The sequence below is a fragment of the Mirounga leonina genome, unplaced genomic scaffold (genome assembly GCF_011800145.1).
Source record: "Mirounga leonina isolate KUSES-001 unplaced genomic scaffold, KU_Mleo_1.0 Mir_364, whole genome shotgun sequence".
Taxonomy (NCBI): Eukaryota; Metazoa; Chordata; class Mammalia; order Carnivora; family Phocidae; genus Mirounga; species Mirounga leonina.
The window spans coordinates 322,151-393,875 of NW_023270708.1; positions in this window are offsets into that span (position 1 = coordinate 322,151).

Genomic DNA, 71,725 nt, shown 5'->3' on the forward strand with positions numbered 1-71,725 from the left:
GTCCGCCCCACCCTCGATCTCCCTCGGGGTAGAGAGGCTGCAGAATCCATCTGGATAGAGAGCGTGGGACTGATGTGCTGTTTTTAGTTCTGTGGGAGAAGTCACAACAAGGGGTTGTAATTTCTCTGCAATTTCTCTCTTCGATGAGGCATCCGTTGGCATGCTGTGAGGAGATTCTCATCTGAGCACAGGGCCTGGATCTGGATCCAGCCTCATGGGTGTGCCCAGGCCTCCTTGTGGCCCCTTCTGCCTGCCAGAGGCACTTGACTTTGCTCTGAAGGAGGGGAGCAGTTTTAGGGGCCTGTCATCCTTTTCTCCCCTCGCTCCGGCTGACTCACACACATAGCCTAGCTCTCTTTGCATGGAATGGCACCTGCCCACGCCTTGATTACCTCTTATTTCGTGCTCTGTCTGAGCCAATGCTCCCCTCGATGCCACCCCTGGCCCCCAGCACATCCAGTCAGCTCAGTCACCACTCTGATTGTGTGCCAGGCCCCGTGCTATGTGCCAGAGATCTAGAGATGAACAGGGACAGCCCCTGCCCTTGGGAAGCTGGCTGTGCAGGTCGGAGGGGATGCTTGTGCTAAGGCAGAATGTGCAGGGGGGCCTTGGAGCTCACAGAGGGAAACTCTCATCTTCTGGAGGGAAGTGATGGGCAGAGTGGGACCTCGGACCACCAGGGTTTTGTTCCAGACCAGCCAAATACAGAGGGTATGACATTTGGGGGAAAATGATTTTAGATTTTGTAACAAAACATGTTGCTACATTTACCTGATGATAGGACATTCCTCCTACGCAACAAGACACCTGTAGGAAGAACGATTATTTAAAATAGGAAGCTTCCAAGTACCTATTTAACAATAGCCTAGCCATATCGGGCACAACCCCGTCAATCTTTGTCCTTGCCCGGGGCATTAGGGTTGCCAGTGATGGTCCTGGTGACTAAGAGTGAACCCGGGAGCAGGTGCTGCTTGAGCTGTCTTGATGGGTGGGCAGGACCTTGCCAGGCAGAGGGCCCGGGGAGGGGGAGGAGTTCCAGGTGAGGGATGGAGCTGTGAAAGTGCACACTATCCCCAGAAGAATGAACATGGTTTGGTTGGGCAAGGGCTTAAGGGAGAAAGAGCAAGAGGTGATCCTCAAATGGTAGGTGGGGCCAAATCCTGAGGGCTTTGATGCTACACCAAGGAGGTCATGGCTTTTCACCTTCAGGCCTTTGCTCATCATAGACTACGAGCCCCTCAGAAGCAAGGACTGGGGTGAGGTGCCAAAGGGGCAACATGTAAGGAGGCACTTACTCTCAGAATCGTGCCAATGCAGGGCTGGCCCCCCGAGAGTGAGCGAGTCGGGTCCTTTGTGACCTCTAGGTGCCTTCCTTGCCTCACCCTAGACCCAGCCCTGCTCAGGAGAGAGGTCACGTTTTGTAAGTTTTTGTATTCTGAGGGCCTAAAACAATGCTTGACCATAGTAGCAGACCAATAATTTCTTGTGGGATGAATGAATGAATGAATGAGTGGGTTTTTTTTTTTTTTTCTGTCTGGAATGTGTTTGCCATCCTCATGGCCAGTCAAGATGTGTCATTTCCTTTTTTTTTTTTTTAAGATTTTATTTATTTATTTGAGAGAGAGTGAGAGAGTGAGAACACATGAGTGGAGGAGGGGCAGAGGCAGAGGGAGAAGCAGACTCCCCAATGAGCTAGGAGCCCGATGCCGGACTTGATCCCAGGAGCTTGGGATTATGACCTGAGCTGAAGGCAGACGATTAACCGACTGAGCCACCCAGGCGCCCCAAGGTATGTTATTTCTTTTCAGGCTTACTTCTTCCCTGCAGCCCCTCCAGATAACCCTCCCCTGAGTCCTCAGCTCTTATGTTGTATGCACATCCCATCTCCCAACCAGACTGTGTTGTTCTGTTTTGGAGAGAGATGTAGACAGTAGGTGCTTACACTGGAGGCATAATCAAATCTCAGAACCCTCCCTGGGTAGGCTCAGTAGTTCTAGAATATCCTGGCCCCTTGGATGGGAAGGACCAGCCAGGACCACTGCTGCTGCATAGCTCTTTGGGGTTTCCCTCCTTCCCCTCTTCTTCCCTATTCTTTATGGGGCCAAGGCTCAGAAAAGTTTCTGGAGGGGGTGTCTGCAAACTTCTCCTTCACAGGACTACCCACTTACCCAGCCTGCTTCCTTTCCTTAGCCCCTTTGGACCACAACCACCTGGCCGCTGCTATGTAGTTATGAAGGCTCCAGAGGTCTTCTGAGACCCCCCACCTCCCTGCTCTTCTGACTGATGGCACTCCTCACCAGGTGTGGAAACCATTGGCTCTTGGCTAAGAAATGAGGTTAAACATGAACACTGCTGGGATGTGGAAGCTGGGGGTGATTAAGGATGCTACTCAGGAAAGGTCAAGACATTCACATTTCTGTCCAGTGGAGGATCTGTTTCAATCAGGAAGTTGCTCTTGCTGCCCAAAGAACCAGAATCGTCCCCTCCCACACTCACTTACTGCTGAAGGGAGGATGGTCACGCAGCATCGTGTGGGCCGTGCAATCACAGAGCTCCCAGGTGGGAGAGCTGCACCAGCGTACCCAGAAGGGGGCCACTGCCCCTCATCCATCAGAGCTGGCGTTCTGCAGACTATAACCCAGAGCGCACCAACCTCTCAGGAACACTCTTGAGAAAGAATCGGTGCTCAGGTGAACTTTGAGCAGCTATAGGGGATGGGACAATATGCAAATAACAACAAAGAACTGGAGACAATGCCAAATCTCTTATACAGTGGCAGCAGCATGGGACCCCCAGAGAAGGTCCAAAGTCTGCAAAATACAGAACAGATTGTATGTCAACCAGAGTACTGGTTGCTCAAGATCCAAAGTCTGCAAAATACAGAACAGATTCTACATCAACCAGAGTATCTTCTCAGCCAATCCTGACCGTATGTTTCTTACCAGCTGCTATGGTTGTTAATTACACTTGAGAGGCAGTGTAGGGTACTGTCAATGAGCTCTGCCACATTCTAGCTGTGCACCCTCAGGCAAGTTTCTTAACCTTGCTGGAACTTAGTTTCCTCATTTATAAAATGGAGATAATAATCGTTTCTACCTCATAAAATTGTAATGATTAAATAAGCCCTTAGAAGAGGGCCTGGCACAGAGTTGACGCTCTATAAGTATTGGCCAATAATGAAAATCAAAATATTTTCTGCAAAGTTAATTGTATTGACCTCTTTTTCTGAGCCTGGAAGAGTTCCATCATTTAAAACATCAATTCTTGGGGTTCCTGGGTGGCTCAGTCGTTAAGCGTCTGCCTTCGGCTCAGGTCATGATCCCAGGGTCCTGGGATTGAGCCCCGCATTGGGCTCCCCGCTCAGTGGGAAGCCTGCTTCTCCCTCTCTCCCTCTCTCTGCATGTGTTCCCTCTCTTGCTGTATCTCTCTCTGTCAAATAAATAAATAAAATCTTAAAAAAAAAGTGAAAAACAAAAAAATATCAATTCTTTGTCCTTTTCATGAAGTCCAATTCAAGAACATTTCTAGATATTATGGGTACCTGGGCCAGATGGGCCTTACCTGACTTAGAAAGCCAAGAGTCTGGAGCCCAGTAAGGTGGGCCAGGTAAACAGCACCCCCTCCTCCTAGATCCCATCCTTTTAAGGTCCATCCCTGTGTCCATGGATTCAAGTCACCCAGAAATAGCTCACCCTGGCCTTTTGGACCAGGCTGAAGGCAGCTCTGGATTCCTTTTTTTAAATTTTTTTAAAGATTTTATTTATTTATTTGACAGAGAGAGAGAGAGAACAAGTAGGCAGAGAGGCAGGCAGAGGCAGAGGGAGAAGCAGGGTCCCCCCTGAGCAGGGAGCCCTATGTGGGGCTCGATCCCAGGACCCTGGGATCATGACCTGAGCCGAAGGCAGCGGCTTAACCGACTGAGCCATCCAGGTGCCCCGCAGCTCTGGATTCTTGCTTCATGTTCTGAGTGTCTGCTTCTCTAAGCAATAGTGGAGAACTTTATCTCCCCTCCTGGGAGGCACTGGTAAAGTAGAAAGAAGAAAGTTTCAATATTTGGCTGGGATATGTTTTTTCCCCCCATTCCCTTGTGCAGGAATGGGAAGAGCAGGTCCAGAATGGATTTTCTGTCATCACTGCTCAGGGTCCAGGAGCTGGAGCAGTGGGACATCCCTGCCCAGCCTGGCCGCTGAAGGTGAGAATATAATAAACAGGGAGGTGAGAGAAGAGGCACGTGGGGATGGGGTGCTTTGAGCCTGTTCTGGGCCCTACTGACCCTGGCTTGGGCAGCAGCTCTGGGGGAGCAATCTGTGAGTCCTCGTGCACCCCCGTAGAGTTCCCCTCCTGGGTACCTTGCATTACCATCCTATTTGCTGTATTATAACTATTGGTGGAGAGGTACGCCAGATTGTGGGGGCTGCTGATTGGGTTTAGCCCCCAAACCTTCTCACACCCTTCTTTATTGATCAGACTTTGCTCTCCTCGCGCAGTAGCAGATGCCCTTGTGTCTCCCATCTCATCCCCACTGCCAATTCACACACGGTGGTGTTGGACAGCTCCATCCGCTGCAAGCAGCACCTGGCCTTGAAGTCCTGGAAGCTGCCTCAGCCCTTGCACTGGGACAGCCTGGAAGGGGAGGGGAGGGGCAATCCTTAACCACTGGGGGACAAGGGGTAGGGTGAGAAGTGCTTCAGCCTCCAGTCCTTCAGGGGTCAATCCTGCGGTGTACTCCACACGGCCTCTGGCGCTCGCCGGCTCAATAACTCACCCTTCACTGGCTTTCTCAGCACCCCATTTTACTCTCCTCATGCCTGCTTCCTGCAATCATCTTCTGAATGAGAATTACCTGCATCGACGTTGTCGCTGACTCTGCTTTCTGTGGAAGGCAAGCGCAAGATAGCACGTGACTACCTAACTTGGCAAAGGTGATTGGTCCAAAAGATAGGCGTGTCACCCAAGCAGGCCAATCAAAATCCTTCCGTGGGAGAAAGGGACGCTCTTTTGCGGGAGCTGCTAAGGTTGCCAGGTTCAAGCGCTTGGGCCGTGGAGAAGGCTATGGCTGTGGGGAGAGCGAGGCCGCCATGAAAGGAAGAGAGACAAGCAGGGACAAGAAAGGTCTGGGGAGAGTCTTGGCGTTTTGAGTCCCTAGTGTGAGCTCCAGAAGCTCCGGTTTCTGTTTTTCCCCAGCGCTGGGAACCTGGAGCTTTCCCATCAAAAGAGGTAGTCAATGTCCCAAAGCTGGTGTGAACTGGGGTTCTATTATTTGCAACTGGGAGAGACTTGGTTAGTAGAATCCTTCTTTGTCCCCCATGGGAACCAGAGCTCCTTGAGCTCCTGGAGTCTCCACTTTCCCTTAGATTCTAGGGCAGTGCCTGAAGGCATCAGGTGCTCAGGAAATGGGGCTGAACAGGTGAATGAATGGATGTGAGTACCCCATCACGTGCGCCTTTGCGGTTCTTTCCCCCTGCTGTCAGTGGGCCTATCAGCCTGTTTTCCTATAAACTGGAACACGATAATTAGGCTTTACATTGTGTAGAGATTAAGAGTAAAAAATTGAATAGAGGGCGCCTGGGTGGCTCAGTTGGTTAAGCGACTGCCTTCGGCTCAGGTCATGATCCTGGAGTCCCGGGATCGAGTCCCGCATCGGGCTCCCTGCTCGGCAGGGAGTCTGCTTCTCCCTCTGACCTTCCTCCCTCTCATGCTCTCTGTCTCTCATTCTCTCTCTCTCAAATAAATAAATAAAATCTTAAAAAAATTGAATAGATGATTCAGATCCCTGGTATAAGGAAAAAAGGGGTAATGGAAGGGAACTAAAGGTACTTAGTATTTACTACAAGCCCTACTAGATACATTATTTCATAAAATTTTGACAATAACCCTACAGGGTGGGTATTATGCCCATCTTAAAGCTGTGTAAACTAAGGCATGGGGTGGTCAAGCGCTTTGCCAGAGCTTTTAGAAACAGTAATCATTACACCTAGGGTTTGACTGAAGCCATCCTAATCGACAGCTGTGGTATCTTGTTGTGGTTTTAATTTGCTTTTCCTAATGTTGAGTAACTTCTCATGTGTTGATCTGCCATTTGTATTTCTTCTTTGGTGAATGTTCAATTTTTTTAATCCAGTTTAAAAAATGGGTTGTTTATTGGGTTTGTTTTTTATTGGCTTGTTATTGAGTTTTGAGAGTTCTTTTTATATTCTGGATATCAGTCCTTTATTAGATACAGTGTATGCTTTGCTGATATTTTCTCTGTCAGTTGCTTGTCTCTTCATTTTCACAGTAGTATCTCTCTCTTTCTCTCTCTCTTTTTAAAGATTTATTTATTTATTTGAGAGAGAGAGACCTCGAGTGGAGGGAGGGGCAGAGGGAGAGGAAGAGGGAGAATCCCAAGGAGGCTCCACGCCCAGTGCAGAGCCAATGCGAGGCTCGATCTCACCACACTGAGATCATGACCTGAGCCAAAATCAAGAGTCGGATGCTTAACTGACTGATCCACCCAGGCACTCCACACAGTAGTATCTCTTGAATAGCAGAAGATTTTTATTTTGACAGGGTTTGACTTAATCAATTTTTTCTTTTATGTTTGGTCTTTTTTGTGCCTTGGACCCAGAATTTGAACTGAGATCTGTGGGCCTCAAAGTCCTTCCTCATATTCCACTTAGTGTAGTGTTTTCTCAACATCTATCCTCAGACCAGTGTCAGGTGGGCACCACCAGAATCACCCAAGGAGCTTGCTAAAGATCAGTATCCTGGGTCCTCACCCTGGGGAATCTGCTTCTGTGGTCCCAGGTTGACCTGGAAATCTGTATATTTAACAATTTCCTGTGTGGGTGATCAGCTAGGTGTCAAAAGGGTTTGATACAGGGCCCTTGGCATCCCTGAGCCTTTAAACATGGTTATTTCTTGGCTTCTAGCTGGGTCCTACAAAGTGCTGCTGATGGTGGCATTTCTTGGTCTGTTTCTTATTGTGCTTCCTCCTCTTCTTTCCTCCTCAGCTCCCTGACACAGTAGTCGACATTCAGCAGATGATCAAGACATGCTTTTGAACTAACCAACCTACCCTCCACCAGCAGTGGGGAGAGGCAGCTCGACTCCACAGCTGGCACTAAGTGGAACCAAGTAGAAACTATAATTACTGACCTTGGTATGAAGTGTTTGTGTGCAACCCCTTGAGCTGTGGGTGGCCACTTAAGCCGGTTTCCTCAAACTCCAGCCCAGCCAGAGGGTTCCCCACCTGGAGTGACTGTTATTTTAAAGTACCTCCAAGATTGGCTCATTGGAGTTGAGAAGGACACTAACAGCTGTGCCAGTCTCCAAATAAAAGAAAACTGTATTCATTTGCAGTAGGAGGTGGGGATGGGGAAATGGAATGTGCTTTGGTTTAAGAGCAAAACAAGTATCTAGAGCTTTTGGCAACTTTCACTGGCATGTCAGATTGTGACCTGCTTTCCCCAAACAGATGGAATTCTTAGGGGGCAGAAATGAAGTTCACCTTCAAACCATGGGCACCAAAGAGGGTAGCAGGTCAAGGAACTAAGATCTGTTGAACCCCTACTCTGAGCCAGGTCTTTATATTTTATTTAATCCTTTCAATAACTCATAAGGTTGATATTATTATTCATATTTTGCAGACGGGGGAAACTGAGGCTCAGAGAGGTTCTAGAACAGCCAGGAAGTGCTAGAGCCAGGATACAGAATGTAAGTGAAGCTGAGCTACTGTAATAAAGAGGCTTCAACATACAGTAGGTTAAAGAATGTTGATTATTTCTTTCTCATCTAACAGTCCCAAGTCAGTAGGAAAGCTCTGCTCCAGGCAGTCACTCAGGGACCCAGGATCCCACCATCTGTCACTTCACAAGTTCCTATAACTGGGGTTGGCAATTTTTTCTGTAAAGAACCAGATAGCGAACATTTCAGGCTATGCCAGACATATGGTCTCTGTCCTTGCTATGTAACCCTGTTGTATCATGAAAGCTGCCAAAGACAATATGTAAACGAATGGGTGTGGCTGCATTTCAATAAAACTTTATTTACAAAAACACTCCATAGACTGGTTTTGGCCCAAAGGTCCTAGTTTGCTGATGATTATGCTAGAACAGAGGTTCTCAAAGTGTAGTCCTAGGGAACCAGCAGCAACAGCAGCATCTGGAAACTTGTTAAAAATGCAACTTCTTAAGCCAGTCCCCAGACCTATTGAATTAGAAACTTTGGGGGTGGAGCCGAGAAATCGGTCTTTTAACAAGCCCTCCAGGTGATTCTTATTTATGCCTGTTGAAGTTTAAGAACCCCTGTTCTAGAGCCCTGCCTCTCAGCCCTGGCTTCACACGAACACCAACACTGAGAGCTTCAAGCTCTCAGTGCCCAGACAATTACATTAGAGCCTCTGGGATGGGATACAGGCATCAGCACCTTTAAAGCTCCCCAGCTGATTCTCAGGTACAGCCAGTATCGAGAAGCACTGCCCTAGAGCACCCTTACCATCTGCATGGTCAGAGTTAGTTTGCAACCTGACCTACCACACTGCTGCCTCTCCAAGGGGAATACCCTGCACTCCCCAAGGTCTAGGGTTTGGTTTCTCCCTTTGTCTTACCTTGCAAGCCCTCAACATTCTGGCCCCTTCTTGGGAACCCCGTATGGGGCTTCATAATAGGGAGGATCTTGGGTCAGGCTAACCCATCTCTGGCAGGAGGAGAGGATGACTTTGTGGTGGGTTAGAGGGTGTGGAATGGAAAGAAATCAGGAGGAAGAGAAACAGGAGAGGGAGGGGGAGGTGACCTCTCTGCTCTGGTCCAGAGGGAGGAGAACTTGGATATGGAGGCCACTAGCACAGTGGCCTGTCACTGGGGCTCAGTGAGGCCAGTTCCCTTCCCTGCCCATGCTATAGGGTGACAAAGAGCAGTCTTCAGGTATCCCCAAGTCTTCCTTTATAAGGCAAACATTTATATGGCACTTACTGTTTGCCTGGAAGTACTCTAAGTGCTTTCCATCAATTAACTCATTGTATCCTCACTACAACCCTCTGGGGTACGGATTCTCATTACTCCCATTTTCTAGATGGAGAGACAGAGGCTTTAAGACTGAGGCTTTAATTTACACAGGCTTACATAGGTAGTAAGTAGTAGAGGTAGGATTCAGCTCAGGAACTCTGGTCGCTATGCTCTGCTACCTCTCTTCAGAACAGCCACGATTATTATTATTCCCATTTCACAGATGAAAACACCCCCATGTAACTTGCTCAAGATCACAGAGCCAGGAGGTAGTGGAGGCAGGAGTTGAATCCAGGTCTCTCCACCACCAGAGCTCTTGGATTTACCAGTTTGCCCCACAGCCTGGTTTCGGTCCCCCCTCCCAACTCCCCTCCATCTGTCCGTTGGGCATATTCTGGGTTTGCACGTGTGTGGCTGACTCACACGGGAGCAGGAGAGCCCATCCTCTGGAGTGGGAAGGCAGACTTTATTTCGGTTTTGAGCCATCTTGGGTTGATTCTGGGAGAGCTGCCAAACCCAGCTAACACCTTTTCCGCTGCCAAAGATGCTGAGTGGGAGGGCCCCTGGGGGGGCCCCCGTGACACCAACTCCTCAGATGAGTCTCAGCACCCAAGGGAAAGACGGGCATGCCTGCTTCATCTGCCTTAACTACAATCTCTTCCCTGAGGGTATTTACTGGTTCCAGTTGCTAAAATCTCTTTCTCACTTCCTCTCTGCTCTGGTCCAGAGCCAGAAGAAACCCCAAGAAGCCATTTGTTCTAGGCTTGCCTTTGGGCAACTGAGGTAATCCTAGTTATTCCCATTTTACAGATTTAGTAACTGAAGCTTGCTACAGCTCCTGATTGGGTTGTCCTCTTTCCATCAGCCCTATAATTTCCCAAATGTCCCTGATGATGAGTCACCTGGGGCACATGTCAACTATCTAGATCACTAGGCCTCTGCTCTGAAAATTCCCATACAGTAGGTTAGAGTTGGGGCCCAGGAATCTGCCCATTACCAGGGTGCTTCTCGTCATCAGGGACCCCTGTCAGGTGTGGGGATTCTCCCCCATTTCAGGTGAAAGACCTTGGCTGGCCCTGTCCCAGCTATCCCCCAAATTGTAATAATTGCCGCTGAAACTTGGGTGAGTCTTGTGGGTTTACCTGCTCACTTAGCAACATTTCCCTTCTAGCCCAACTTCAGGAAATCAGAAAGGGGCCGGTAGGATGGTGTGGGTGGTTCCTCCGTCCTCTCTGGCCAGTTCTGCTGTGTCCTCCAGAGGATGCTGGCTCTGGACCAGAGCAGAGAGGAAGTGAGAAAGAGATTTTAGCAACTGGAACCAGTAAATACCCTCAGGGAAAAAGATTGCCAAGGGTCATCAGAGACCTCCCAAGTGTACTCAGATATATGGATGTCTTATCCCCACTTAAACCAAATCTTCTAGATGCTGAGGGGCTCTCTACTTGCTAGAGGTCTCTAGCCCATTTGTTTTTGGTCTGTGCAGAAAAAAAACAAAAGGCATTGGAGGGGGAAGTTTGTTTCAAAGTGTGTTGGCTTTAAACTATGTGTGGAAATTCTTCAATACTCCATCCTAGAGAGGTGGAGGCTCATTCCCCTCTCCTTAAGTGTGAATGGACTTAGTGACTTCTTTCTAATGCACAGAATAAAGTGGACAAGGCACTCTTCGACTTCTCAGACTAGGTCACAAAGGGCACTGTGGCTGCCTTCTCTTTCTTGGATTACTGATGCTGAGGAAAGCCAGCTGCCAGGTTGTGAGGACACTCAGGCGGCCCAATGGAAAGATGCTCAGAAACTCTCACACAGTGAGAGACTGAGGCCTCCTGCCAATAGCTAGTAAAAAAGACTTTGGTCAATAGCCATGTGGATAAGCCATCTTGGAAACAGGTCTACCAGCCCCAGTCAAGCCTTCAGGTGACTGCAGCCCAGGCCAACGTTTTGTCAGCAACCTCATTAGAGACCCTGTACCAGAACCTGCAGCCAAGCTGCCTCTGAATTTCTGGTTCACAGAAGCTGTGAGATAACAAGTGTTTGTTGTTGTAGAATAATAGAATACACACACACACACATACACACGTAGAATATGCCTATGTGCCTCCATTTCCTGGCACAGAGTTCCTAAAACCCTTGCAATTATTTAAATGATAAGAACACTAAGAATATCTTTTGATCTTAATATTTGGTCTTTGTCCCTGGTTCCTGACACAGAGCTCCTAAATCTCTCGGAATTTCCTGGGTGACAGGAGTGTCTTTTGTTTTAATGAGGTGACTCTTGGTAGGGCTCCTGGATGGTTTTAGGATGGGAGCTGGTCACCAGAAAGACCAAGCCATGATTAGAAAGAAGCTTGAACTTTTAGCTCTGCCTCCATCCTTCGGGAAGGGGAGACGAGCACAGTGACTTAATGATAGGCCATGCCCATGTGATGAAGACTCCAGAGCATGGGGTTCAGAGAGCTTCCAGGTTGGTGCATACATCCATGTGCCAGGAGGGTGGTGCACCCCACCTCCATGGAGACAGAAACTTCTGTGCTCCAGATCCTTCTTGAATTTGTCCTCTATATCTCTGCCTCTACTCGTCCATCTGTATCCTTTATCTTATCCTATATTATACAATAAATGGGTAAACCTAAGTGTTTCCCTGAGTTCTGTGAGCCATTCTAGCAAATCATTGAACACAAGAAGGTGATCATGGGAACCCCAATTTATGGCCAGTTGGTCAGAAGTATAGGTGGCAATTGGTATCTGGAGTGGTGGGGGGACAGTCCTGTGGGCCTGTGCCCTGAACCTGGGGGATCTGAGGCTACCTCCAGGTGGATAGCGTCAGAACGGAGTTAAATTGTAGGACACCCGCTTCCACCCATTTAGTGACCAGACCCTGGGGCTCCCTGGCACTGGCTGCTGTGATATAAGGCATGAGAGCACCCCAATAGCCCTTGCTCTGTGTGGGGCCTGCAGTAGGGTGGCCCTGCACACTAAAGACCTAGTGAGCAAGGACGAGGATGTGGCAGCCCCACCTTTGGCCCCTGTGTGAACTTGCCACAGTCCTTGGCAACACCCCCCCACCCGACCCTGCTTCCCCATCTAGACACACAGAAGCCTGTTTGCAGTCAGGCCGTCCTCATCCCCTGCCCTTGGCCTAGCTCCTCTCACCTCCACCCACACAGATGCCAACAGCGGGAACTTGGTCAGGAAACGTGTGCTCAGAGGGACGAACCTTGACACCATCCTGCCGCCTGGAGTCTCAGGTGTGAGGCTCTCAGCACCTACAGGGACATGATGGGGGATGCATTGGTCGAGGGGCAAACCCAGCCCTCGGGGGGCAGGGGTGCTTTCCTGGACGGTCAGGTCAGGGGTACAGGGCTGGAAAAAGGGTCTGGGGGCAGTCTTGGGAGGTTGGCTTAGCAGTTGCCACAAGTTCCTTCCATCTCCCGGGGCCTTGGGCATTACTCTTGGCACCTGAACTCTTTCTTCTATATCTCCTTCTGCAGGCTCACAGCTTCCATCCTGCCATGACCCCAACACCCATCTTGGTGCCCTCCCTGCAGCCCACATGCTCACTGCCTTGGGGTCAGCCAGGCTCGCTCTGTCCCTGGAGCTTCCTGCAGCCCTACCCTCTTCCTGAAGAATCCCGGGGGCTCCTTGGTGCTTGTGAGGAGCCTGGCCTCCTCCTGCCATTCAAGGTCCTCCAAACTCTACCAGCCTCTGTCCAAGTGATTTGAATCAGAGCTCCCCAGGGCTCGTTGGGATGAAACACCCTCTGTAGACACCCTGACTCCCCTGCACCCATCTCCTATAGGAGAGGGAGTGGGAGGACAGAAGAGGCAGATGGATGGGGTGTCTGCACAGCTTGAGGGGCAAGGTGTGGGGGCAGGCAGAGAGGGCAGACCCCAGGATGGACAGATGGACAAGGTATCCAGCTCTCCCCTTTCCTGAACGGCCACAGGAGGAATGAGGTCGCTGCACCATGCCTCTCGGAGAGATGCTGAGAGTGTGAATGAGAACAGCTTGTGAGGGGCTCTGACGAAGCGGCCTGGGGAGGAGAACTTTCGTAACCTTCCGGACCTGGCATTGAACCAGAGGACAAATCACATGACCCAAGTTACTCTGCCCTTTTAGCTTTCCTGGATCACAACCCAAATGTTCTTACACTCTGCAGGGGCTCTCTAATCTGGTGAGGGGACATGGATGTGTCAGGGGAGGGCATGAGGGTTCTGAGCTGCATAGTGTATATGACATCTTATGGGTATGCGCACACGTACATTTTGTCCTAGAATGTCTACAGCTTCTTGAAGGGGTCTGTGACCCATAAAAGGGTCTAACTTGGTACGAGGCTATCCAGACTGGACCCACATTTGCTGTTTACTCCCAGCAAATCTGGTTCTAAGTTTAAGGACTGTCAACATTCACCCTGAAGAATCCCCACCTCTTCACTTTGAAACCTTAATACTGAACCTGCTTTGGGAGGCTTGAGATCAAACCTGCCAGGCAGGTGCATGCTCTATCCTTCTCTTCTTCCCAGGCCAGCCTCGGTTTCCCTGGACCTGCCTTATGTTACAGCCACACCCCACACTTCAGGGAATGTTCCCAGCAACAGGGAAATCATCTGCCCCATGCACATATCCTGCATCTCAGGAGCCCCTTCTCCAAGATTTTCTTTACATTTTAATTTAGCTGCATGGACATCTGCTCGTATAGGAGTTTTCATGTGTTTCCTGGACCCACATACAGTTTCCTAACGTGACGTACAAACAGGGTCGTTCCTGCGATAACGTCAGTGATTACGGCCAAATGGCTTCTTTCTTGGTCTTGTCTACCTTCCTCCTCAATCCTCCTAACCCTGAAAGCTGACCTCAGGATGCTCATGAAGACCGAGTACAGCAAAAAAAGGAGGTTTCCTCAAGGGTTGCCTTGTCCCACAAGAACTTTACCTTATTTTTTCACATGTAATATGTTCCTGAAAGTGTCCATGAATACCAAATGTTCCAAAGTTGGGTTCCTTGTGCTACAGGAGAGGTACTGGTTAAGAGCATGGTTCTTACTTGGTGGCATGGGCATAGATCTGCCACTTGCCTGGTATGTGGTTGAGAGAACGCTCTGCACCTCAGTTTTCTGAAAACGGGAATGTTTATAGTAACTATCTTGCAGGGTTCTTGTGCAAATTAAGTGATTTAATGTATTGAAAGCACAGAAACAGTGCTTTCTGAAGCAGGGTCTTACCCATTGTATGTGTTAGCAATTATTGTATGTTTTAAGGTGGGTTCTATACTCAGCTGAAAAAAAGATTGACTCCCTAATTATATTTTGCCTCTAAGACACAATCACTCACGATCTATTCTAAGGCTTTGTTTTCTATCCCTCACGAGTGAATCCAGTCAACCATCTCAAGACCAATGAGCACTCAGCTGAAGCCAAAGGTTTGCTGCTTTCAGCCAGCTGATGACTTTTATCTTAGTTCCAATTGTGTTAAGTTTGTGAAACTTCTGTTTCTTATTACTGTGCCTGCACTTTTATTCTCCTGTTTTTGCTCATTTTTTGCATGCACAACCACAACAATGTATTCAAACAATTACATCAACATGGTGTAGAGCACAGGCCAAGTGGAATGGTAGTACTTCAAAAATGGGACTGTTGGCCAAAGGTTTGTGTCACCTCATGACATCTCAGCATGTTTGCTGGTGGATGTGCAAAAGTTGGAATTTGGTGAAGGAAAACCAATTTAGGAATGTCGAAGTCCAAACTATGATGGTGGTGATAGTTCAGAAGCCAAAGACCATTGAGGCTGGGACATATGCTTGGGTTCAGGTCGTGATCTGCTTGTCGAAAGGACAATTTGTGACCAGGAAGTTGGAGACAGTCATCCTTCACCTTAATAGTAGACCCATTCCAAGAGAGCTGGCTATAAAGCAACCATTCATAATGTGAATCATGTAGTGTTTTTTTTTTTTTTTAATTCCATTATAAAGGTAAGCTGGTCTTCTAAAGAAAATGGATGGCTTTGACAAGTTTGGTGACAGGTATGTCTATGTCATGCTGGGATTGTGGTGAGAGAGATTTGAGAACACTTTTAATAATTATCTGTTCCTTCCTGTAGCAGAAACGTAATAGGGGGAGATTCTTAAATGGAATTGTGAGTTCTGCTGTGTACTCTGCTTAAGAAGTTCTGGGGAGCAGTGGACACTCAAGGCTGCCTCCTCAGTGTGGCCTGGGTCCCTCTTCCCTTTTGTTCTCCGGGAGAACATCTTACATTATAGCTGATAACTCACTACCATCCATTCTTTATTCCACATTCCTTTGTTTAGTTTTGTGATTGGGGTGAGTGAGACAGCGTTGGAGTTCTTCACTCTCCTTACAGTTAGGGTTTATATAATCTTGGTATTCTCCAAGACTACCAAGCCCAACGCGGGGCCTGAACTCATGACCCTGAGATTAAGACCTGAACTGAGATCAAGAGTCAGACACTTAGGGGAGCCTGGGTGGCTCAGTCAGTTGGGCGTCCGACTCTTGGTTTCGGGTCAGGTCATGATCTCGGGGTCATGGGATTAAGCTCCACATCGGGCTCCACGCTCAGTGGGGAATCTGCTGGAGATTCTCTCCCTCTCCCTCTCTTTCTGCCCCTCCCCCCACTCACATGCTCTCTCTCTCAAAATAAATAAATAAATCTTAAGAAAAAAAGAGTTGGATGCTTAACCAGTGAGCCACCCAGGCAACTCGATATTCTCCTTACTTTGATGGCTGGATCCTAGATGTTGGAGAGGACACATGTGACTCTGAACAAGTGTGTCTGGTGATGGACATCAAGGGAAGCCTGATGCCCATGGAGGATTTCACCTGTCGACAGGATGGCCCTGTATACAGAAGCAACCAAGAGCCCCAGTCAGGGGATACCATCACCAGATAGCACTTCATAGGGACAAAACATTGAATTCCTTCTTTGCCCTCTCGTGGTAAGGCCCTGGGCTTTTTAATTCTGGGATGAAATTGTTGTAGTGATGTGGACCTGCTAAATGGACAAGGGAAGGTGGCTATTATAATGTCAAGTGGAGTTTGGATCATATAAACATTTGTGAATGTTTTTTCTATTTCCATCCCCTCACACCAGTTGGCATACGAGTGCAACAATGCCTTCCAAGCTTCTACAGGCCAGCCTGGCTGCCACTGTCCCTAGATGTTTCTGGGGACTCTAAGAGGTTTCAGACTGAGGAGAGCCCAGTCTTGTGGTCCTGGCCAGGTCAGGTTAGGTGGTTCGAGGAGCTCACACCTACCTCCTCTGTCCCGGATGCCTGTACATTGGTCAGAGTTCATGGAGTGGGATGCCATGTCACATTCTACTGGTGACGAGGGGCAGGTAAGATGTGCAGTGCTTCCCTTTGAAAGCACCTTAATTCAAGAGTTCTAGAAAATAAACTATTCCCTACTGTTATCCATCCTAGAAGCTCATATTTTCGTCAAGTTAATTTACTTCAAAGAAGGTGTGATAAAATTGTTCAGACCCACTCAGAAATCCATTATAAGGGGCTCTGGCACCTAAAAAATTTTTATTATTTTCCTGATCATAAGAGTCATGCATGCTCATTACAAAAAATTAAGAACATACAGAAAGATACGTAGAAAAAAAAAATCTCCCAGAATCTTCTCTCTCAGAAATAACTACTATTATCATTTAATGGGCCACCTTTTTTTTTTTCTGTGCACAACTATTTACAAAATCCCATGGTACTTCATATACGGTTTTGCATTTTGCTTTTTTTTCACTTTGTATAACCAGAGCACGTCCCCACGTCATGATCTATTCTTCAAAAACACCATTTTAATGAGTACATAGTATTTCATTGTCTGGTCATAGCGGGATTTAGTTAACCAGTTCTCTACTTGTAGGCACCTAGACTGTTTCCTATTTTTTATGATTATAAATGATGCTGTGGTGAACATTCTTGTCCAGGAAATCTTTATCTGGGTTTCTGTTAATTTCCTTGGAAGAAATTCCCAGAAGGGAAAGTACAGAGTCTCACCTCTGCTGTGTGGTACCTCTCTCCTCACTTGAAGATGCCTGGGGAGGTGAGTGGCTCCTGTCACCCCCAGTGGGCAGACTTCGCTGCCTTGGAGGCCCGGACTGGAGGATCTTTATGCACGTCTGGGGGAAGATGCAAAAGGGGCCCCACAGCCTCCCCAGACTGTTTACCTGAACCCACTCCATGCAAAGCAGAACGTCCCCCTGCAGGAACCACTTCATAATTAACTTAGAGACTAAAGCATATTTAATTAACCATGGAAACCCTCCCAGCCATCTGCCTCTGTTTTTATTTTGAGGAAGAAGGCAGATCTTTTTTCCTTTAGTTCCCTCGTTTTGGGGATGGAGCTCACTTCCAGTATCTCAGTTCTTGTATGGAGCAGGGTCCTGCTCTGCTGGTGGTGCCCCCAAAGGGGCAGGGCCCGAGGTATAGTTTGAGGTGGCCGGCTGGGTCAGAGGTCATGCAGGCCCCTGCTGGGGGCAAGGCCAAGGCAGCACCTCCTCTGGCAGGGAACTAACTGGCCATCTGAGGGTCCCGGCCCCTGCCTCTTGGCTCTTGTCCTAAAATCTCAGGCATTCCGACAGGAAGGTGCCTTAGAAGAAAAGGCCAAAGCTCTTGTCTCTCAGGTGAGGAAATGAGGTGTGGGGTAGCTCAGGGAGTGCTTGAGGGCACAGAGTCTCAGGCCCTACTTCTTTGCTCCTTGGCTGCACCCTCAAGGGAAGGGGTAGGGCTTTGATTTCAGTTGTACTCTGTGGTCAGAGGATTCAAAGGGGGGGTCCTAAGGGTTATAATGGCCCACAATGTCCAAGTGGTTTAAAATGTGCAAAATGCATCCCCACAACACATCTTGCTGGACACTCACCAGCCCCTGGGGGGCACTCACCCAGCACTGGGGGCAAGGGAGACTGGGGAAGTCATGTGACTTGCCTGCAGTCCTACAGCTGGCGAGCCAGTGTTGAGGCTGAAATGAGAACACTAAGTGCTTTGATCTGAATTGCTAATATGTCCAAAGGCCTTTTATTTCCACGGTATTCCTCAGAGGGCCCTGACTGGTTGCTTGCTGAGGAAGGGTCTGATGGAACATGAGTCCACATGTTTCTCATGACATCACCTCCTCCGGGAGGCCTTCCTGGGCCCTTCCCCCCAACCCAGGGTGAGTTGGGAGGGAGGACCTGTTCTCTGCCCCTTTGTCACCCCACGCATACCTCCATAATATACCCTAAGTCTCTAAACTTCCTGCTGTACCCCCAATTCTAGCAAAGGGCCTGGCTGACACTCGTTGGTCAATAAATGATATTGAATTTAATGAGACTGAATGTAGACACAGGCGTGAGCACTTTAATAGCTTCCCTTTCTCCTTCCTTTTCACTTTGGCAGGGGTCATCTGTGATCCCTCCAGGGGTGAGTGTTATGCGTGCCTTGGGATAGTCCCCAAGAGCCGCCATATGGACCCACTTGTGCTGCCAAGACGGCTGTGTGCCCCAGATCCTGAGCTGTCAGTGGAGACAGGGATCTAGCCCCCAGCCCCCAGCCAGGTAAAATCACCTCTAATAGATGCATAGACAGGCCTGGAGGGGACTCGGGAACATAGACCACTAGGTGGCCTTGTGCTTTTTGGGCAAATCCTTTCCTCCCTCTGATACTCACCTTCTCCTCTAGCAATAAGGCCATTTGACTGGCCCCTTCCATCCCTGATGTTGCACAACCCGTGACTCTATAATGACCCCTGTCAGAAGCCAGGAGAGGCAAGATGAGGACCAGGGCAAAAAGATAGTCAACTCCAGCAAGAGGTCAGGACACTGGACCTGCTAACCAAGCTGAAATGCTTCCTGCATACCAAAGGCTCAAGGAGAATAGAAAAGAGCAAATCTCCCGGACCTCCTGGAAAGTCCCTGCCAGGCTGACAATCTCTCTACTTTCAAGATGTAAAAGGTGTATTCCCCGAGATAGACTCACTCATCTTCAATCATTTTCCACCATCTCCAGTCATAAGCAGCATCGAAGGTGATGAATTAGGACTCGATGGACATGTTTTCCTCCAGAGCAGCGTGTTAAACCCAAAGCAGCTCCCGGCTCCGTCAAAATCAGAGTAACCGAGAAAAGCCCTCCGTGGCAGAGCCCTGGGGTCTCCCCCAGTGCCACGTGGGCCGCTCTTCTCTGAAACACAGTCAAATGAGGGTGGAGAACTCATTGTTTTTTATCAAGGACATGACCCACAGGATGGAAAAATGAATCAATGGGGAAAGATGAAAGTAAAATGCAGCTTCATTCAGGGAGCCTTAGGGAGAGAGAAAGAGAAAAGGGTACAAGCGTTTGCTTTTACAAATCAAGAATGGGGAGCATGTAACTCTCTCTGGCAAACACAACCTATAATAAAAACACACCTCAGTTATATACTGTGGCCAGTTACTGAGAGAGGCCGAAGAGGAGGGGGATAGAGGGGTTCAAGGAATAGGGGAGGGGGAGAGAATCAGAGTCAGAAACAGGTGACTCGAAATAAAGAAAAAAAAATCAAAATCAGGGAGGGAGAAAAAAATATCAGGGAGAGAGAGAGAGAATGTGAGCAACAGAGAGAGAATGTGAGCAACAAAGAAACAAAAATGCAGACAAAAAAGGTAAAGCATGCACACATAACACAGATACAGATACTTGATGTGATGAGAGACAGAGATGGAGAAGCCCAAGCCAGAGCAAGGGACACATGGAGGGTGTGAGAGGGAGGCCAAGATTGAGCTCATCCAGGAAGAGCTATTTAAAATAAACAAGGCCATCAAGGGTCGTTTTTTTATTCCCTAAAGAGACAAATTTTACCAGAATTCCTTTTTTTTCAGAATTACTTTGGAATGTGTTTTCATTCCTATCTAAACTTCGAGAGGCACAGACATTCCTCAAAATCCATTTTCTTCATTTGCCAGGGCAGACACCCCTCGTTTATGGCTCTGGGAAGGAAGATATTACGCCTGAAGTGATAGCCTCTTAGGAGGGTGCCACTGAAAACTTGGAAGTACCTTGTATTTCCACAGATGAAGGCCTCAGGGGTCTCAGCTCTTGGGTGCAGCCCAATGGCCACACTCAGCTCCACCCCGTCCCATCCTTGAAGTAAAACCTCATTTGTTCAGAGACTGCCGATTTGGAATCAGGTCAGGGGGGTGGTTCAACCAGGGCCAGATCGGACCACTGCACTCTGCTTGGTGACAGAGTATGTAAATGAGTAATGAAAGTAAGATAGCAGCCAACGTGTTGAATGAATGAGAGGACCAAGCGCCAGGCGCTCCAGCCACATCAGACCCAGCAGTTGCTTCCCAAACCTGCCAAATACTCTCACTTTTCGCTGCCAAGAACACCACTTCTTTCCTCCTCCACTTCTGTCTGATAAAACCCTTCCCGTCCATTGTCCATCGATCGATTCATCTGGATTTTAAGCAAGCACCCCTCTGCGAATCCTTTTCCAACAACTTCTTACTCCCTCGTGGGTTAATCGTTCCTTCCTTTGGGTTCCCGAGCCGGGTTGTTGCTCCGCTGTAGGTCTTAGCAGTTTTCCATTAGAGCAGGTTTTCTCAACCTCAACGCTCTCCTTTGGGGGCTGGGTACCGCTTTGTTGTGGGGCACTGTCCTGGGTGCTGTTGTGAATAGTTGGTGGCATCCCTTGCCTCCACCTTCTAGAATACAGTAGCCGCATCACCCCTGTTATAACAAATGAAAACATCTCCAGTTACTGCCGAATGTTGCCTGGGGGGTGAAAATGGAACCCAGGGACACTGCATTAGAACGAGCTGTGTCTGGGTGTGTCAGCCCCCAGAGAGGGTGCCTCCTCTGGACCCTAAGTAGTAGAATGGTGTCTGGCATAGAGAAGGCCCCTGGATTCCATAGAGGAAGAATCCAGACAGTCGGATTGTGCCCACTGAATTTAAAATAACAGCTTTCTTGAGCCAGGAGAGGATCTGTCATGTTGATCACTGAAATAGGAGTGCACTGGCTTGTGAGGTCTATAACCAGATCCCTAGGTCTCTACTGAATGCAGACCTACTGTGAGCTGTGGGCCACATGCATTAGGAATATTAAAAGAAAGCGTCTACATTTAAGGCACTTGTGATGATCTAGTTCACCGAAAAGGTGTGTAGCCCGGGGGACACTGAGGTAGGAACATCAAACAGTTTGCAATGACAGTCTGAAGTAGATCCCTCCATAAGGTGTTAGGGGGTTTTTAGAGAAGGGAAAACCAGAGTGGGCTCCTATTCCTGTGGAGGGCTTAGGAGATGACATGGAACCTGACCTGGGCCTTTAAAGTGTGGTGTGACCTGAGAGCCAGTTGACCAGGCCCAGAAGTTGGGTCTGGATTTGGGGAGGCCAAGTGTCTCCAAGTATGTCCTGAACAGCCTTCGTCAGGCTCACCTGGGATACTGGTCACAAATGCAGATTCCCGGGCCACCTAGGCTTGGTGAATCAGTTTTGCTGGGGGTGGGCCCGGGACTCTGTATTGATGATTCTGATGCTTGATGAAGTTTGAGAGCTACTTCTGGCAGGGGGGCCAGAGGCCTGCAACAGACAGGAGTAACCGTGGTCTTCCATTGCATGCAGCCCGTAGGGTTTATACAATCTAACAGAGTGGTTAAGCACACAGGCGGTGGAGCCAGAGGGCTAGGGTTCAAATCGTGGTTCTGTCATTTCTAGCTGGACCACCTCGGGCAGTTTACTTGAAACGTCTGTGCTTCAGTCTTGTCATCTATACAACGGGTTTCGCCACGTCCCTGACTCATAGGGTCTTTGTGAAGATTAAATATGTCAATACATATAAATGCATAGCATGGTGCTGGCAGAGAGTCAATGTTCATTCAACAAATAGGAGTCGTCATCATCATCATCATTATTTTAGCATTTGATGTTTTCAGAAGGTTTGACATTGGTCTTTAAAATATGGTCTGTCACCCATACACCTGCCCTGCTCCCCTCACCTTGCTTTCAGTTACTCCCAAACCTGAGGTTTAACTGGCCCCTTGCTCCTCCAGTAGGAAGCTGGGCCCTGACGCTCTCTGGGTGAGGCGAGAGGCAGAAGTGGGATGCAAAGGAGCATCCTGGCAGGGTCAGGTCCCTCCTGGTCTGCGGCTCTGACAGGATATATTTCTTGCCTCCCCAGCTCTGGGGCAGACATACTGGAGGCCCAGACTTCTTCCTGTCCTTGCCAGATGTCAGTGTCACTCCTCAGCAACTCTTTCCCTGAGGGGTCCCGAGCCAGAGCAGAAAAGAAGGGAGGGCAGCAAACGTCTCCATCTGTATGAAAGGCTATGGCCCCGGCCCTCTTCTTTGTAATAACATGACACTGTTTCCCAAGGCCTGGCACACATGTCTTCCTCTGAGCCTCATGATGACCCTGGAAAGTGGGGAGGCCCACCTTACCCATCCTATTTTTAAAATAACAGCTTTCTTGAGCTAAAATTCGCATACTTTACAATCCACCCTGTTGAAGCGTGCAATTCAATGGTTTGTAGTGTATTCACAGAGTTGGGCATCCATCCCCTAATTTTAGAACATCTCATCACCCCCCCAAAAGAACATTTTCATCACTCCCATTCCCCTCCACCCAGCCCCTGGCAACCACTAGTCTACTCTGTCTCTATGGATTTGTCTATTTTGGACATTGCATATAAATAGATTCATACAAAATGTGATCTTTTGTGTCTGGCTTCTCTCACTTTGCATAATGTTTTCAAGGCCCACCAATGCTGTAGCTGGTGTCTGGGCTTCCTTCCTTTTAATGGCCAAATAATATTCCACTGCCTGGGTATGTTACAATTTGTTTATCCATTCATCAGGTGATGGACACTTGGGTTGTTTCTACTTTTTGGCCACTGTGAATAATGCTGCTATGAACATTTGTGTCCACGTTTTTGTATGGATATACTCTTTCTTTTTTTCTTTCTTTTTTTCTTTCTGACATACATTTTCATTTCTTTGAAGCTACACCTGGGAATACAATTGCTGGGTCATATGGTAGCTCTATGTTTCAACCTTTGAGCAACTGCTAGATTGTTTTCCAAAGTGACTGCACCATTTTACGTTCTCACTGAAGTCTATAAGGGCTGCAATTTCTCCACGTCCTCACCAACACTTGTTATTATCTGTCTTTTTGACTGTAGCCATCCTAGTGAGTGTGAATTGGTATCTCATTATAGGCCCATCTCACTTTATAGATAAGGAAATTAAGCCTCAAAGAGGTGAAGCAGCTTGTCCAAGTACACTCAGATAGCCAGAGAGGAAGCCAAAATTCAAATCAGGCATGTCTCACTTCCAAATCCACATTTTTTTTCCCTCTTGCATCAGGCAACTCTCCAAATGGAAGACTTTGGGCCTGGCCCTGTCCCCAAGTCCAAGCCGTTCTTGGGATTCACATCGGTCATGGGACAGGGACACTTTGGCTGTGAGCTGCTCATTGTTCATGCTCCTGGCCAGGCTACCAGCTGATGCTCATAGAACATCTACCATGGGCCCAGCTCAGGAGATATAATCGGTTAAAGAAGAACTGATTTCTTGAGATGCTTCATCAAATGAAAGATGATTTTTTTTTTAGCCTCTAGATTTATTATTTGCCAGTGAAAGCAAAAAGCTGGCTCGAGGGAGAGGCAGGAAAAGAAGAATGGAGAGGGACCCCTGGCAGGAGGCTTAGAGGATGATGGTTTGAGCCAGTTCAAGGAATATTTGGTGCCAATGGTGAAGATCATAGCCAGAAAGGAGAAGGCCAAGTTAAGGTAGGTTGGACTGTCTTCTAGGATGGGGTTTAGCAAGTGACTGAGAAGAGATTAAGAGGGAGAGAAAGTGGGGCGCCTGGGTGGCTCAGTTGGTTAAGCGTCTGACTCTTGATTTCGGCTCAGGTCATGATCTCAGGGTCGTGAGATCAAGCCCCTGTGTCAAGCTTCCCCCTCAACGGGGAGCCTGCTTTTCTCCTTCTCCCTCTGCCCTTCCCCTGCTCACACTCTCTCTCTCAAATAAATAAATAAATCTTTAAAAAAAAAAGAGGGAGAAAAAGCGAGGCTCGTCAGGATAATAATACCAAATGTATGCCTTCTGCTTAGTGAGTACTTCAGGGCTAGGCACTGGACTGGGTATGTTGCATATCCTACAAGATAAATGTTAAAGTCTTATTCTATGGATGAGGAAACCAAGGCTCAGAGAAGTTAAGTGCTTCAGCTAAAGACACATAGCTGGGAAAACTCAGTCTGACTTCAAACCCCATTCTCACAACCACTGAGATATCTACTGAGTGGATAACAGGAATCTTATGGGGAACACACTGTCAGAGATACTGGAAATGGGAACCAGTTCAGCCTCCCCTCTGGAAGGCTGGTCTTTTTGGAAATAGAAATACTCTGGAGCTGACGGTTTTCCCTGTCATGGCTTCAGCCTGTTTGGGCTTTCACACTTCAGTTTACAGCCTCAGCCCCTGATGTTTGCTCACTTGTTTATTCTTTTTTTACAGGAAATAAAGTCAATGAATTTTTAACGAAACTGAGCTTGAGTAGGTGACCAGTGAATCAGAAAGCCTTCCAAGTCTTAGGGTGTTGGTGGCTGAGGGGAGAGAAATTCATTCTCATCTGCCCAAAGGAGGTAGGGCTGCAGGGAGCGAGGCCCTGGGGCTTCCATAGAGTCTGGTACAGGATCACAGAAGATTAATCCTGCATCCTTCCATGGCAGGATCTCCAAGCTCTCTGGGAAATCGTGTCTCTCAGGGACAGCAGCTGGTGAAGGTGCTGCTGGGGGATAAAACATCCAGCTGCATGAAGATGGTCTAGCCCAGGGAGTGGCAAGCTTTCTTATAAAGGCCCGGATCATTTTAGGCTTTGCAGAACTCCTATGATCTCTGTCACCCGTTCCTGTCTTCCTCCTCCCCTTCATCTTCTCCTCTGTCCTCTTGTTCTTCTCCTTTTCCTCTTGTTCTTCTCCTTAAGATGTATTTATTTACTGAGAGAGAGACAGAATATACACAGGGAGAGGAGCAGAGGGAGAGAGAATCTCAAGCAGACTCTGTGCTGTGTGAGGAGCCCACCACAGGGCTCGACCTCATGACCCTGAGATCACAACCTGAGTGGAAACCAAGAGTCGGACGCTTAACTGACTGTGCCACCCAGGTGCCCCTCCTTCTCCTTTTTCCATAACCATTTAAAAATATAAAAGCTGTTATTATTAGCTCATGGACTATACAAGAACCGAATGTGGGCCAGATTTGCCTCTGAGCCATAGTTTGCAACCCCTACTCTAGAAGTATCTTGAAAACTAGCTTGGATAAATTGCTTCAATTCTTGGGGCTTCATATAATATATTTATTGAACACCTACTGTGTGCATGCCTTCGTTTCAGAAAATGTTCATGCTCTTTGCAATGGAAAAAACATGAAGATAAACCAAGAAGCTCAGTTCCAGCTGCTGTGGGTGTGAGGTGAGAGAAACAGCATTGGGCCTGGAAAAAGAGGGCCTGGGTGTCTCTCCTACCTTGGTCTCCAAGGAACCTGCAGAACCACATCTGTAAAAAGGAGACAATAATGTATTCTTTGCTGGATTAAATAAGCTCACGAATAAAAATTTTGAAAAGCACTATACAATAGAAGCTATATTTAGAGAGTTGGAGTTATGCATACCTATTAATAATTGATTGACAGTATAAAACTACAATACTAGAGATGTCCCAGGTTAGGAGAGAAAAGAGGCTGACTGAGATGCTATGATTTGGGACCTACAATTTAGACATGTATCAGTTAGGATTGGTTTGGCTTCTTCCTACAGCCAAAGTAATAGTGGCCTAAATAAGAAGTTGTCTTGCTCTCATTTAAGGTGCAAAAGTAGGCAGTCCAGAACTTGTGAGGCAGTCTTATGGTGTCAGGAACCCAGGATAGTTATTTTGTTCCATTATCTTTGCAAGAAGCCTCTATTCCACAAAGTTACCTTATGGTCCAAAATGGCTGCTAAGCCTCCAGCCATTATATCTGCGTTCCAGGCACGTGAAAGGGAAAAGGAGCAAAGAAGAAGACACACACCAGCAGCCTCTTAAGAAAATTTCTTAGGAGCTGGCTCCAAATACTGTTATTTAGTTAACTAAGTAAAATTTAAATTAAAACAATAAGTAATAAAAAATGTTTTAAAAACCCACAAATAATTGGCTATACATAGCAGCAGAGGAGGCTGAGAAAGTCAATCTTTATCCCGAATGGCCATGTGCCCAGCTAAAACCAAGAAGTTCTGTTTTTATTTTAAAGAGGACAATGAATATTATAATAGGCAACTAGCTATGCTACACTAAGTAGCAAATTCACAGAAAGGACGGGTGTCTGGGTGGCTGCATCAAGGGAACGAGACTGAGCCTGGCCCTGAAGAAATAGACTGAGTTTTAAGTGGTAGACATGAGTGGAGAGGGCACTCCAGGCAGGGGAATGAATGTAAGTGAAGGGGACTGCACTCAGTACGGGGGAAGATCGTGGGCAAGCTAGCCTAGCGGGCACTCCTCTAGAGGAGGTTTGAGAACTAGTGCTAAAAGCTAGCTGTAACCAGTGGGGGGCCCTATACCTTGGGGGATGTATGGCTCCTTGGCCACTTTGTGACTCCCCAGAAGCTCCTTCCCTTGTCCTCCCCTCCCTTTGCTATGTCACCTACATAGCAGCCTTCTGCTGGCCAGCCTCCCCCCAGGAGGTGGTCCTCAGCACCTTTCGGGCGGGCCCTCTCAACTAGTCTGTCCCCCCACCCCCACATCCACCCCGTCCTTGGCAACACCTGGCATCTGTGTCCCACTAAATTCTGCCGGTGGACATGGTTTCCCGCTCAGCGGTCTCTCTTCCCCTGGCTGAGGACACAGGCTGCACCAGTTGGACTCTTTCAGGGTGAGCTGAGTCCTACTCTCTGTGTTCTTCTAGCTCTGGGGGTTTGCCGGTCAACGTATCTCTCCCTTCAGCTCCACGGAGGTGTCTGGCCGGTGGGGCGCCCTCACTTGGCTTGGGGAGATGGAGACGGGTGGGTGCAGTCCCAAAACTCCCACCTGGCATCTCCTTTAAGAGAGTGTGAGCACTTCACTCCTGAAGTTCGCAGCCTTGGGGCCTCAGGGGAGATTCCAAAACAGCAGGGCAAATCCTCAGGGAGTGTCCTGCTCAATATATTACATTTATTGACCACTAGCCACGTGTCCGGCACCTTTAGCCCATTACCTATGAGGTTGTTACAAGTGAAGAAATGGACAGAAGTGAGTGAGGACTGGAATCCTCTGGGAGAAAGTCATGAAAAGAGAGGCTGGGAAAGAGCTGGGGCCAGATTGCAGAGGCTTCTGTGCCAGGCTCGGAAGCACAAACTTTCTCCTCTGAGCACACTGAAGGATTGTGAGCAGGTTGTGATGTGGTCTCAGTTGCGCTTTTGAAAATTTGATCTCAAAGTAAAGTGTGGGATGGATTGGGAAGAGAGGGACAGATGTCTTCCCATTACAGTGTGAGTCCTGGGAAGGGCTGGGGTATGGGGAGGAGAAGGAGGAGGGAGAGGGAAGGGAAGGTGGGAGAGAGGAAGGAGAAGGGATGAGGGAGAAAGGAGGTGAATGGGGGGAGAGAGAGGATTTGGGTGCTCTATTTCTTTCTTCATTTGGAAGCATACAATTCCTGAGTGGGGTGGTTGATCTGTATCAAGATGGTCTTGAACTATTTTGGATGATTCTTTAAACTATGCCCCCTCCAAGAATTCTAATATGTGCCTTCCATACAATGTTGTTCAAATTTATTGGCACATGTAGTGGATACTGTGGGGTCACCTTGACCCTTCTTGCAGGACCAAGGTCCTCATTCCTCCAGCTGCTGGGAGTGTTGGCAGATAATGACTTTCACCAGAGTCCCTTTCCAGAAATTGCCCTCAGCCATAACAGCCATCTTACTTAAGGTCATGCCACCTCCCTGCTTCCTGGGGGCAGCCTGCATCCCACCATGGATATGGGGGTATAAATACCAGTCTCTTTGTACTCAAAAGTATCAAATCAATCCAGAGATCTTGTAGGATTGGCTGAGAACTTTGTTGAAACTTCAAACCAGTTCAGCAACTCTCTCTGCTCAATCCCACTTCCTTCACTCTCTTTCCCTGCCCTCACCCCTGGCTGTTGATGCCCAAAGTACCCTCAATAAATTTCCTTTATGCAAATCTCCATTTCAGAGTGTTCCTTGGCTATCCAATCAGAGTTGGGTTTAGGATCACCAAGTCTGGTCAACACCAGGGCTGTCCATCCATTCAGCAAATAATTGTTTGGTACCTATGATAACTCCAGCCCTGGAAGTCTTCCTGGATGAGGAAGGATTCCAAGCAGGCCTCAAAGGGCAGGCAGAATGTAGAAAGAGGAGGAGAGGAGATGAATTTAATAGAATCATTGTGTGTGTTGGTGATCATTACTGTTTTATGTCAGCTTGTGGAGCATCCCCCACAATGGAGATAATAGCAAATGAGTAGATTTTGAAATTATCCTGGATGGCCAAGTTTACTAATTCCAATTCTAGAATGGTGCTATCTGATCTCTAATGGGTGCTGGATTATTACCCATTGATTATTACCCTTTCTCTGGGAGAAAGAACAAGGGCTGTTCCCATAGCAATCCTGCCTAAACCATTGAAAATTCTATCGTGTTCCTGCTACATGATGTGTCCCATTGGCACCCTTTAAAGTGGTGACCCACATAGGGGTGCCTGAGTGCCTCAGTCTGTTAAGCGTCTGCCTTCGGCTCGGGTCATGATCCCAGAGTCCTGCGATGGAGGCCCACATTGGGCTCCCTGCTCAGCATGGAGCCTGCTTCTCCCTTTCTCTCTGCTCTTCCCCCCTGCTCACCCTCTCTCCACTACTACTCCATGGCCAGCATCAGGAAGGAAGAAGTTCCTAGCCCCATGGTATTATTTGCAGCCTTTGTCTTGAGCCTACCACCTCATCCCACTTCCAATCTTCTCTGAATTATTTCTGGGTACCTCTACTGGTCTCTTGCCCCTTTCCCCTGCCCAGGGCTTTTCAGACTCTCTTGGACTCTGATGACTGAGGTTGCCCTCCCAACTGTCAGCTTTTGACTCCTTCCTCATTTATGGTCCAGACACTTTCTTTACCCTATCTTCTTCTCATGCCAGAGGTCCCCCCAGCCCTGCTTAGCCCAGACTCTATTCCAGCATTGCCCCAGGTGTTTTGCTAGCCTATAATTCCATGACCACAGACCAAGTTCAGCATTATTGGGAAGGGTATCTGCAGCTCTTAGGGAGTTGGGGTCTGTGGTTCTGTCTGGAGCACATGACTGAAATGATCTTCTCATTCTAAGCACAAGAGATGCTGTGAGGTCCCTTCTTTCGGGTCTTTCATCTCTACTCCCACCTGGCATGGTGTGGCTTCTGGGTCCTTGTGCAGGCCCCCAGGAATAAGACAGGTTTGAGTGGAGCCCAGTCCTCAGTGAGGCAGCCGGAGGCTTCTCTTTGAAAGAAATCAGGAGGGAGACCTGAGAAATAGGAAACAGCCTGGGAGAAGGAGGAAGAGGATGAGAGGTTCTGTCCATGGTGCTGAACAGCAATCCCAGAAATAATTAGTTGTTGCGCTTCTATTTATTTTTTTATTTTTATTTTTTAAAGATTTTATTTATTTATTTGACAGAGAGAGACACAGCAAGAGAGGGAACACAAGCAGAGGGAGTGGGAGAGGGAGAAGCAGGCTTCCCGCCGAACAGGGAGCCCGATGTGGGACTCGATCCCAGGACTCTGGGACCATGACCTGAGCCGAAGGCAGACGCTTAACGACTGAGCCATCCAGGCAGCCTGTTGAGCTTCTATTTAAAGCTCGGCACTCAACTGTGCACTCTGAAGAACCCAAAGGACATTAAGGAACCCAGTTCTTGCCATAAAAGGTCCTTTAATCAAGTTGGAGACAATAAAACACCCACATAAGAACACATAGGAATAATCCTAAATGGTCCATATAATGATGGGTCTCAGAAAACTGCACGGGAGAGAGGTTCTGGCTGTCTTGATAAAGGGGTCCCTGAGGCAAGCCCCATTTTAGGGTCTATGCCCTTTAGAAAAAAAAGCATTTTATAATGAAGTGTTCTTTCTTTAGTCACCATAGCATCCCCTAGAGTATTTAAAGCCTAAAGGTCTTACATATAAACTAGTTGATCTAACTACAGCAGTTTAAATTTAGGTGCTAATGCTATGTTTGAAATGTAAGCATGTGATTGGCTTTTTAGTTATGTCTTTAAAAAGGATTGGTGAGTAATTTTTGTCTGGGTGCCCATCCCCAGACCATATGGCCATGGTCTCTCAACCCTTGCTTGTTACAGTCACACCCAGCTGATCCTGTAACCAGGAGGCTCCAGAGGCTCACTGTTGAGTGCTTTCTCTTCTCAGTCCTTCCTCTGCCCTCAGCATTGTCAGGACCTGAGTATGATGGGACTATGCCCACCCCCCTTCTCCACTCTCAGTATTTGCCTCCCCCCTTGCCTTGAAAGGGAAGAGGCTGCAACTTTGGACTCCCTATTTAGCTGGGGACCTCCCTGCCTACCATACTGGGTTTTAGGAGGGATAGGAGGAGGCAGCTTGCTTGCACCTTTATCCAGACTGTATCTTTGTGAAGGTTAACTGCTCACAGAGGAAAGGGATTGCTTTAGTTCTATCATTGAAATTGGAAAACTAATATTTCATCAGACTAATATACTGATCCCTGACTAACTTGCTGTATGAGGGGCAGGTCACATGTCTATTGGTCTCAGTTTCTCTTTTAAAATGAGAAGAGTAGACAAGATGGCTGAACAGGGTTCTTGCTGGTTCAGCCTCACAGTCTCTGAATCAGAATGTGTTGGTTGGGCCCTTACTTACATTGGACATCTACCTAACTCCCTGAAATCTTAACTCCCTGAGAGCTAATGCTCAGGGAATTCTCTGTCCATGGGAGCACTCTTTATTCTTATGTGGAATTGTTGCTTTCAACTTTATTTAGTGTCCCACAAAGGATCTAGGCTAGATAACATGAACCCTAAAGGAACCCTTCCCTCATCTCTCCCTTGAGAACTTAATCAAAGCCAGACTCACTAACAAGCTCCTTTAATTTCCATTAATTCAAGAGAAAAGGCAGGGGGCATGACCAGCTCCAAAGCCTCACCACCTGGAATGAGAAAAGAAAAGAGGGAAGAAAGAATAGATTTTCACTCATAGGATTCATTCACAGGGCTTCAGGAAGGGACTGAGTGATACCAAGAGGTGACTGGTGCAGATAGCAAGGTTGGAGATAAGACATAAACCCCAATTCAGTGTGTGATAAAGATTACCCAAGAAGGTTTTCCAAGAGAAGCTTTTAGAAGAGGCACTGAAGCAGGCTTTGCAGAGAAATGGAGATAATCATATATTATAAAGACAGAAGCAGTAATTGGCAAGTTGAGAGTGTTGTGGAGCCGGCAAGCTTAGTAGGCTCCAGTGGGCCAGGTGAAGAAAGTATGAGATGTGTGTGGTGGGATGGAGAACTGTGGGGTGGGCAGATGACCAAGGCATTGCATGCTAGAGTCTAGAGTTCAGTTCAGTAGGAACAAGAGAGATATTGGTCTTGATGCTGGGTCTCTGTGGGTTGAGTTTTTGTCCTGGGACTCTTCAACTTGGGGAGACTTTAGTGCTCCAGACATAAGATGGTGTGTTGGTGTGAGTATGTGTGGAGAAGACAAGAGAGATGGATTTCACTTAGGTCATTATGGTTTGATCCAAATTAGCTTTAATTTGGTCAAGAGAATTAACTCAATGTTTATTAGCAATTGGTAATTAGCTCCAACTCAGCCCAGGCCCCAGGGACTGGCTGTCAGGCTATGTAATTATTTCCTTGCCAAGAGAGAAGAGAATGGGGCTTCAGTATTTGGTAAATACTGGATTGGGGAAGATAAATGGATTTTTTTTTCTCTTCAGTCCATCAATTTTGTTATTCTCAATTGCTGTCCCAGTGGATCTTACAGCATCACCCCCAACACATCCCTGAAAATTCTGTCACATTTGGCATGGCTGGGGACAGGAGAGGAAATGCTGGGATGGGTACCTGGCGGAGAGTAGGGGGCCCTTCTTGGAGGGAAGTTCAGCCGTATCTGGATGGGCAGTGGGACTGCACCAGTCACGTAGATTAAGTCATCTCTTACTTCTTGCCTCCAGCCCCAGTTCTTACCCTACTTTTCAGATGCTATACTGCCTTTAACAGAAATCCAAGAGCCTTCTCTTCCAGGTCTCCCTCTTGCTTTCTTCCCAGCAGCATCAACACTGGAGGCAATGCTGGGTTTTACCATTTCCTGCTCCCACTAGCCTCATCTGCACTAGGGGCCAGTCTTGGGAGCTACAGGAAGGATGGGGAAAGCATGTTGGATCTGTTGACATGAGTGAGTCACTCTGAGTGGGAGTAGATGACAAAGAGAATATGACTCAGTGAAGGGAATACAATGTGGGTGAAGGCAAGGGGTTTGCACATCTTAACCTGCCCAAAGAAATATGGAAACGCAGGGGCCTTGGAGAGGGAGTAGCTGGTGCCCACTGATATTGGCCTGATGCTCCCCCCTCCATTCTCAAGTCTCTCTCTGGGTTGCCCATGTGAATGGCATTGTCTTCCTGATCTTGTTCCCTCTGCATTCTTTGCCATTTCCCTGTATATTTTTTCTTGGTCCCTGTAGCCCTTCTTAGCCAGTGTGGTTGGTAAATAGAAGTTTCAGGCAATCTTAAACCAATGGCCCCCCAGCTACTGGGTCTACATCTATCAGAGGGGAATGGAGCTAGTTGCTAGTGTCCTGGTCTGAGTTTTGGAGCAGAGTCTGCCATGGAGAAAGACTCTTAGTCACTGGACAAGGCAATGGCCTATGTGGCCCCTCTTTTTGGAGAATGGGGAGAAGGATATTATCCTGACTGCCATGGGCTGCTGCCTTCTTCTGTGGCCAGCACTTTGAAAGGAGCAGGAGGACAAAGTGTTGTGAGGAGGCCAAACTATATAAGGAAAAAGAGCAAGGAGGTGCTGCCACAAGCCACAAAGGACAGACAATCACCTGCCTCAGGGCCTTTGCATATGCTATTCCCTTCATAGAGAAGGCTCCTTTCCATATATCTGGATGGCCAATTTCCTTACCACTTTCAGGTCTTTGTTCACATATCACCTTTTTAGTGAGGCCTCCCTGACCACACTACTTTAAAATGTCACCCCACCCTAGCATTTTCTATTCTCCCTTCCTGCTTTATTTTTTATCCATATTACTTATCACCATCCAATACACTGTATCTTCTATTTATTTAGTATGTTTATTGGATATCTCCTTCCACTAGAATGCAGGCTTCATGAGGGTAGGGAATTTTGTCTGTTTTATTCACTGTAGTATCTCTTATGTCTAGAAAAGTACCTGGCATGAAGAAGATGCTCAATAAATCTTAGCTGAATTTGTGAATTAATGAAGACAATTCTGAGTGCTTTTCGAACAGGTTATCAGCCCGGCAATGTGTTACCCACTGTAGGGGATCAAGTGCACAAGGTTTCAGACTGGGATTCAGGAGAGCTGGTCTCAAGGCCCAGTCCTGCCCCTCACCAGCACTAAAGTGGAGATAGGGTAGCCTATCTTGCATCCTTCAAGTAGCTATGAAACTCAGACCAGGTGATGCAAGTAAAAGCATGCTATAGATTATAAAGGGCTGCCCCTCATGGTCCTCCTCATCCTGACTACCATTTTGACTGGGGCTGACCTGAGTGAGGGTGTGGTCAGGTGGGGTTGGTGTAGCTAGAGATTCCTTGGAGGAAGTGAGTCTTGAGCTGGGCTCTAAACATACACGGAACAACACTGGCTAAAGCCCAAAGGAACAAAGAGTTTGGGGTGAGAGAGAAGCAGAGCCTTTGTGGAGATAGTTTCTGATGCTATTTCTAGACACAGAACTAGGAGAGCTTCTGGATGCTGTGGCCACAACTTCTCAGGCTAGTTACCCTGGCTGAACTGTATTCTACTTAAGGCAGGCTTGTTACAAGGAACTGTGACCCACTGCACTGCCTTGGTGTGTTGTTGGTTGGGAAAGATGACGGGAAGCCTGAGGGCAGTAGAGACAAGCCTCCAGAAGCTAGAGCTGGAAGGTTGGAGACTCCAGCCCTTCTCCTGGGGTCCTGCAGCTACTCACTTTGCACAAGAGCCAACTAAGCTACCCTTTCCTTCTCCCCATGCAATAAAAAATTTTTTTTGTAGTCACCATTCCTGACTACAGTTTCTATGTGTCTTAGTGACGTTCTTAAGAGAGAGCATTTCTGGTGCCCTTGAATCAGCCTATGGATGAAGCCATCAGTTGCCCACCCCTCATCTGAGCCCTGTGGTCCAGAGGAGGAAAAGTTACATAGTACATGGCAGGAAGGTGTATGGCTTCTCCCTTTAGTGTTGCAGAGCAGAGAGAATTGTTCTAGAAGGGCAGTTGGGCAAGGAAGGCCAAATGTTTGGGGGTTGAGGTCAAGTCCTCATTGCCATCTTGGGAGCTGGTGCTCATAGGGTGGATTCTGGGAGAAAGAACAAGGGCTGTTCCCATAGCAAACCTGCCTAAACCTTAAGCTGTATCTTCATTGTCCCTACACTCACTCACCAACCCCCAGTGCCCACCTCTGCCCATGCTGTCTTCCTGCCTGGCTCTTCTCCGTTGATTCATACCCCACCTGTCGTTCAAGCTGAACTCTGCCCCACCTCCTCCAGAGTACTTCCTTGTCATTCCAGCCCCTTGGTGTCCCCCTCCTCTCCTTCTTACCTCTCTCCAGGGTCATTTCCAGCCCCCTTGACCCTTAATGTGAGCTTTCTGGTGACAGATGGCTTTTATAGGATCATCTCATATTGCTGTTTGGTTCCAATAACTTCTCAGGCCTTATCTTTCCAAGGCCAACAACACAAACAAGCACCCCCGCCCCCCCCAACCCCCAGGCCTTTGCTGGGCACACAGAGATCCTCACAGAACTACACAGTCCATTTCCCTCAGGGGCTGGAGGGGGTTTTCACCATCTCCAGGTCAAATCTCCCATTTTAGAGATGAGGGACCTGAGGCCCAGAGAAGAGAAATGTTTTGCCCATAGGCAAAATCACAGAGGTGGGGGCAGCACTGGGATTGGAATTCAGGTCTCTTGGCTCTTTGCTCAGGAAAGAAGGATGAGAAAGAAGGGGTTTTGGCTGTGATGTTAGTACCACAAGGCTATAGAGTAAACCAGAGCCACACTGGCCAGTGGTAGTCAGGGAGGCCTCCTGCATCTGGGAGTAAGCGCTCACCCACCTGGGATGGTGCAGAGATGCCTGAAGGCCCTTCCTGCCTGGAGGGGCTCAGAGCCTGATATCTTACCAGGAGCCATTTGTACCTTTGGGGACAGGCACTTCCCCCCTGTTTCCTCTTTTAAAATGCAGATCCCTGAGCAACAGGCTGAAGGACACTGCCTGGCAGAGAGCTCTGCTGGGGTCCTTGCGAAGAAAGGGAGGGGTGGCAGGAGAGGAACCTTATGATGCCATCTGTTTCTCCTCCAGCGTGGTGTCTGTTTCCTGACTGACAGGTGATCCGAATAAAAGCCAGCCCAGGGATCCAGGGAGACAAGTGGACAAAATGACAAGTGGAAAAGGAATTGGAATGGGAGTTGGGTCCTGGTGTGCACTCCACCCTGACTGGCTGTGCAATGTCATCCAAATCTTTTAACTTTTCTGGGTTTCTTCACTCAGTTGTGTAGGTTGGACCCGATCAATGACTCTCAGACTAGTCTTTTTCCATTCACGACTGCACAGGCTTGCCCCTCCCTTGGGCTCCTTTAGGACCACTCCAGGAGCTGTAATAATGCAGACCCTTAGCCTTTCTCCAAAAAACTCATCAGAACAATGACCAAGAATGGCATTGCAGGGATCTGCCCTAATTTCTATAACACAACTCAAATTCTTTTGCACTTGATGTTTAGGCTTGAGAAACTCCAGCCTTCCCAGGTCCCACTGCTCAGGGGCTGAGATGCCCCCATCCTGGGTGTCTGGGTGTGCCCAAGCACTCATCCATTCAGGGGGTGACCAGGCCAGGGCCTGGTGTCCAGCCTGCAAGCCCTTCACTGATCAGGGGCTGCTGGGACCCCCATCACCACCTCCCCCTGCCTGGACACCAGCCCACATTGGATGGTGGGGAAAACAGGTCAAATGCCCAAGTTTCTCCGCTGGGATTGGGCAGACTCTACTCAGCGTCTTCTCTGGCCCGCTCCCTGGGGCTCTGAGCTGCTTTTCCCCACATCTCCACGTCTTTCTCTGAGTCTCCAGTGAATACTGCCACACAGGGAGCCTGAATTACCAAGGCTTTGCAGGAGTCTCGAGATGCTAATGGACTCCCTGGGGATGACAGGCTGGGGCGGAGGCTGATGGGGAAGGCAGACTGTGCCGGCAGCTCTCACCCTGGCTCTGAGTCCTGCGGACTGCCTCCCCTGACATCCGCTGAGACACCCTGATCAAGGTCACTCCTACCTCCCGTGGGGACAAGCCAGGCTCAAGGGCAATGCTGGATTGCCCTGCGGGGGACCTCTAGGTGGCACAGAGGGCCTCCCTGGTGAACCCAGATTGAAATGTTTTCTTGCCTTAGGCTCAATCCAGTGCTGATTTCAGAATCTGAATGTGGTGGTTGCAAGGTGCCATCTGAAACCAGAGGAAGAAGGAAGAAAATTACCACTCACTAGGACCTGGTGGATGATGGTGACTTCCTCAGGCATCATCTCGTTCATTCCTCACTTCCCAATGGCCCCCTGCTGCAGGTGGCACTCTTCCATTTAGACAAGCAGCTGGCCTAGGGTAACACAGCTGGCCAGAGACAAAGCAGGAATTCTGCCAGGCCCATTGCCTAAACCAGAGTGAGGAAAGCCAGGAACTGGAACCCCATTTACAGGTGGACAAAAGGGGACTGATGGGCATTCAGGAGGTCACGTGATGTGATGAGCACTGGATGTTATACACAACTGATAAATTATTGAAACTACACTGGAAACCAAAAAATAAATAAATAAAGGAAAATATGTATCAATGGTAGCATAGTTAAAATTGTAGTGTGCCCTCAGTAAGATACATTTATTGTGGGTAAATTAATGTCTCGAAATAATAATTTCCATTGGGATTTGTAGGAAAATAAAAGGGGGACTCGTTTCTTCCTTCCCCTACCCTGGATGGGTAAAGACCCTCTTCCCGCACCAACCCTCACTTGCCTCTCCTTATGAGATCTCGGCCAGGGCAATGTCTTTTTTTGTTCAAGAAAGAAGAGAACCTTCATTTCCTGCCAGCAGAAATCAATAATTTATGAACTACCAGGCCAGCCAGAGCAAAGAGTGATTTTTAAAAATAAGCTTCTTAAAATACTATATTAACAAGTATTCTAAAAAGTGAAAATATTTTAATTAGGGGAAATGAATGTTTTACGAGCTGGTAGGGAAACATCCCCCGAGATGGGCAGGGATGGCTGCAGAAGCAGGAGAGAATCTTGGATGGGGGCTGGTGAAGACTCCAAGCCTGAAGCTGCTGTAACTCTGAGAGGACATAGGAAGGGCAGAGCAGGTGCAGAATTGGGTCCAGCAAAGGGCTTGGAAGGGCCTCCCTCCCTGATGCTTGTTGGATGTTGGCCACTTGGGTTCGGGTCTAAAACTACTGTGGATTTTAAATCCAGGCCTCTTGGGACCAGCTCCTCTGAAATGGTCCTGCAGGACTGCCTTCCCCAGGGGCTGGAGGCAGAGTTACCCTCTGTGGTAGACTGTATACTACGGTTCAGTAGATGTTTCCTCTCCCCTCCTTGCTGTGCAGCTGATTAGACTGCCTTGCCCCCATCAGTGACTTTGGGGGCAGAACAAGCGCCCCCAATTTTTTCCCATTACAGCATTTTTTCCTTCTACAGCATCGACTCGTGTCTCAGACCCCCAAGGTGCTGTGGTTGTATTTTGGTAGCCATCGACTGGAACCAAGCTGGGGGGAGGGACGCAGTGATTAAAAAAAGCCGCTATGAATTAGTTACCCTTTAAAATTGATTATATTTTAGTATCTATGTCAGCCAATGAAGTAGCAGTTGATCAACATTTGAAAAACAGCACACACACATAAGAGGTGTTTATTCCATTATTGTTTGATACAGTGTAGATTGATGGATTTCTTGCAACCCGAGACTCCAAGGTACGGGGGAAAGAGAGTGACTTTTTTTGGAAGGCAGACAACTTACCAGCAAGAACTCAAGCTTTCTAGGCCTCAGTTTTCTCTTCTGTAAAATGATCATACATACACCTATGCTGTAGGGTTTTCATCATTTCATATTAAGGTAAAAACACGAATGACAAAGCACCTGGCAGACATGGGAGGGGCTTGACGAAACTTCTTTTTTCTGTTCTTTGTGCTTACTCGGTTCTGTGACCGCAGCCCCGATTTAGAGCTGACTCTAGCCTCATTTTCCCCATCTGCAGGATGGGGAGCACAGTTCTTGTCTCAGACGACTGTTGGAAGATGATCCGGAGTTCCGAATGTGAATGAAGCCAGTGCCCAGGATCCACTAAAGCAGCTTTCTCCTCTCTTTCTTCTCTCCTGTCCTTGGCTGCTGTTTTTTCTTGACCATGTGCCGGTCACACTTTGTCCAAATAGCCTTCCCCAGGTCCCCATGCCACTCAGGAGCCTCCTTTAGGACAAAGCTCTTCTCCAGAAACGCATTCATCCCAAGCTGAAGACCTGACCGCTGATGTCAGTAAGGGAAGACCTCATTGTAAATTAATTTAAGATCCTGTTTCCCTGCCTCACATGCTCACATGCTCCTCTGACCTAGAGTCCTGCACCTTAATTAAAAGCAATTAGTGCACGACAGTGAGTGACAGGCTGGATCTCACAGGCCTCTGCCAGTTTCACACTCGCCTGCCCTGCTCGAGGCCAAGCTGGGTCAGCCTGTCCCCACCTGGTGTTCGTAATGGGGCCAGGCTTTCCCCTAGGCGACACCGTGACTCTTCACAACAGAACTGGAAATGCAATTCTGCAGGTGGGGACAGGGCAAGGTAGGAGGGGCGTTTGGCTGAAGCAGGGACCACGCCTTTTTTTTTTTTTTTTTAAAGATTTTATTTATTCATTTGAAACAGAGAGATACAGAGAGAGAGCGCGAGAGCATGAGCAGGGGAGAGGCAGAGGGCAAGGGAGAAGCAGGCTCCCCAGCAAGTCAGGAGCCAGACGTGGGGCTCGATCCCGGGACCCTGGGATCATGACCTGAGCCGAAGGCAGATGCTTAACCATCTGAGCCACCCAGGCGCCCAGCACACGCTATTTTCACCTCAGTAACTGGGCCACGGTGACCTGCATCAGCCTCAGCCTCCTGGGGGGACAGGCTCTCCCCAGCCACATGCCCCCTACCCGCATCCTTTTGCTCTCTGCTCTGAGGACCGTGGCAGGAGATTAATATTACTGACTGAGCAGTTATTTGCGTTAGGCCTGGCACTGAAAGACAGTTCTCAATATGGTGGTCGAGAGCTCCAGTTCTGGGTTTGGGTCTCAGGTTGGCTGTGTGACCTTGAACAAATTACTTGACCTCTCTGAGTCTCCGTTTTCTCAGCAGTAAAATGAGGCTGTAATAGCAGGGGCCGGTAGGGCTGTCCTGGAGGCTAAAGGAGGTGATGGTGGTAGAGGGCACGGGGAGTGGCATGTCAGAAGAGCTCAAGGGTTGTTAGATATCATTACACTTTGCTGATGAGGTGACTTCTTCCAATAACCCCATGGAATACCTGACCTTATTCCCCCTTCAGAGAGGAGGACATGGAGATTCAGGGAAGTTAAGTAACTTGCCTGAGGTCACACAGCAAAGAGAAGGCATTGAGCCCTGCTCTGTGTGGCTCCCAAGCCTTTGCTTGCAACTGCAGCAGGAGGAGGCCCACTGCGCCAAGGGCAGAAACAAATGCCTTCTGGGTGTCCTTGTAGAAGCCTGCCTGATACCCACTGTCTTCAGTGAGTCCCACTGCAGTGTGAGCCCTTGAGGAAGTCGCGGCGCTGTGAAAACCCGGGCATGGAGCCATACCCCTTGGGGTTGGCAACCGGCCACATGCCTCACTGACTTTGGGTCTTTGTGAGTTCTAGGCAGTCCTCAGCCTCAACTTCCTCCTCTGCACAATGGGTGTGAGCGAAGCCTGCCTGTGGCCAGGATTATGTGAACCCCGGGCTGAAGAGTGGTGTGGTGTGGTGTGTGGCACAGAGTAAGATGCTCAAGCAATGTTGACTCCTTTCTTCTCTGCTTAAGGTTTTGGAGCTGGGGGGTACCTCCAGGCACTCCACCACCCAGGCCACCTCCTACTCAGCCCATCCATTTCCGAGCACTTTCTTGGTGTCTCACTCTGTACGTGGTCTTCATGCGGCACGGGCCCGACTGTGGGTGACCTTCTACCAGCTGCTCTCCAGCTCCCTGGGTGGTCTTGGTGAATTACTGCTTCTCTGTGTGACTCAGTCTCCCCCTAAGTGGCTTGGTCTAGATCGGGGCCCCAGATAGCACCTCTTAGCTGGGCTATATCAGAATCATCTAGAAAAATATTTTAAAATACAGATCCCTGGCCCCACCCTGTGGAAGATCTGCTTCAGTAGGTGGGATGGGATATTTTTAAATGTTTCCCCAGGTGATCCTGTTGCTCAGTTAGGCTTGGGATCCATCAGCCTAGAATCTAAGCTCCTTGCGGTTTCACTAGGCTGCTCTTCCAAGTAGGGGCCGTGCTGCCTGTCTCTATGTGTTCTCCTTCTGGGGCCACTCTGCACCCCAGCCTGGGCTGGGTGGCTGCAGCATGGGTTTAGGGATTAGGACCTGCTGGTTGGAAGGAGGGACTGCTTTCCAAGACGAACAGGAACCTTGCCAGACGCCTTGGGGCAATCTCAAGCTCCATGGGAACTGTTTTCATTTTTTTTTTTTTTAAAGATTTTATTTATTTATTTGAGAGAGAGAGAATGAGAGACAGAGAGCATGAGAGGGAGGAGGGTCAGAGGGAGAAGCAGACTCCCTGCTGAGCAGGGAGCCCGACGCGGGACTTGATCCCGGGACTCCAGGATTATGACCTGAGCCAAAGGCAGTCGCTTAACCAACTGAGCCACCCAGGCGCCCTGTTTTCATTTTTTTTACTGGGGATGAGGCTCTTCTCAGCTGGGAAGATTTTGTTGATGTAATTAGATTCCCTTTTCTCATTCCTTCCAGAAGCTCCCCCCCCCCCCCCCAGTGTTATCCAGGCCTTCACTTTGCCCGTATGTTGAAACAACTGGTTATATGGAAATCACTGAGGATGGGGGACAGGGAAGGGACAGCTAGACTTTTTCACTCGTTTCCAGTGGGGTATGGCTTCATGTACCTGCTATGAGGGTGTGGGGGTATGGTCCCATGGGAAATGCATGCCCTTTTGTTGTTGTTGTTGTTGTTTTGGAGAGGGATGGGAATGGACTATCAGAGTGGGCTTTGAAATAAGAGCAACACATAATCAGCAAGAAACAAGGGTCAACCACAACAGGAAAGATCAGTTTGACTGTAGAAAGAATCATTTTGTTGTTAATGATTTTATTTATTTGTAAAGATTTTATTTATTTATTTATTTGAGAGAGAGAGTGCAAGCATGGGGAGGAGCAGAGGGAGAGGGACAAGCAGACTCTGTGTTGATCACAGAGACTGGTGCGGGGCTTGATCCCACAACCCTGATACCATGACCTGAGCTGAAATCACAAATCAGACGCTTAATTGACTGAGTCACCCAGGGGTTCCTGTTAAGGATTTTATTTGTTAGAATCAAAACAAAATCCAAAACTTACAAAAGGGTATCCTGTGAAAAGTGCTCCCGTCACTTCACATATTTGGTCCCACCCCACAGGCATCCACTGCTCTACTTTCTTACAGATCTTTCCAGAAACTGCCTATGTCAATAAACACAGGGGAAATTTCTTCTGTTCTCCCTGAAAAGGTAAAGCACAATACAAACTCTTGTTACCCCTTGGTTTTTCTTATTTGAGATCTTTCCATATCAACACATGGAGAGTAACCACATTTTTAAAAAAGATTTTATTTATTTATTCATTTGAGATAGAGAGAGAGAGAGAGAGAGAGAGAGAGCACAAGCAGGGGGGAGGGGCAGAGGGAGAGGGAGAAGCAGACTCCCTGCTGAGCAGGGAGCCCGATGTGGGGCCTCGATCCCAGGACCCTGGGATCACGACCTGAGCCGTAGGCAGATGCTTAACCGACTGAGCCACCCAGGCGTCCTTTCCACATATTTTTTAAACAGTTGCTGGTATTCTATCTTATGGCCGATTCCTTTAATTGATCCTCTATTAGCCATTCAGCTTATTTTCCAATTTTTTTTTTTTTCTGAGAGATACTTCAATACAATAGGCCTGCAAATGTGCACTTCTATGCTTAATCTATGGGATAAATATCTAGGGGTAGAATTTCTGGGTCAGAGGGTATATGAATTTTTAATTGTGATCGGGCCAAATTGCCCTTTTTGGAGATTGTGCCAATTTACACTCTCACCAGCAATATACAAAAATGTGTTAGCAAATATTTTTTATCTTTGCTGATTTGCTAGGTGAAAAAAATGCTATCTTCTTGTAGGCTAATTTGCATTTCTTTTCCTGTTTCTAAGAACTATTTGTTCTTCTTTGTGAACTGTTTATATTCTTTACTTGCTAGTTTTGCATCTGGATTGTTGTTTGTTTTTCTTGGATTTGGAGGAATCTTTACATATTAAGAAAACAATCCTTTTGCCTGTGCTAAGCGATGCCAGTTTGTTGTTTGATTATGGGATTTTTTTTTTCCATGGGAGAAATTTTGACTTCTATGTAGTCGGATTTATTAACCTTTTCGTTATGGTTTCTAGGTTTTATAATGTACTTTAAAAGGTTTTGCTACCTCCAAATTAATAGTATCTTACTGATTTCATTTTTTTTATGTTTAAGCTTTTAATGCATCTGAGATTTATTTTAGTATAAGATGTGAGACAGGGATCTGGCTACCTTTTCCAATTATTCCATGCCATTGAGTAAATAACCCATCCTATCCCCAGTGATTTGAAATACTATCCTCACCACATTCCAAATTGCTATTGCTCCTTGGTTTTTGTTTGTTTGTTTTTTAAAGATTTTATTTATTTATTTGAGAGAGAGAGAATGAGAGACAGAGAGCATGAGAGGGAGGAGGGTCAGAGGGAGAAGCAGACTCCCTGCCGAGCAGGGAGCCCGATGCGGGACTCGATCCTGGGACTCCAGGATCATGACCTGGGCCGAAGGCAGTCGCTTAACCAACTGAGCCATCCGGGCGCCCCTGTTTGTTTGTTTGTTTAAGAAAAGTTTTACTAATGTGTTCTCGTTTCAGGAAAGTTATTGCAACAGGTTTAAAAGGCAGACAGACACACTATTACAGGCTCTAAAGAAATAAAGGAATTTTATACAATTAAAATATTGCTCCTTGTTTTTGTTCTAGAGATTTTTTTTCTGTTCCATTGATCTAGTCTATTCATGTTGTTTTAATCACCATAGCTTTATACTATTTTAAATAGACGGTAGGTCTAGGCCCCCTCACTATTCTTTTTTAGAAGATTTCTGCGTATTCTTGCTTGGTTATTTTTCTGTGTGAACTTTAGAAAGAGCCTGACTAATTCCAAAAAGGAAGCCGTTTTGGCGGTGGCGGGCGTGGGCAGGGCTTGCGGCGGCCGGCAGAGGGGGCGAGATGGTGCTGGACAGCTACAGATGACTCAGGGACAGACTCCCTCCTCTCCCCGTTAATCAAGGAGGGCTTTCTGGAGGAAGGGGAGGTGGAGCAGGTGCAGGAGGAAAAGCAGAGGTAGAACAGGATCTCAGAGCAGGGAAGAAAGAGGCCTCCTGGCAGAGAGGATTAAAGAAACTATTCTCTGGGGGAGAAGAAGCAGAGCGAGATGAGGCTTTGGGAGAGAGGAGCTAAAAGCAAAGCTGCGAGGAGGTTTCCTTGCCGAGACTGGACGGGACTGGGTGGGCGAGGAGGTGGAGGCTCCTGCGCCCCGGGCAGGTGGGGGCGGCGAGGGGGTTAGAGAGGCGGTTGGCCTCTGAGTCATGCCACACACACGGCCTCAGCCAGCAGGCTGCGCTGGCTGAGCGGAAGGCAGGTGCAAATGGAATCAAAGCCAGAAACAACGATCGTCCTCTTCAGGCCTGTTGGTTCCCAGAGGCCCTGTCTCAAGTTCCTTCTTATGACTGAGGGTCCCTCCCCACCCCGGGGAACCATGGCTCCGGGTTTGGACTTGACTGCTGTGATCAACTGGGTGCATTTACTGAGAGAGAGGAATCAGAAGCCCAATTCTGAGAACTTATGATATGATTGTGCATTCTGGGCTACAACGGAAGCACCCCATTGGGGGGGCATTGCTCTTTTATGAGAAGTTGTCATTCTCCAGACTGAAGGCAGCAGGGGCCCCGTCCTGGGGACAGGGAGCGCAGAGCCCGGGAATGCCTCCCCGCCATGGGGGAGCTGGCTGGCACCGGGGAAGAAAGGAGGCTCAGTGAGTCTGGGTGCACTCACGGCCTTGTCAGGTCGGTCCAGGAGAGGGTGGATGAAGCAGGAAATGAGTGTCTGGGTGCGTGGAGCCCCGAAGTGCTGTCTGCCCCAGGATTCACTCACCCCTAGCCGGGGGCGGGGGATCCTCACCTCCCTCTACCTACCTGAAAGCAAGCTCTCCCCTCTGCACCCTCCTGGGCTGGGCCGGTCTGGGAGCAGGGCCTGCTTGCCCCCCTGAGGACCTAAAAAGGTTTCTTTCTTCAGCAGTCCCAATCCCAGAATGTCATCAGGCCCACCCCCCTCTGAGATGTCTCAACTGAAACACTGAGGCTCGGGGAAGGCACGAGAGGGTCCCCTGGCCACACAGCAAAGTTTATTGATGTGACCAGAATCCAGGTCGCTGGCTTCTGGCTGAGGGTCTCCACCTCCTCCGGGCCTCCCTGTCCGTGTGTGCTGTGGGGGCCCATTCAGCACCCCACTCCTGGGATCCTTGATCTTCCCTAGAGGAGTCTGCCTCTGTCAGGCCTGGGGTGGGGATTCGGGGGTGATCTTCCTTCCCAAGAGCCAGGACATCTTGGGGGTCAGCTCGGGGTCAGCGTTTGGAGGCACTGTGTTTATTTTCAGTGAGAGCAGTTGGAATGTTTGTTGGTGGTTTGCTTTTTGGGTCCAAAATACATGCCATGGATATGAGGCCACCAATGCAAATCTATAGGGAGCTAGTGGGGTCTAGTAGAGAATGTTCTTGCTCAGGAGCTGAGACTTAAACCCTATCTGGAAGTCACTCCTTCTCTGGGCCTCAGTTTCCCATTCTGTAAATTGAGGGGGTTGGACTAAGGAGTCTTAGAAGGCCTTCCCAGCTCTGACCTGCTCTGATTTCCTGAAAGGGCTATCAGGCCCATGACACTGTGTCCCAAGCACCTCAGTGGGGACAGGAGTGGAGGGAGGCTTTCAAGGTTTTTTTCCCCAGGATGGGGGTTGGCATGATTTGCATGGAGCACTCTCAGGCCTCCCGAGGGGGACTGCTCTTGTACCTTCTGCTCAGCAGGTGGATGGGGGTCGCGGTGGAGGGCTCACTGTCTACCCATCAGGCACTTCACACACAGCTCAGTTTTAGAAGGAAAATAGCTGCTGAAGAGGCCCCCAGGGACCCAGCCTGAGGCCCCAGTCCAGCAGGAGAGACAACCCAGGATGGAAAGGGGCAGGGCAATGGAGCCCAGTCCTCACTGCCTGGCCAGGCCAGCGGGGCTCCTCCTGCCCCCAACATTTCCCTCTGTCTGGGCAGCAAGGGGGACCCTCAGAAAGAGCATTTGCCCTCTTGAGTACTCAGAGGGAAAAATATGCACCAAGATGGTAAGAAACATGAGAAATGTCAGAAGTTCATGAAATCAGGAACGTAAGTTATGAAACAAAAGTCAAAGTTCCATTTGAGATGAAATAATAGTATTTAGAAAATCAAGAAAAAACCCAAACGAAGAAAAACTGTGAGCCTTGCAGCATCACACGGGTGACAATGACACTTCGATGGCATCATTTCTGCCGAATCTTGCAGCCAGCTGCGTGGACTCTCGGTTCACGTTGACCGACTGCAAGCTTTGCACCATTCCGCACACATATTTCTGCTACCGCCTCACTTGTACAAAGCAGTATCCGTGTGTGTTTTCCTTGGTGTGGGAAGGTAAAGCAGGCTGCTGGAACAAAGAGGCCCAAGAACTCAGAAGATACAAGTTTAGTTCTTTCTCCTGTAATATTCCAGGTTAGCCGGCAGCTCTGTTTACGCAGACATCCAGGGACCAGATTCCTTCTGTGGTGTGGCTCTGTTGACCCACAGCCTTGGGGTCGAAAATCAAGGCTGGGTTTCCAGGGAGGCACACCCCTGTCCTATGGCTCCAGCCTGGAACCGGGCCCTTCTCTTTGCTCACATTCTACTGGTGAACACTAAGCAGCCCCAAGGTCACATCTAACTGCAAGAGAGGCTGGTTAATGTGGTCCCTAGCTAGGCTCTCATGTGCTTAGATACAACCTTATCATTGTGGAAGGAGGGGGATATAAACTTAATGGATCACTAGAAGTCTCTGGATCTTTGAAAACTGTCAATCCAAAAGTTTGCCTTTTCCCTTGGACAGTCCCTTCATGCGATTATGCTCTTTGGCATTGTCTGTGTCTCTCCTTCTTCCTTGTTCTTCCTTCCCCTCCTTCTCCTTCTCCCTCTCCCTCATCCCACCCCTCTCTCTTACTCTTTTTCCACCTCTTCCCTCACCCTAATACAGACCTCCTAGGATAAGCAGGATGGTTTCAAGTTTCCAGGGGTCAGGGCGCACACCTATGTTCCAGACGGTCGGAGCTAAGGAACCATGGTGTACATCCCTGTCGCCTTTCCCTGTACTAGCCCTTGACCACTTCCACCAGTGCTAAGCCATCCCCAGCCCAAGTGGCCCTTGAGAATGTAATTGAGAAACAGGTGGGCTGACTATACAACAAGAAATAAGCATCGATTGTGCAGGCAGAAGACCATGGATTTCATGTTCTGATGCTGCCCTTTACTAGCTGTGTGATCCCAAGCAGATCTCCTGGCCTCTGCTCTGAGTCTTTATCCAAAAAATGGAGCAAATGCAACTTCACCTTCATACCCCAAAGAGGTTTTGTGAGGCTAAAAATAATGTTTGGGTAAGAGCTTTGTATCTTTTTTAGTATTTTTCTCTAAATAATTTAAACATGTTGGTTTAAAGTCCAAATTTTGTAATTTCAATATCTGAGGTCCTCTGGAGGTCTAATTCTGCTGTTTGTTTTGTCTGCTGATTTTCACTCATTGTGGTTTACTTTCTTTTTTTTTTTAAAGATTGATTGATTTAATTATTTGAAAGAAAGAGAGAACGTGAGCAAGAGCAGGAGGAGGAGCAGAGGGAGAGGCAGAGAGAAGAGAGAAGCAGACTCCCCACTGAGTGTGGAGCCTGTTGCTAGGCTCAATCTCATGACCCTGAGACCGTGACCTGAGCTGAAATCGAGTAGGACACTCAACCAATGGAACCACCCAGGTGCCCCTCTGGCTTACTTAATGTATCTTGTAATTACAGGTTGTTAGCCATGTTCACCTGGGCTTTCTTTCTTTCTTTTTTTTTTTTTTTTAAAGATTTTGTTTATTATTTGACAGAGAGAGACACAGCGAGAGAGGGAACACAAACAGGGGGAGTGGGAGAGGGAGAAGCAGGCTTCCTGCTGACCAGGGAGCCCGATGCTCGGGGCTCGATCCCAGGACCCTGGGATCATGACCCGAGCCGAAGGCAGACACTTAATGACTGAGCCACCCAGGCACCCCTCACCTGGGCTTTCTTTATCCATGGCAATTCTGTGAGGCCTAGGTTAAGAGTGTCAGCTCCAGGATTAACATTAGCACCCCAAGGTACTCCTAATCTGGCCCGACTTTAAGTAAACTTCTTGGTTTGTAGTTTTCCAAATCACATAAACAGTGAACATTTGAATGTTCACTGCAGAGGAGAGGAGCCTGTGCTTCCCAAACTCTCAGGCAAGATTGACTTTTTTCAACTCAGAGCCCAGGCCAAGATAGACATGTTTCCTTCAGCCTCTCTTTGCTTATGAGGCCAACTTTTCATTCTAGGTCCAGCCCTTCAAGGATCTAGGTTTTCTGCTGGAATCTCAATTCCAATTTCCCACCCTGCTTGAGTGCCCATGTGGATTTTAAAACTTAAGACCCTATGTTAGGGAGGGGGGTTAATGCCCTGAGGGCAGCTTCGACCTTCAGTTTTCTTAGCATTCTTACTTTCTATTCTCTCTTCCTTTGGGGGCCCTGAAGATGGCCCTCACCTGCCTGTGAGCTCAGTGCTTCACTGAAAGTGTTTGTTGCATTTTACCCATTTCTAGGTGTTGTGCAGTGGGAGAGATTTTCAGAACGGCCAGTGGACTCCAAAATTCCACTGTCTTTCAAGGTTGTTGTTGTTTTTTTAACCCCTTCTCTCCTCTTTCCCTCTTCCTCTCTTTTCTTCATCCTGGTCTTCCACTCCTCTCCACACTGAAGCCACACTTGTCTGTTAGATCTCAACTGTTAGCTCTGCATGTCCTAAGGGAACATTCTGGCAGGTTTTCTTCAATGCTCCTGGTTGGTTGGGGCTCCCCAGCTCTTCCCTTTGGTTCTCTACCTCCAGCCCCTTAATGTGGCCAGTGAACAGCCCGACACTCTACTGCTCCAGTCTGCCCCCTCAGGCTTTCTCTTCTGCCCAGACTTGTCAGAATCCCTCTTTATTCCACTCGTCACTATTCCGCATGTCAAAATGTGCTCAGCCAGGAGGAGGTTTAGGTCAGGGCTTTTTATAATCTCTTTGGAGCTTTCCTCCTTTGAATCACTGTGAACATCATGCATCAGAAAAGCTCAAAGTTTTGATCCTCAGAGACTCAAATGTCAATGCCAAGCCTTTCCTCCCAGCTCTTCACATTGGTGAGGTCCTAGCCCGTGAGGTCTAACTGAGAGCTCAGAGGAGCCAGAATTTGGCCAACTTCTTCTTCCTGGAATGGATGCAGGGAACGAGAGAGAATTCTGGGGTGAGAGCAGGCAGAACTGCTCAAGAGGGAAAGAGGATCTTTAGTCCTAGTTTAAGGCTCATTTTTCTTCTTGTTGGCACTCCCCTCCCCACAGACTTGGCCCTGAGACCCTCATTCAAGCAGGTTTCTGAGGAGGGTTTGCTGATGCTATTCCCCTGGAGAGAATTGACAGGGACTTTGGATTGTGCCGCCTCTATCAGGGGATTTCCATGGTAATAGGAGCAAAGCCTTAAGCCCAGGGGACAAGATCCCAGGCTTCCAGGAAAAGGAAAGCCAAACATTGGGGATCAAGGATGCTCTTCTCAAGGCTACTAGAACTATACCTAGAAGATTGCCCCTGGATCCTCTAGTGCAGAGTCACTGTGCCCCAGCACCACACTTCAAACACAGTGTCTCATCTAATGGTCATGACCACCCTATGAGCTGCATTCTTACCACCATTTTGCAGGAACCTGAGGCTGAGAAGGCAACAGAGGCCCTATTGCTGCTAGGTGCAGAGCCGAGGTTCCACCCCAGGCCTGACTTATCTGAAACCTGTCCTCTGCTTCCCATGCTGAACTGTTCTCAGGAGGCCGAAAGACGGGTGTGCAGGCTGGCTACTGCAACTTTCTAGGTAAGAGCTGACATCTGTGTGTCACGCTTCAGGAGGCAGCGGACTCAGGGGTGAAGCTGAAGGCCTCTGGAGCCAGACCAGTGGATAGCTATAGCAGTGAACTAACCTAGTGACTGGGGCTGATTCTTTACTCCAGCCCCCCCACACCCGTCTCTCCTCCCCTGCAGCCAGAGCGAGTCTTTCAAACTCAAATTGGATCATTTCCCTCTGTTCTCAACCTTCTAACAGCTTCTCACCATTTTTAGAATAAAATCCAAGTGCCTCACCAAAGCCCATGGCAGAGGCTGCCAGTGCTCACCAAAACCTACATTCTCCTCTTGGTCCTAGACTCACCCCTGCAACATTCCTCAGCCTCCTTGCACGGGTGGGGGTGGGGACATGTGCCTGGTTCTTGCCCATGGAATGTGAGTGGAGGTGACAGGTGCTGCCCCAGGCTGAGGCAGTTGAGAGGGACATGCCCTCTCCCCTCACTTCCTCCACCTGCCAGCTAGACGTGGGGGATCCAGTGAGGACTCCGAGGAGATGATAGAGCCCGAGGTGGAAAGTGCTGGCGTCCTTGGGTGTCTGGAACAAACCCCTCTACTCCCACTCGGATGACACTTAACTGGGCTGTTACACAAGCAGAAAACCAAACCTTTCTGTGTTAAACCATCAGAGATTGGGAGGCTGGTATAGCAGCTGGCTCACCCTGATTAATACAAGGCCCTGCGTGGTCTCGTCCCACTCCAAGCCCACCCGTGTCTGTCCCTTTCTGTCGCTCTGCCCCAGCCACACCAGCCTTCCTGCTGCTCCCCAGATACCCCAAGCTCATTCCACCTCTGTGCCTTTGCCAGGCATTGTTCCCTCCTCCTGGAATGTTCTTCTCCCCAAGATTTGCATGATGCTCTTTCTCACTTTGTCCAGGTTTCTGATCGAACAACTGCCTCCTCAAAGAGAAACCCCCTTTAAGCAGGTGTGCTGTCTCTCTGCACCCCAACTCTGCTCTATTTCTCTCCAGAGCACTTATCATGACTTGACATTCTATTATATATATTTCTTTGTTGACGTATTTATTATCTATCTCCTATCCGTGTCTGTCTATCCCTGGTGCCTAGAACAGTGACTGGCCACATTATAAGCATTCAGTCGATATTCTCTGAATGGAGAAATGAACACACTTCTCTCTGATCTTGATCTGCCTGCTTCGTTCTCTGTTATCTCGTCCATAAAATGGGGCTGTGTGTTGGGATAACAGGAGGCAATGCGGGTTAATTGTGGTACCCAGGCATCCCAGGAAGTGCAGGTTTTAATGTACTTAGGGACTGAGAAGGCAAAGGTTGCAGAAAGCCTTGAGTGGGTCAGTGGTAACGAGAAAACCAATTCCTTCTTGACTCTCAGATTTTTACTCAGGCCTGCCCTCCACCCCTCTCCTGTCCCCTCCCCATGGCTGTCAGAGGTCTGGAGCCTTGAGGTGGGGGTGAGGAATTCACGTTGGACCCAGTGCAAGGAGGCCCAAACCAATGCCATGGGCTGCTTAGAGCAGAGCTGAGGAGGGTGACTTAGGCAGAAGATTCTAGTGGCTGCCCTCCCAGGAGAGGGAGTGGGGCTGAACCGGCCAGCTCTGGATCCTTGGGCTGGCTGCCAGCGACCACCGCTGGCCCGCGGAGCTTTGCTGGTGCAGGGAATTGAACTAACTGGCTGAGCTGAGGGGAAGAGGGAGGTGTAGGCTGCACTTCAGGCCAGGAGCCACGGGACGGGCATCCGAGTGGCTGTAGCCACAGGTGGAAGGAATTCACCTGCAGCGCTTCCAGCCTGCAGGGAGGAGCCCGGGGGGCTCTTACGCTTGTGGCCTGGGGAGATGGGCAGCTTCTGGGGGCCCTCTGGTCGGTGGACACAGAGAAGGGCTTTCAAGGAGGACAGAACAGCACATGCAAAGGCAGACACTTGTGAAATAGAAGGACAGAGCGCCGGCCAGGTAGGATGTTGAGGAGGAGGTGACACTGGTGGCCCCAGATGGTGGGTGGAGTCAGGAGCTGACCTTTACAAAGCCACATGTTGCAGGTTGAGCGCTGGACTGGGGGCCAGGAACCTTTGAAAGCTTCCTGGCCTAGGACATTTTCAAATCGCTGGACTGCCATGAACTGTGTATTCTTGATCAGGCCATTTACTTCCTCTGTGCCTCAGTTTCTACATCTGTTGAGCTGAAGGCCGTGTCCCTCACAGGAGGTGAGGAGAAGAAGAGTGGCTGCCTGTGCTAATTGCAAAGTGTTCAGTTATTTGAACTACGAGGCGGATGGGAACAACCAAGAAATCCCCTGGGGCATCGGTGGTGGGGGGGGAGGGCTGAGGGTCAACCAGGAGAGGACTTCACTGAGAAGAGTGGGGAGGAAACAGGGAGAGGAAACCCAAAATGGCCTGTGGGGAGAGGTGAGGGAGGAGAGGAGCTGACAACGGTTCCAGCAGGAGACCAGATGTGGCCGGTGGACAAGATCTTTGGTGTCTTGTGGTGGGCTCAGCCCAGCTGCTTCGGGACAGGCAGTGAGAGTCCAGACCGGGTCCCTGTGGTTGTCAGTGGGCTCTGCACAAATACTCAGGTGTTCTCTCTGTCCAGGGACATGGCACAGGACTGGATCCGCCGTGCCTTTTAGGTTCTGCGTGGCCATATGACTTGATTTGGCCAATGACATTTGAGCGGAAGTGACAGTATCATTTCAGGGGGAAACTTGAAGGGCATGTGACTCATCACAAAGGCAGACCCCCCTCGGCGCCCCACCCACAGCCTTGCGATCATCCTGCCACCTCATCCCTGCGGTGTCTGCATCTCTGTGCCTGGGGGCTTTTTCTAGAGCACAAAACACAGCCCTACCTGCATGCGCAGCAGGCTGGAAGTGCAGGGAATTATGCACATGGCCTCCGTCAGCTCCTGTCAGTGATTGGGAGGTTGAGATATAAATATCCCACCTCTCCCCCCCCAACCCTGCCCCCAGGTGGGCTCACCCTGTAGCACGGGCTCCTCACCATTTCCCTGGGATTTCCCATGAGATGAACTATATTCACCCATAATGCCTGGCTTAATCCGCATCCTTTCTTAGCTGCTTTCCTTTCCCTCTCAGACCAGTGTTTCTTGCACCCCCCCAAATTAACTGTTTGCACTTGCCTCATTGACCCTGGGTCTGTTTTGGGACAGCTACATTTCTCTTTCCTGCGGTCATGAAAACCCACTGGCCAAACAATGGGCAATTCCCCAGAGAGTGGCTGTTCCGTCATCCCAGGCACTGGGGTAGAGCACCTAGAAGCTGGGTCTCCAGGGAACTCACCATGTCCAGTTAACAGGAAGCAGAATCCCCCCTGAGGGTTGGGGGTTGTTTGTTACTACAGCATCACCTCACCTACTCTGGCTGATATGGTCCCTTATCTCCTCCTTACACATTGCAAAGACACATCTAATTCAAGGCCTCTTATGGGAGAGAGAGAAAGACAAAGAGACAAAGAAGGAAGGCACACATGCATATATGTGCACAACAGAGAGAGCGTGTGGGAGTGTGGGATTGTGTGTGTGTGTGTTGTGTGTGTGTGTTAGGACAGAACAGAAGGGAAAGGGAGGGACCAGTTTGAAGGGAAGACCAGCACAGAAAAAAATAAGGCCAAGAACTCTGGCATTGGAAAGACAGAATTAAAAGGATAAAAGATCAAAAGGCTCAGAGATGCAGTGACAAAGGTCCAGAGTCACATGGCAAGTTGGTGGCTGAACTAAACCTAAAATCTGGACCTCCTGATTCCAACCAGTGCTCCCTCTCCCCCGAGCTCATTGCCCCATCCAGAAGGCCTGGCCGGCCGCCTTCTCTCAGCCTCCCTGGCTTTGCAGGAAGAAGCACACAGCAGGTGTGGGCTCCAAGCACCTCACACGTGGATGATGGTGGCACGTCTGTGCTCCCATTGGGCTCTGGGCTGACATTTGAGGATGTATGGGAATAAGCAGTTCAGGCTTTTTTGCTTGCAAGCAACGCAAATGGACTTTTGTGCCATCTCAAGCCAGAAAGGGGGATGAACTGGGGAGTACTGGGGCTCTGAGCTCACAGCATGGGCCTTGGTTGGGACTGAGCCCTGTGCCACGGGCCTTCCTGCCAGGGGTGGCCCTTTACGCCGCTCATCTGCTACTCTCACAGGTGAAAAGTTCCAATTCCTGGCAGAAAGAATGGGACTGGCTAGCTCCAGGCAGGTGTTCCTCTTGGCTCCAATGAACTGAATCCAAGAGAGGGGTGGGGGGTGTAACCCGAGAGTACGCTGGGGCCCATGCCTGAGGATGGCCAGCTCCTGGAGAGTTGGGGGGTTGGGGGTTGGTGAGCTGGTGGATTAGAGGGAGTCAAGTTTGTGAATGGATCCCTCTAGGACCATTGATGCATACCTCCTCTCAGAAGGTCCTGCTGTTCATTTTTCCACAGAGCAGGAGTCTCTGTCATTCATTTGATCCTCCCTGAAGCTCTAATTGATGTATTCCAGGCACCAGGTGCCATGGAGATGATCCTCACCACCCTTGCACGCAACCACAGTAATGCAAGGCTGAGGGGCCTGGAGCCTTGGGAGAGCCTGCCTGTGGGGCGACCACAGAGGTGGCCAGCTCTGTATCTTGGTCTCATCACTCAATCTGGGGACACTTAGGATTGATCTGACTGAGCTAGCCAGCATAGTCAGATATGGACAGAAAGTGCTAGAAGGTGTTTTAACCTGCTCCCCAAGTTCCTACATGGACCTGGGTTTATGAAGAATTCCAGAACTGGATTTCCTTGACTCATCGTACTTGAGATTCTGTCCATGGAGTTTTTCCTAGAGAGGGAGGCCTGCCCTTTGACTTAGTTGCTGAACTGCCCACAGCACTCCCTTGGTCAATCTCACTCCTCTTTCCCCCTCCACTCTCTTGGGACTCCCTCTGGGTGTCTCTAGGTCAAAATATCCTCCTGTTCTTTGGGGGAGCCTGACCAGAGGCCCTGTTGTTATTTTCACTCCTGTTCTCATAAAAGTCCCTGTGGAAGGAAAGAAAAATGTCACCTAGATAAAGACACAGAGCATAAAGAAGAAAAAAATCAGAGTGACATTTGGGAAAGTTTAGACAAGAATGGCCTGGGCAGGGCTGAGCTTGGGAAGAGGGAGAAGGTCAGAGCCTGGGGGATTGGGGACGTCAGACGGCTGACATGGTGACAGATGTCTGGCCCTGGGTTCCTCTTTCATAATGATCAGAGTTGGCTCGCCGAGCGCTGCCAGAGCACTTGCTACATGCTGAGCAGCTTCCGTTGATTGTCTCAATCTGCAAGACACGCCTGGAACATCGTTATTGTTATTAATGCAAATGGGGGAACTGAGGCCCAGGGAGGTAGAGTAACTTTCTCAGGGTCCCACGTCCACCCGGCTAGGGCACAAGAGGCTACCGGGACCCCCGTGATTTTGAGGTTCCGAGCAACTGAGATGTCCAAGTACTATTAAGCTTTATCTAAGCAGATGAGACTTGCTAAGAGAGACATCTCTGTGCTCCTGGAGAATACGGTGGAAGATTGGAGAGAAACTAGCTTGGGACTCGGAGTCCCAACCCAGGCTTTGCCTCTCATTATTGCGTTACCTTGAGCAAGTCACTCTTGGGACCCACAGGTAGAAGGGTGCCATGATTGGCCAGGCTTGGATCAGGTGATCACACTCAGGCCAATCATTTTTAGCAAGTTGGCCGCTCCCATTCAGCTCCGCTAACCAGAACGGGAATGGGCAGTGCTTTGTCCAGAGAAGAGGGGGTGGAAGTTTCTAGGCAAATTAACGCATATCTTTTATTTTGTAAATGCCAGTTCTCTCTGCTTCTTACCATTCCCATCCAATATAGAGATGCCACTACTGAAAAGTACATTCTGCCACCTCCTCTCCCCTCTCCCCTGGTGCTTAGGTCTCTGCTTTCTGCTCGCTGGGCACAGCTGGCCTGATGAATCATCCCGGCTCACAGGCCTGATGGGTTTTCCTGAGTTCAAGAAGCTTTCCTTTACTCCAGCTACATTAAATGTCTTCCCTCCTCTGTCTGCTGGGTCAGCAATTTCACTATTGGAGATTCACTTTTTAGCCTAACAGGACTTGTTCCCATTAAGATGCACACCGTCGTGTGAGTAGGCACTTGCTGTCTGAACAATTATCCAGGATTGCTACTAGTGGATTTATCTGCTTTTCCCCATTTTGGTAGAGAACGGAGGGAGAGGGCTTGAGAGGACTTGCCTGAGGCCATAGTGGAGAGAGGCAGAGACTGGATGCAAAATGGGGACACTGACTATGCTCCTGGTTCAACTGGTCTGTGCTAGGTGGTCCAGGGGCTTTGGCTATCTGGAGGTCGTGGCTATTATTTTATCTTGAAGAAGCAAGCAGCAGTTTCCCCTTCTTTTCTTTCCCAACCTTAAATTCATTTAAACTTTAAAACTTTTGAGATAATTGTAGATTCACACGCAGTTGTAAGAAATAATACAGAGAATTCTCATGTGCCCTTTACCCAGTTCCCCAGTGGTAGCATCTTGCAAAACTATATTAGAATATCACAGCCTGGATGCTGATGTTGGTACAGTCAAGACACAGAACATTTCCATCCTCACAAGGCTCTTCATGCTGCCATTTTTATAACCACAGCTACTTTCAGATCAACCGACCGTCTCTTTAACTGATGGCAACCACGAATCTGTCTTCGACTTCTATACTTTTGTCCTCTCAAGAATGTTACATGAATGGAATCATACAGTCTATAACATTTAGAGATTGGCTTTTTTCAATCAGCATAAGTCTGGGGATTCATTGAGGTTGTTGTGTGTATCAACAGTTCATTCCTTTTTATTGCTGAACAGTATTTCATGGTAGGATATGCCCCGGTTTATATAACCATGTTGAAGGACAATTGGGTGGTTTCCAATTTGGGGCTATTACAAATAAAGCTGCTATGTACAAGCTTTTGTGTGAACAGAAGTCTTCATTTCTCTATGCAAAAGAGCTGGGACTAATTTTTCCAAAATGATAAAAAATTGTATCTGTGCATGATAAAAATAAAAATATAAAATTATATGTAATATATCTTATATTATGTATTATATTATATATAACTGTTAATCATTTTGGAATAATTTTAGATTTACAGAACAGGTGCAAGGCTAATATGGACAGTTCCCTTATGCCCCTCATCCAGTTTCCCCTAATGTCAACATCTCTCATTACACAGTACATTTGTCACAAGTAAGAAATGACACTGGTACACTACTACCAGTTAAACTCCAGGGTACCTGGGTGGCTCAGTCAGTTAAGCATCTGACTTTGGCTCAGGTCATGATCTCAGGGTCCTGGGATTGAGCCCTGTGCTGGGCTCCCTGCTCAGTGGGGAGTCTGCTTCTCCCTCTCCCTCTTCTTTGCCCCTCCCCCCACTCGTCCTCTCCCTCTCTCTCAAATAAATACAATTTTAAAAATAAATAAACCCCAGACTTTATTTGGATTTCACCAGTTTTTACATTAATGTCCTTTTTTTCTGTTCAGGGGCCAATCTTGTATCCCACACTGCATTTAGGCAGGGCTTAGTTTTGTGGTTTTTGCATAAGCCCTCAGGGATGTGGCAGAAAACTTCTGAGTGAGGTGAGACAGGGAGGTGAGAGAGGCTTTTAGGAAAATAGTGGTATAATTTCCATACAGTAAAATTCAGCCTGTGTAAGTCTGCGAGTGTTGATAAATGCACACGGTCGGGTAATCACCACCACAGTCATGATAAAGAACATTTCCGTCACCATCCAGAATTCCCACCTGCCCCTCATTGTCAACCCTTCCCCCATTTTCAGCCCAGACAACAACTGATCCATCCCTATAGTTTTACCTTTTCCAGAAAACCATGTAAATAGAATCGAATGATCTGTAAGTTTTGGAGTCTAGCTTCTTTCACTTAGTAAAATACACTTGAGATTCCATCATATTGTTGCTTATATCAGTACTTCACTTCTCCTTACTGCTGAGTAGTATTCCATTATACGGATATACGGATTTACGTATCCATTTACTAGTTGGAAGACATTGGGCTTCCAGGTTTTGCTGATTGTGAATAAGCATTCACACATTGGTTTTTGTGTGGACATAGTTTCCAGTGTTCTTAGTAAATAGGTATGAGTAAGACTGCTGGGTTGTATGGTAAGTATCTGTTTAATTGCATAAGAAATGGACAAACTGTTTTCAGAAGTGGCTGTATCAGTTTGCATTCCCAACAAGCAATGCATATGAGTTCCAGTTGCTTGGTTTAGCCACAACTTGGTATTATCAGGTTATCATCATTGTTGTTATTTTAACTGTTGGTTTTGATGTGAGTTGCAGAATTTTTAGCCCTTCTATCTCTGCTGCAGCACCCCCCCCCCCCCCCCCCCGCCCACCTTGGGTAGCAGTGAGGTGTGAAGAGAGGGTGTGGTCACATCAGGAGAAGCAGAGGACTGGCTTTCAGAATTCCCCTGGACACTAGAAACTTTGGGACTGCAGTTTTTAAGAAGGGGTCATTGTCAGCGAATGTGTGAAGAAGAATCAGGACAAGGGCAGAGACATGAGGGGCACTAGGACACAGGGCTGCCCGTGAAGGGCCTGGGGACATCAATCCAGAGTGGCTTGCCCAATTGGGGCTTGTTGATAGTGGGACAGGGCCTCTGGGGGCCCAGGAGGAGGCCCCACTACCTCAGTGCCTTCCCACTCCTTCCTTTCCAGGGCTTCGAGCCCTTTCCAGCAGAGGGAATTGCAATCTCCTGGGATCCCCACAGGCTTGAAGGATGGGGAGAGAGCCTGGGAACCAGAAGCCTGGCTTGGGGCCCAGTTGTGTGACACCTGAATCTTAGGGAAGGTGGCTGAGGGCCCAGGTCCCTGGAGCCTCCTGGGACAGCTGAGGACAGGGAGAGGCAGCTCAAGTTTCATCACGGCTTGGTGTGTGACCTGGGCACTGAGTAGGCAGCAGAATGATGCCAGGCCCTGGCCTCTGTGGGTGATACCTTTCATCAAGAAACTACAGTCCTTTCCTTGCTCCATAGGGATTACTCTGGCCCAGACTTTGGGTCCTGTGCCTAGACTTAAAGAGACCCAGATTTTCATCAGGCCCCAGGATGGGAGCCTGGAGAGTTAGTTTTGCCCTGGGTATGTGTGGTGCCTATGTGCATCTGTATCATGTGGTTCCGCAGCGTGGGGAGGGTGTCATGGGGGGGACCAGTGGCCTCCAAATATTTTCTTACAGTTTATTAGCTGCGTGACCTTGGATAAGTCATTTAGCCTCTCTGCGTCTTGGTTTCCCTGATTTTTGACTCAAAGTTTTGGACTTGGATGATTTCCGAATTTCACTGAATATCAGCATCACCTGGGATTTGTTTTATAAACTGATTTCTGGGCCCCACCACAGACCTACTGAATTAGCATCTGTGGGCTTGAGGCCCCGGCATCTGGGTGATTAACAAGCTCCTCAGGCGGGATTTTGTGTGGCCAGTGGGGCACTGACATCTGGAGAACTACACCCCAGAAGTTCACGAAGTCCAGTCTGGGGCAGCCTCTGGGGGAGGTTAGGGAGGTGGTCCGGGAGGTGGGAGGAGCCAGAGAAGGGGAGCCAATCGGTGGCCAGAAGGGAGGAGGAGCCAGAGGGGGGCAACCAATCAGGAGAAGTAGGTGCGGCAAGACTGGGCTGCTCCTTGTGAGGGAAACGGGAGGTTTTGTCTGGACAGGAGGAGAGCGGGGCTTGCAGGCGGGGGAGAAAAGTATCTGCAGAGAGAAGTGTCTGGGTGCAGTTCCTGGCACCACGAGGCAGTTGGAAAGGCATCACCTTTGGGGTTCAGGAGGACAATGGTGGGGCAAGGGAAGGGAGTGGGGGGCATCCCATGTCTGCTTGGAGACTCAGAGCAGGTCTAGGAGAAGCTGCCTCCACCTGGAAGGACACCAGAAGCCCCGAAAACCCTAACTAGCTCTTGGGAAATAAATGGCCACTTGGACCCTCGCCATTTCACCCCCACTGTACCTGACTCGGCTTGGAGGACCAAAGAGTCCCGGTTTGTTGCTTCCTGACTTGGTGACCAAGAGCAAGTCCCTCAACCTTTCCGACTCTGTTGTTTTATCTGTAAAATGAGAATAATGTTTACACCTGCCCTCCCGCTCCCAGCATTACTGTGCGCATGGCCTCAGATGCGGGAGGCGACAGCGCTCGGCCCCTGCCGTGTGCCGTGCAGTCAGTGGGAGGGGGCACTGACGGGACCGCAGGAAGGAACGGGTTGACCTCGCTCCTCTGCCCCAGAGTTGGCGCGGCCGTGCTTAAAACAAAACCGCACAGGCCATTCTCCTTTTAACTTGTTACATAGTCACAGATAATCTCCTCTTTGACGCCCTGCCTCATTTTCAGAGCTAACAACTATATATGAATTTGATGTGATCCTTCCGCACTTAAATTTTTTTTTTCACATATATGCACGGGCTCGTGGAAAATATATAGTGTTTTGTGAGTGTGTGTGTGTGTCCCATTTTACATAAAAGATATCAAGTAACATATTCAGCAACATAATTTTTTTAACTCAAGATCTTCTGTTTCAGGTCTAATTAGGCCATCCCTTTTATCCCCCCCACCCCCCTGCGTCCCGTAGTTCCACCGTGTTGCACCCACATGTCCCCGGTTTCGCCTGATGTTAATATTATTACAGAGCTTCCCTGTGCCTTTTCTTGTCCCAAGGTGGCCGAATGCGCTCCTTCAGCCACAAGGCCAGCAGGATCAGTAAGAGGCCCGAGGCTGTGGGGGAAGCCTGAGGGTGAGTTGTCACCTCTGAGCCTGGAGGGAGCTCCCTGTCTGTCCGGCCCTGCTGCCCACAGCCAGCCAGTGGGAAGGAGAGATAGATGATAGATAGATAGATAGATAGATAGATAGATAGATAGATAGATAGATAGATAATAGATAGATAGATGATAGATAGATGATAGATGATAGATAGATAGATAATAGATAGATGATAGATAGATAGATAGATAGATGATAGATAGATATAGATAGATGATAGATAGATAGATGATAGACGATAGATAGATGATAGATAGATAGATAGATAATAGATAGATGATAGATAGATGATAGATGATAGATAGATGATAGATAGATAGATAGATGATAGATAGATAGATGATAGATGATAGATAGATAGATAGATAGATAGATATAGATAGATGATAGATAGATGATAGATAGAGAATGAATATGAGTGCCACCCTAAGCTGACCTCACGCCTCTGTCCGGGAAAAGGGAAGAAAGGAGTGGAATCACCTCATCCCGGGGAAGGGAGCTGAGGTCCCCGGTGCCAGAGACAGCCTGGTGCTGGGTGACTGTCCTCTAGTTATAGTGGCATTGCTGTCCCCCCACCAACCCCTTCAGATGAAGGTCAAGGACCTTTGTCCAAAACTGAGACAGGCTGTGTAACTTGCAAGGCCAGTACAAAACCAAAATGCAGGGCACTTGCTTCAAGAGTATGAAGACTGCATCAGGTCAGAGGCAGGCTTCTTCCGAGTGTGGCCCTGGGTGACCCAGGTGCTCTCAAACCCACGGAGCTGGCACTGCCTCCCTCGGCCACCAGGGGAGTCTGGCTCTGGTGTGGGGAGTGTATAAAGCCCTGCCAACTGCTTTGTTGTGCTCAGGGTCTTTGAGCACCCCCGCGCCTAACCACAGAGTTTGAAGCTCTGATTTGTGGGAACAAATAGGCACCCTCACAATGAATACACTTCCGTCCCTAAGGATGCAGAGTCAGCAGGTAAGCCCAGAGGCCCAGGTACAGATCCACCCTGCATCCCTGCTGAGCTAAATGACAGTGGGTTTGTTGCTGCAACTTCTCTGTGCCTCAGTTTCCCTGTCTGTGATAAGGTGCCTACTTCACAGGATGGCTTTGAGGATTAACCCTGGAATTCTACAGAGAGGCTGAGAACAGTGCCAGGCATGTGGTAAGTGCTTAGTCAATGGTCCATATTCTTTCCTAGAAAAATTGAATTGAGGTTGGGGCAGGCGAAGAGGGAGAGCACTAGCCCTGGAGTCGGGGGCTCTGGGTTCTAGCGCTAGCTTTATGCTGGCCACCTGTTGACCAAAGGCAAGCCCCTTTCCCTTTGAGTCTAACTTCTAAAATCCAAGGGCTGTGTGTCTATTGCCGGGGTGGGGGGGGGGGGATTGACTTGTCCCTTCCAGCTTTATGATTCTGTTTCCAACCAAGGGAGTCTACCCATCCCTCTCATTGGCTTATGCAATTTTTTTTGGTTGAGTTTCAAAGTTCTTCCTCTTATCTGACTGCAAATCTTTCTGTTTTAAAGTCATTTCTCCTTGTTCTGCCCTTTGTGTGAAAACAACTGGCCAAGGACCCTTTTTATGGACGAAAAGTGAGACACATGAACCATCTCCTCTCCAAAAGGAACAAGCCCAGTCCCTCTCTCTCTCTCTCTCTTTTTTTTTTTTTTTTTTTTACTGACTCGGGGCTCGATCTCACAACCCTGAGACCATGACCTGAACAGACATCGAGAGTTAGAGGCTCAATCAACTAAGCCTCCCAGGTGCCCCCTGTCCATCTCTTTGATTTGTCATGTCATTGGTCCTTCACCGTACCCCCCACCCCCAGGAATCTCCCCCTCAACTCACATTTAGAAACCCCCACACACGTCATTCCTGTGAGCCAGATACTGAGCTATGACATCCTCCACCTCGTGCCTCTCCCTGTTCAGTCCCTCGCCTGTAGGGAAGCAGATCTTGTTATTGTGTTTACAGCTGGAGAAACAGGCTCTTGGAGGGGGACTTAGAGGGAGACTAAGAGGGGTCTTTGTAGGTGACTTATAAGACCCCCTGTGCTGTGAGGTTGAGCCCCCAAGCTGTGGGGCCCAGCTCTTCCTGGAGAAAGTCCCCCACGGCATGTAGCAGCCGGTATGAGGGATGTTGTCCCTGCTGCACTCATCCCCTTGGGGCACACACAACTCTGGGCATGCTGGCTGTTACTCCAGCCCCCTACCTCCTCCCCCCCCCCCCCCCCCCCCCGGAACACCCCCGGGAATTCGGACCAGTGTGAGTGACATTGGAGGGGGCAGTCCTCAAACTCTTGCCCTTCCCAGCAGACCAGGTCAGGGTCAGCTCCAACACGATTACAATGCCGTTTCAATATGTACCGTGGGCCTTGTTCATGTCCATCTCCTCCATTAATATACAACTCTCGGGACCGGCTGGAGGTCATGGCTTGTTCATGGATGCATGCCTGAAACCTATACGCTGCCTGGCTCACAGAGGTGCTCAGTAAGTGTTCAGGGGTGAGCAAATGGATCTCCTGGTGAATGTTGGCTTTTTACTCTTACTAACAAATTCCTAGAGGTACGTCTCTCCCAAAATCACTACAAACTTACACTGATTTAGAACAGCGTTGTTTTCTGTATCACACTGCGAGGATTCATTCAGTCGGTCACTATGCACTGAGCACCTACTAAGTGTAGTGCCGGGGCCCTGGGGAGAGAGTGGGAATCTAGCCAATGTCCCTGCCCTTGTGGACATGGCCTCCCTCCCTAGTGGGGAGACAGTTAAAGAACAGACACGGCTACAGAGCAGTGTCAGCCAACGTTTTATGCGATGGAGAATGATAAAGCAGGGAGAGAGGATGGAGACAAGTGGGTAGGTGGGATGCTATTTTAGATGGGAGGGTCCACGAAGCCCTGCAGAAGAGGTGGTATTTGAATAGGAGCTGCCACTGAGAGCGAATCCAGGGACCTGGGGCATCCCAGGTGGGGAGCAGGATTCAGAAAGAATTCCTTGAAGTCTCAGGCTCCTGGATGAGCCAGTTGGGGACATGCTGTGCTTGCCATCAAAGTGAATTAAAAACTCATCCAGCTCAGAGCCTGTGTCGGCCTCATCTGGACAGCAGCGGCCTCTTTCAAAGAAAAGAGTTCACCAAAAAAGAGAGCAGCATAGCACCCTGATGAGGACCGGGGGATTTCGAATTTTAGGCAGAGAAGTGTCGAACTCCCAGCTCCAGCAGGATGAAGGTTCATTGCTTAATTGCCCTGTCCCTTGGTTTCTTCATCTCTAAAGGGGATAACAATAGTGCCTGCACTGTAAGGATTCAAAGTAATACCCCATGTAGAGTGTTTAGCACCGTGCCTGGCAGAGAGGGAAAGTTGGATAAATAGCAGCCTTTACTACTCTTGTTCTCTCGGTTCTCAGTGGGGCTCTTTGCTTCTCACTCATTCATTCCACAATGATTCCCTCGAGTAGCTGCCAGGCACCAGAGGCTAGGGTACCCAGAGGAGGGACACCAAGCTGTCCAAAGCGGGGGAACAGAGAGAATACCAATCCAAGGGGCAGAGCTTAGCGCGTAAGTCTACCACTCCCACCCTTGTGAACTGAGCTGCGTTGCTTTATCATTGGGCCTTGGTTTCCCCACTGTTGATGGAGGGACCAGCTCAGCACTTGCTGCGAGGTCAGTGCTAAAGCCTGCCACCTCCAAGGACCCACCCACATTTGCCAAGACCCCTCATGGGGACGTGGATGGAGCAGCCTGAACAGGGGGGGAGAGGGTCTAAAATATACCTTCACGGGGAAAAGCTGTGTGCAGTGTGCTCAGGAGGCTTGGCAGGCATCAAAGGCGGGAGGGTTTGGTGGGGGTTGCTATGGAAGGAGGAAGCCACTTGGGAAGTACTCCAGAGGAGTCAGATTGAAGGTGAAGGCAGAGGAGGAGGCCTTGAGGGGAAGGGGCTTGTCTCATTCCCTCCCAAGCCCACTTTCCCTTCTAATTCTGGGAGTAATTATAAAGCTTATTTGGGGACCACCAGACCTTTTGCATGCCCTCTCCTCCTGTTCAGCCCCCCCACCTCCTCGGAGTGCCCTGAGCCCTTGTAGTGTTCCTTTCAAATTCCTTCTTCTTCCTTCCACATCAAAACTGACCTATCTGGTGCACCTTTCCCTCAGGGCTGTGGGAAACTAGGCTCTAAATAGTGCTTTGTTTTGTCTTGTTTTTTAAGATTTTTTAAAATTTATTTGAGAGAGAGAGAGGCAGAGGGAGAGGAAGAAGCAGGCTCGCCGCTGAGCACGGAGCCCGATGTGGGGCTCGATCCCAGGACTCTGGGATCATGACCTGAGCCAAAGGCAGATGCTTGACCAGCTGAGCTACCCAGGTACCCATAAATAGTGTTAATTCATGTATTCAAAAAGCTTGTCATGGGTTCTGTGCCAGGAACTATTTGGACACTGAGGTTATAGTAGTGAACAAAACAAACATAAATCCCTGCCCTTTTGGAGCCTGCATTCTAGGAAGTGAAGGGACGAATAATGATTCAGTGCAATCATTGTTAACGTGCAGATTCTCATCTAGTAGATCTGAGGTGGGGCCTGTGATTCTAACAAGTGTTGCCCGAGGGTTTCTGTGTTATCCCTCACAGCGGGGTTAAAGTCTGAAAGAACTCCCTGAGATAGAATGACATCCAAAGGAATGACTATCTAATAGTGGAGCCCCGGATTGGTGGAAGTGGTGGTGGGCAGGTACTTGAGGGTAGTAGGGCCAGGGGACTGGCCATAGGGGAGGCTGTTCCTCTATGTCTAAGGCTGGCTCAGCTTTCCAGCTCTGGCTCTTTAGCTCCCCACTGCTCCTGCTCAGCCGGCCTGTGGGTGAGAACATCTGGAAGGGATTCCCTGGAACTGGAGGGAATTTCCAGGCAAATGAGACTCTGTTAGCCCAGCCCGGAACACCCACCCCTGCCATCTGGTGCACGAGAGGAGCCCAGCAGTTTCCAGCTCTTCCAAGGGAGCACCCGTGTCCTGCTCGGGGCCCAGCAGGGCACTGCCCCGCTACAGCTGATGGACAGCTGGGAGCCCCCTGTCCCTGAGGGCATGAAGCCAGGCCCCTCCCTTTTGCCCTTCCTCTGCCAGGAGGTGAGATGCCTTGGAATTCCAGAGATGCTCTAAGGGTCTTTCCAAGGACAGTGATGGAGGTCGAGGCTGCCCTGGTTGTCAGAAGCAGTGCCATCAGCCCAGAATTTTCTCATCCTCATTAGGTAACACTTGTCTGACATCTGCGTGACATCTTAATAGTACACTCTTCCGTGCGCCGGTGGCCCTGCGTAGTGGGAGCTTACAGCTTGACCTCACTCGATCTTCCAGAAACTCTATGAGACTGCTCTTATTCTTGCCTTCTTATAGGTAGGGTCATGGCAGCTCGGAGAGGTCAGCTTACCCTCAGGGAGTGGCAGAGCCAGAATTTGAACCCAAAGTCACCAAAGCCCAGTGTTAACCCCAGGTCATCTTGCCTCCCTACACAGTCTAAGAGTAGGCACTGGCCCAAAGAGACCTCAGGGCTGGATGGGAACTCATTCAGCTGAAAGTCTTGCCTCGTCTTTCCTCCAGCCCTACGGGAAGCTCCTTGCTCTGGGGTGGACATGCCCAGCTAGGTTTGTCACATGCAGAAGGGCAGAAGACCAGGCAACGGTTGTTGATGATGAGGAATGATTGTCATCAAGTCTGGGAGTTACTCAGCACCAAGGACCGGTCTCCTATGGTGACATCCTCCTTAACAGCAAATGCCAGAGCAGAATGCCTCATCCCAAACCAGGAGGCCCGGGTGCCCACTCAGGAACTCCCAGGGGACTCCTGGGACTCGCTGGTGCAGTCATGGGGCAGCCGGGTGGGAAAGCCAGGCCTTGGGGCCTGTGCTCATGGAGGGACGGCTGAGCCTGCAGCATCTCCCCGCCTCCATCCCCAAGCCCCACCACCATCTGGGGGTATGGGTGGCAGCAGGGGGTGGGGTGGGCTTCAACTGATGCTAAAGCCCGTGTTGACCCCTTTGTTATTCTGTTACGTGGCAGCAGAGGTGCCCCTGGCCCGGGAGCCCCGTGCTGAGTCGGCAGGTGGATTGACAAGTTTTGATGTGCAGAGCTTGAGCCAACCACAGTGAAATAGACCCCCTGTGCCTCCCCGCTGGCCGGCCCGGGGCTGCAAGACTAAACAGGAGACACAATAGCTCTGTCTTCACCTGGACTGCTGCTCTCTTTGTCCGCTGTGCCCTCGGCTTTAAACCTGAGCTGGGCAGGTGCGCTCAGGGAGAGAGGGCTCCTCCACCATGATTGGCTGAGAGATTAAGGGCCCCTGAGGAAGGGCCTTTGTTTCTGTATTTTAGTTTCACAGTTTGGGGAGATTGGAGATAGGGTGCATTCCCCTGGGTCACCGGCTGTGAAAGGTTCTCTAAAAGCCAGTTAGTGGGGCCCCTGCCCATAAATGGGAGGACAAACATCGCCATTTTAAGGGCTGTGCCATCTCCCCTCGGGAGGAGGAAAAAGAAGACAGTTTGACTCCCACCTGAGGATGAGGTCGCAGTCCAACTAAGACAGTGCGGCAGGGAGCAGGATCTCAGGATGCTAGGAGACAGACCCAGCAGCAGACTGGCTGTGCATCTCCAGGCCAGCGAGGCTCCTCTCTGGGCTTCAGATCCCAGCGGGAGGAAGGAGGGAGTGACTGTAGAAGATGATTGTCGAGCGAGGCACCTCTCTGATGAGAGAAGCAGGAACGAGTGTGGAGGTGGCTGCAGACTGGAGGGGAGAAGGAAGGGGGACTGGAAAGTAGGCCATGGGCGGCTCAAGTGGCCGTCCTCAGAGGCGGAAGGGCCTCCTTCCACTGGCCTCTACCCGTCTCCTGCTCCTTCCTCCCAGCCTGGGTGCTGCTATTCGGACCAGTACTGAGTTTCAGGAGGGTTAACAAGTCTTGATGTGCCCATCTTGTGCCAACCACAGCTCAATACACCCCACAGGCCTCTGAAGGCCTCTCCATCTCCCTGCCCCTCCAGCATCACCTCACCCCACAACAGGGGCTGCTCAGCTTCCATCCTAGGGGCTGCCCCCTCCCCAGCTCTGCTTCTGCCCCTGTTCCCATGCTGAGGATTTCGGGGGGGTCTGTAATTTCAGCACTGAGCCACCTGTTCTCTGCTTGGCTCCCTGGGAATCCAGCCTTCACTCCGGGCCCTGTTCCAGTCGTGGGTTTGGATCCCAGATCTACCGCCCTTAGACCTACATCTACCTTTTGCCCTGAGTTCTAGCTCCCTCTTTTGTAAAATGATCATAATAATAGTGCCTCCCTCCTAGGGCTCTTTGAGGATGAACTGAGATAACTGGAGCTCCCAGCAAAAATGCAGACCCGTAGGAGCTCCTTGACTGTTAGATTGCTTCTCCCTCGCCCCTCTTGATCAGTTCCCTTGGGTCCCGGGCTAAATGGGCTCGTTTACAAAGGCCTTGGCCAGCCAGCCCCCAGCTACGTTCAGTAAAAGTGAGGGGGTAACAGGAGCTGTGGTTAATTGAGCGCTTTCAGAGGGCCAGACCCTTGGCCTGCAAAAGTTGCAATCCTCACATCAACCCTGCAGGGTGGGCTTTATTATCCCTGTTTCAGAGACAAGGAAAGAGAAATTCTCGCTTCTTCAGTACCCTGTCTGGGTCCCACAACTAGTGAGTGGTGGGGCCTGGATTCAAATCCAGCCCCCATTCCCAAGCTGCCTAGGCTCTCTCTACCATCCCAGCCTTCGAGACATAGTGTCCCTCAGGTGATTGGTGGATGAAGGCTGATGGGACCAGGTGAGGAGCACCAACTCTAGAAGCAAAGTACCCCAAATGTCAAGGCCAGGACAGCGAGGTTTGCTCAGGTGAACACAGAGACCAAGAGCAAGGCAAATAGCTGGGGGACCCTGAGACCTGCTGAAATGGAAGGCAGGCAGGCAAGCAGAAACCTGAGCAAAGCAGTACCCCACAGCCTGTGGGAACAGGAAAAAGCTGGAGAAGCCGGGGCCGTGGTGGCTGGTGGGTTGAACAGGGAGGGGAGCTTATGCAATCTTTCCAGGCAACGCACTTCCTAATCTAACAGTGGCCAGTAGTTAAAACTATCCTACCAAGACCCAATGTATAGGCATTACTGGCCAGCATTTCAGGGAGCCCCCAGTCGCCATCATATTTCCAAGGCAAGCTATTTCTCCCAGCATCACAAAAGGGCCAGGCACTTGGGCAATGTGCTGTCTAGCCCAAGGTCAATGATACTATTCCAGGTATGAATTTTATTGCTAACCAGGTGACACTTGAAGAGGCCCAGAAATCGGGGCGAGGAAAAGTCCCCGATTGTTATTACTCGGTGCAGCCCTGGAAGAAGAAAGGGTTCTTTGTGGAGCAATGAAAGGGATCCAGACAGAGGCAAGCCCCTGCCCTCCTGAGCAGAAATCATCTTTCCATCAGCAGTTTCTGCTTTGCGTGGCCCAATCTCATTGTTCCACCACATTCCGCCAGGGGCGAGAAGAATACCTTTGGAGGCATGGCTTTCTCGGCGCAAGCGCATGCATTTCTACCCGGGGAGCTGAGTGGAGATCTATTCTAGCCATCAGTAGTTAGAAAGATTTTGACAAATGCCTTCTTTAAATGTACTAGTGTTCCCCTCCCTTCCCTTTGTTATTTATCTTCTTTCCCTGTCCCAGAAACAATGTAGTTCTTCCGTTGACAGTTTACCTTGTAAGGCTAGAACAACATTGAATTGAAATGCAACAGTGATGTGTGTGCAGGACAAGAGCATAAATCCACGTGGCCACCAGCACCTGCGGCTCCTCCAGATTAGGTCTGTGGTGCTCACAGCCCCCCGGGGTGTTCTCTCTGTCCACCCCATGCCTCTGTCCTCCTCCTTCTCCATCTGTCCCAGCACTGGAGGGCCAGTGAGTCAATGAGACCTCTTCACGCCCTGGGGGGAGTGGGGAGAGCTGGGAGCCGGGCTACTCAGTAAGGTTGTCTCCAGAAGCAATGGGCCACTGGCTGCAGAAGGCTGACGGGACTGGGTGAAGCACACTGGTTTGGGTAGCAGGGCACCCAACATGTCAAGGCCAGGGCAGCAAGGCATAAAAGAGCTCTCCAGGGTTTGTGTTCTAGGTGAGATGAGCTTTCCAGTGTGTCCCTGAAGCTGTGACCTCCGTGCAGAAGGTACTGACGGTAAGAGAAATGTGGGGCTGATGAATGCGGGAGAGCAGGGAAGACCGCCTCTGTCCCCGGTGTGCGGGCAGGGAAGCCTGTCCCCAAGGTGGCTACTGTCCATTCCCCCCTTTTCTACCTATGAATGTCATTCTCGATCTGAGAAGTGTAATCTATTCCTCCCGCCTCTTGAATCCCGGTGTTCCTTGCTGATTTTGCTTGTAAAAATGTGGTGAGGAAGTGACGCCTGGAATTTCTAAGGCGAGATCATAAGAACCCCGCAACTCCTGTCTGCGCCCCCAGGGACTTCCCCCAAGGTGGCTGTGCCAGGAGGAAGCCCAAGAGGCCTCGTGGAAAGGCCAAGCAGGGAGAGAGAGAGATGCCAGGCTCCCCTCCGTGGGTTCTGGCTCCCCGCCCTATGCATCATTTGGACTACAGCCACAAACCTCCTGGGGCAGACACGAGCCATTCCCTCTGTCCCTATCCAGATGCCTGACCTGCAGAATTGTAAGACAGGGTAACAATTAAGTGTTGTTTTAAACCACTACGTTTTGAGGCTTGTGCCGTGCATCAGCCAATGACCAGAGCTGGAGGACGGACATGTGTGAGTGGCCGGGATTTCTGTTGACTGCACCCACTTCTTTGAGACAGCACCCACCTTCTCTATTCCTCTGGACCTCCCCCTCCATGGCCCTCCTAAGCGCTGGCCGGAGCAGTCATGAGTTCTACCCAATTTCCCTTGGGAAGCCCAGTTTGGGAGCTCACATTGTGAGATGTTATGTAGGTCCTGATGCAGGGGCCAGTGGGAGGGGAAGGTGTGCAAACCTGCGCGTGTACCACGGCCGTGCGACTCCCTCCAAGGAAATGATTCCTCAAACTAAAGCCTGTTCCTGCCTCCCTTCCAGGAAGAACTCACATTCAGTGTTTCTAGCCATCTGCTGGACGTGGCTCAGAACCTCCCTCAAGTTCCCCAAATCCAGCATATCCCGAACCAGAGTGTTCCCTAAGCCTGCCCCTAAAGCTGTCTTCCCTGCGGTGCAGACATCAGCAGGGCCCATCCAGGTGTGGGCAGCCAACCCTCCAGGGACTGGACCTGCCCAGCCAGAGCTGGAGCCAGCAAGAGCTTGCCCAGATGGCTAGAGGGTGGTTGTAAGAACGCCAAGGTCAGGGTGGGGGTGCCTCTGGGCGGAGGTCGAGGTGGGAAGGCTTGTGGCCAAGGAGATGGGCAGAACCCAACCCAGGGCGTAGGTAACAGCGGGGCTCCTCCTGGAGAGGGAAGGGGTCCTGAGGCTATGTCCTGGGAACTGGGAGATGCCCACAATGCCATCTGTAGTCTGGGGATCCCCTCTGCTCTTCTCCCCCCTCCACCTACCTCTGGAACAGCCATCAGGAAACACTGTGGCTTCCTGCTTTTAATCCACATTTCCTTGCCATTCCCCACCACTTATGGGATGAAGCTCCTCTGTGGCCCAGTGGCCCCAGACCCTTGGCCCCTGCTTGTCCTTCCAATACGGCTCCAGTGTGAGCTCCGGCCTATGCCCCCTCCATGCGGTCCTGCCTTTGCCGAACCTCAGCCTGATGGGGTTCAAGCCGCTGTCCAGTCTGGTGGCCAGGGCCCCCCATGGCTTTGGGGCACTTGGAATGTGGCTAGGGCAGCAGAGGGGTTAAACTTTTCACTTCATTTACACCAATAAAAATTTAAACACTGACACCGATCAGTTATTAAAAAAACTTCTCAATATGTTTGGAACAATTTGGGTATTAAAAATAAAAAAAGGTATTATCTACCTTTTCAACCGTAAATTCAGTGAAATCCAATCTAATATCTCCAACGAGAAATACTGTGTCTGAAGTTAGCATCCACATGGAGATGAGCTGTGAGTGTAAAATATACATTGGGATTTTGAAGACTTTGTACAAAATTAACAAAGAATAAAATATCTCAATTTTTTATTGATCACATGTTGAAATGATTATATTTGGCATGTAGTGAGTTAGTATAAAGAGCAAAAAGCAAACATGTATCTTAAAAATAATTTTTTTTTTACTTTTTAAATGTGGCTACTAGAAAATTTAAAATCTTCTGTTTCAATCAGATAGCACTTACTTTTTAAAAATATTTTATTTATTTATTTGAGAGAAAGAGAGTGTGAGTGGAGGG